This window comes from Nuphar pumila, chromosome 17 (genome assembly GCF_984573655.1).
Source record: "Nuphar pumila chromosome 17, dmNupPumi1.hap1.1, whole genome shotgun sequence".
NCBI lineage: Eukaryota > Viridiplantae > Streptophyta > Magnoliopsida > Nymphaeales > Nymphaeaceae > Nuphar > Nuphar pumila.
In genome coordinates, this window is record NC_143265.1 from 11,218,023 (window position 1) to 11,290,111 (window position 72,089).

Sequence of the window (72,089 nt, forward strand, 5' to 3'; positions counted from 1 at the left end):
CTTTTCACCTCCATCCCTGCATCCACCCCTGTTTCATGTCCTCCATGCCCGGTCTAAATGGGATGAGGCGGGGCAGGGCCCCGTTTCTCCCGGTCTATACTATCATCCCTAAAGAATGAGGTTGAACCATCGAAGGGTATTGTAATTATTTTATTTAACGGGGATAGGGGATGGAGCAAAGCGGGGCAGGAGAACGTGTAAGTCCATCCCTGCCCGCCTTCATCCCCGCATGGGTTTTGATTTTAACCTCCATTCCCATTTCATGTCCTCCATCCTCCGTCCACACGAGGTGAGGCAGGGCGCGGCCCAGTTCCCCCCCCCCCCCTCCACTGCCATCCCTAGTTGTGAAATCTTAAATCACATCTTGATTCAAATTTAATTAATAATCAAACTTAGTTTTCCTTATTGAATCCTAATAATAATCGGACTTGGTTCTTCTTATTGGTTAATCTGATTAATTGGGCTCGGCTTTCCTTAACGAATCTGGCTAATCGGAGTCAGATTAGGTTGGTTGTCGAACAGCATCTGAGCTGTTGGCATCCGTACTTGAGACTTTTTGTTCATTTTATTATGATGTCTACAACGTTAACCTGTAAGTTGTAATGTCTTGCAATTTACATGGCTCGGTGGTATTAAAGTTTTAAATATCAGATGTAGCCATTCAGTTTCAAATGCCTCTTAATTTTGCCTTATTATCTCATTTTTATTTTTCCCTTATATAATGCATTTGTTGAACATTCTTGTGAGATGCTTCCTCCATCTACAAGGCAAATGAAGGCATCTAATGGAAATGACGTGAAAAGAATTATTTTAATTCTTTCATTCAGAAAACTCACTTATACTCAATATTCCTAATATGTACAACATCAAAATAAGGAAATGGGTCCCTACAAAATAGGAAGGTTACAACAGTCATTTTTAAAATACAAATGTTAATCTGCCTCCAGCCTTGCAGGTAACATTGCTGCTGCTGCTGGATATAATGCATAGATGTTGCTGCTGGATATAATATGTAACACTACATTAAGAAAATCTCTCTATTTCAGTTTATTGTATGAATATAAAAATATAACGGGACTAGTTGTCAACACAACTTGCCCTCCCTGCATGTGTTTGTGATGGAGGCTTCCAAATCTCTCTCAGATTTATTTCAGCAAGAAAGCCTTATAGATTTTTTATGAGCATAAATGAATCTTATGCTTCTATGAGGAGTCATGATTATGGACCTCTTGTTGAATGTTAATATAGCCTACAACTTATTATTACATTATTATTACAAGAAGAAAGGCAGAGAGAGCTTCGTGCAATGCCAATTATTGAGAATAATATTGCCATTGTTGTCTATCATAGTGGACAACTGAATCGATTTCCACAAGACAATCCTCGTATCAAAGGCAAAGGACAAAGAAAGCACTCGAAATGTGACTATTGTATAAAGTTATGTCACACTAGAGATCGCTACTACTATATCCATGATTTTCCAATAAAGAATGCTAATTCTCATAATCAACATGTTATGACTCAAAGTGCTCCAAATCATCAATCTCTGAACTTTGCAGCGCAAGTCCAAACTGAGCCACCGTCTTCAACTAGTTGTCTCACTCTTCAACTCACCATAAAACAATACAACAAATTCTTATCTCTCATATTAGTAGGCAAAGAACCAATGGTGAACATAACATGTAATCATTTTGTAAATTTAATTTATTTCTTTTCTGGATCCCTGATTATGGAGTAAGCAATTATATGTCTTGCTCATTAACCATTCTATCTTCAATTCAACCATATTGTTTCAAGCAAGTTAGGCTTTCAAATTAAACACTCTCTTATGTGACTCATATTGGAAAAAATATTTTGTCTTCAGACATTGTGTTAGACCATGTTCTTTATGTGCCATCATTTAAATTCAATTTAATATATGTTAGCAAACTCACTGAATCATTGAATTGTGACATTCATTTCTTTTCTACTCATTATAAAATCTAAGACACTCAATCAAAGAGAATGATTGGCATGGGTAGGGTGCATGCAGGACTATACTATCTAAAGACAGAGCCAAACCAGATTGTTGTCATCTCCACCAATCATATATCTTCTTTCAATCTATGGCATTAGTGACTAGGTCATCAATCTTCTCAATGCCTAAGACATTTATCCCAAAATAATGAGTTGATTTTCTTTAATAATTGCCAATGTGATGTTTCTATTAGCAAAACAAACTCATTTACCTTTCTCTGAAATTAACTTATGCACTTCTTGTGTTTTTTATTTAATTCATGTTGATAATTGGAGAGGATATCATATTACAGCTATTACTGAAGTGCATTACTTTCTTACTATTGTAGATGATTTCTCATATGCCGCTTGGTTATTTTTTATGTGTTTCAGATTTTAAACTAAAGAATCACTTTAGACCTTTATCAATATGATTAAAGTGCAATTTAACTTACAAGTTGAATGTATTAAGTCTGATAATGGTTCTGGATTTTTTTCTTATGATATGCAAAATTTTCTATCTACCAGTGGTATTTTACAACAACACACATATTTTGACACCCCAACAAAATAGAGTTGTTGAATATAAGCATAAACACTTACTTAAAATTGCTAGAGCCCTAAAATTTCAAGCAAATTTACCAATCAAAATTTGGGGTGAATGTGTTCTCAATTGCAAGTTATTTGATAAATGGATTACCTACCTCAAGATTGGATAAAAAAATTATTAAAACTCTATATGAGGTGTTGCACAAAACCAAACCAAAATATCATCATTTAAGGGTTTTTGGTTACTTATGTTTCGCCCACAATATCAATTACAAACACAAATTTGATGCATGTATGTGCAAGTGTGTTTTTGTTGGATATCCTTAAGGACAAAGGAGATATAAAGTATTCAATCTTAAAGAGCAAATTATTTTTGTGAGTCATGATGTCATTTTTCATGAGAAGGTATTCTCCTTTCAGTCACATATTGAGAAACCTCTTAGTGACCACGTTTTACCCATTCCTATCTTAGATAGCAAAAATCAAGACCCAAAACCCATAATATCCATCCCAAAAAATCAAGCCCACATTGAACCAAATGAAAGTTCACCTAAAACTAAATCCATTCTACTTTCTATAGAATAACCCGACCTATGCAGAAAGTCTGCCAAGACCAAAACCAGACCTATGTACCTAAATGACTACCAATGTTCGTATGCTGCACTCTACGCACACACATCAGACTATAAGGTAAAGGGTTCCTCTTTTCCACTCTCACACTACCTATTTTTTCCAATTTTCTGAGAAACATTGGTTTATATTTCTTCTCATGATGAACTAAAGGATTACCACACCGATGTGAAAGATTAGAAATGATGTGAGGCCATGAGAGCTGAGACCAATGCACTTGAAGAAAATAATATTTGAACCATTACCAGCATATCCCTGAAAAAAAATAATTAGTAATAAATGGGTTTTTAAAATTAAATATAAATCTGATCTATCTATTGAAAGGTATAAGGCGTGCTTGGTGGTTAAGGGGTATGCACAATAGGAAGGACTAGACTATCATGATACTTTCATCCTAGTTGCCAAACTTGTCATAATGAGGTGCTTATTATTTATAGTAGTCATTTCTAATTGGCTCTTGTATCAATTAGATCTCAATAATGCATTCTTACACGAGATTTGAAGGAAAAAATATACATGCAAATGTCACCCAAATATACTAAAAAGGGGGAGAAACTTGTTTGTCTCCTAAACAAACCTCTTTATGGCCTCAAACAGGAGTCCAAGCAATAGTTCAACAAGTTTTCACAAGCTCTAAAAAAACAGGTTTTAAGCAATCTTTGGCTGATTACTCATTATTTTCATTGATAATGAGAACCAAGAGGGTATTCATTTTTGTCTATGTTGATGATGTTATTATTACCAGGAATGATAAGCTCCTCATATCTAAATTGAAGGCTTTCATTCATAAGCAGTTTCACATCAAAGACCTAGGAAAATTAAAATATTTCCTAGGAATTGAGGTAGCTCGATCCAAACAAGGGGTATTCTTGAATAAAAGAAAATACTTTGGATCTATTGAAACATATAGGATATCTTGGATCCAAACCCAATGATATCTCGATGGAGCAATACTTAAAGTTGGATCATACTGAAGAGATTCTTAAAGATCTAACTTCATGCCGAAGACTTGCGGGAACACTTATATACTTGACCATTACACCACCCAACATCATGTATTCGGTCCATATTTTAAGTCAATTCATGCATGAACCTCATCAACCTGACTGGAAATGCAGTCATGAAATTGCTTAAATATTTGAAAGGAACTCAAAACAAAGGGATTCTATTGAGTGCCACTAGTACCATACAACTTTCATGCCATGCTGATTCAAATTGGGATGGTTGCCCTATCATGAGGCAATCTATTATAAAATATTGCACATTTTTTGGATATAGCCCTTTATCTTGGAAAACCAAGAAACAAAACATTGTGTTACGATCATCTGCAGAAACTGAATACATATCTATGGCCATGGCCATCAGTGAGATCATATGGTTAAGGTATTTGCTATAAGATCTTGGTTTTTCTCATATTGCACCTACAATTTTATACTATGACAATCAATTTGCTTTACACATTGCGGCAAATCTAGTTTTTCATGAACACACAAAACACATTGAGCTCTATTATCATTTTATTCGTGAAAAACTCTAGCAACAAGTTATTTGTACAAAGTATATCCCAAGCAAACATCAGTTTACTAACATTTTCACCAAAGCACTCGGATGAAATCAACTTCAATATTTGCTTGGCAAGTTGCGTTTTATCCATCCTCAAAGTCACTCATGAAGGTCGTGCCACACATCGACTGTTGTATCTCTATATATGATGCTTTTCGTCAAGTCTTTCGATAATGAGTTCAAGACCCATGAAAGGATCATGTTATTACATCTGGTCAAAACAACAAAGTTGGGTGAGGATGCATCCAGTTTCACAACTGAACCATCAACAATGCCTATTTTATTTTTTTGTTGAAAGAGCTATTGTCATGGCATGGCTCCATGACACGTAGTTATCACCCATGAGGGGATTGGTAACCAATATTTGGCTTAGGTTATTCGAATAATACAGAAAGAATGGATTATCATTCGACTCATTGTAGCTTTGCCTGATCCCTCGCTGCCATATATGATGCTCTCCGTCGACCTACCACCTTCACTTGCCATATTGGAAAGAATGCTAGACACTAGAGATTTGCAATGTAGAAGTTTCTTACACGCTCTGATACCATGTGAAATGAATTATTTTAATTCTTTCATTCAAAAAGCTCACTTTTACTAACCATTCTGAATATGTACAATATCATCAAAAGAATGAAACGACTCCCTATAAAATAAAAAAGCTTACGATGGATCCCTACAAAATAGGAGGGTTACAACAGTCATTTGAAAATAAAATATAAAATATAAAATATAAATGTGAATCTACCTCTAGCCTTGCATGTAACATTCTTGCTGCTAGAGATAACGCATAGATGTTGTTGCATGTATCAAGATAACTTTGATAAATTTAATGTCTAATAAGAGTTCACTATAGGTGTCCACAAACACATATAATTTTATAGCAAGTAGATATACTCTCGGTTTCATCCTTAATGAGCAATAGGGGAGTATTTGTGGAGTTTTACATTATGAATATTGGACTCCAATTCATGGTTGTTAAGTTACAAGGTTTACCTATTTGTAATTTATGTGATTGAAGTGTTGTAATTTTATTCCTTCTTTTTGTATTTTATCATTATTATCTTGTTGCCTTAGAAGGCTATGCATATTGATCTTTTTGTAACGTTATCAGATCTCATCATTAGTGAGATTCAGTTGGTCATTGTATTATAAAATCATTGTTGATTCATGAGAATTATTCAAGCATCTTTTTACAATCTCTGAACTTCACATCACATCAAAGCTACTGCTATGATCTTAGCTTCTTTCCATTCTCTCTACTACATTCAAATTGTTGCTTTTGTAGTCGGTGGAGACAAATATTCTTTGGTCATGTTGTTGTTGCATCATATAGCAAGGTGTGACATCATTTTCATTTCTCTCTGATCTTCTAGTTGCTCATTCATCCTCACTAGGGATGGTAGTGGACCGAGGAAATGGGGCCTCGCCCTGCCTCACCACGTTTGGACTGGGGATGGAGGACATGAAATGGGGATGGAGGCGGTGATGGAGGTTAAAATCAAAACCCATGCGGGGAGGGACTTACGCTTTCTCCCACCCCAGCCCGTCCCCCTTTAGATCCCCGCCTCGCCCTACCCCATCCCCAATCCTTTTTTAGGGATGCAATGGACGGAGAGGAAATGGTGCCCTGCCTCGCCCTGTTTGGATGAGGGATGTAGGACATGAAATGGGGATGGAGGTTAAAATCAAAACTCGTGCGAGAATGGAGGCGAGGATGGAGGGCAGGATTTTAAGATAGGGCGGGGGTAGAGACCTTGTCCCCCGCTCCGGTCCACTGCCATCCCTAATCCTTACCAGACTATCGGATCTATTGTCTTCTATGTGTTGTTTCTCCTCAATCTGTCATCGTGAGCAACAATAGCAATAGTATGGTGAATGATCAGATTTCACCAAGATCAAGTGTTGACTCATAGATCTATCTAATCTTTTTTTTTTCTACATCATTTAGACAATCCAGGTGTGGTACTTGTGTCTCGGTCTCTCAATGCAGAGAAATATGTGACTTGGAGTCACTCTATGATAATAGCACTTAGTGCCAAGAACAAGTTAGGGTTTGTAGATGGATATATTCTCCAACCTGAGTTTATTACACCTGAGTACTCTAGGTGGATGTATTGCAACCACATGATCTTATTTTGGATCTTCATTTCCCTTTCATGTGAGCTTTTCAAGAGTGTTATCTATGCATCAACTCTTGAAGTATGGACCAATCTTAAGGATCGATTTACACATAGTTATGCTCCATAAATATTTCAGATTCATAATGCCTTCAACAAGATTTCTGCATATTTCACAAAACTCAAATGATATCGGGATGAACTTGCATTCTACATATTTGTTCCTTCGTGCATGTGTGGAGCAATAAAGTCCCTTGTGAACCAGTAGCAACAAAAATAAAAGTGACTCATGTAATGCAATTAAGGGCCAAATTCTTCTTCTAAACCATTTGCCTTAAATTGCAAAAGTATAATCATTGGTGCTTTAAATGTCCTATTGGCATGAGGCAATGGAAGATGAGATCAAAGCTCTAGAGGAAAACAAGACTTGAACCCTCATGGTTCTTCCTCAAGGTGTTAAACCAATCGGATGTAAATGGATATACATGGTCAAATATAAGTCAAACGGTCTCATTGAGAGATACAAAGCATCATTAGTTGCAAAAGGACATTCTCAGCAAGAAAGCCTCGACTATCATGAGATATTTGTGTCAGTTGCTAAGTTTGTTATGGTTTAAACTGGGAACTCTACCAAACGGATGTCCACAATGCTTTTCCTTCATGGAGATCTCCATCAAAATTTCTTTTGGGTTTGCTAAAAAAGGGAAGAATCAAGTTTGCAAACTCAACAAATAATTTTATAAACTTAAAGCAAGCCCCTCGGAATTGGTTTACAAAATCTTTTGGGCTCAATCAGTCAAAGCCCGACTAGTCCTTATACACTAAGGTGCAAGACAATGTGTGTACTGTAGTGTCGGTGTATGTCAATGACTTAATAATAGCCGGCGATGATGAAAAACCTATTTCTCAACTCAAGAGCTACTTGAATCAATATTTTTACAAGAAAGATTTGGGTCCCCTGAAATACTTCCTTGAGATCGAGGTTGCTGGTTTAAAGACTAAGATTATGTTGACGCAACAAAAATATGCTCTTAAAATTACGAATGAAGCTTAGTCTTTTAGGAGAAAACCAGTTGATTTTACTATGGAGGGATGCCTTGAGTTAATAAATTCAGACAAAGATTTGCATGAAAATCCAACAAGTTATCTTCGTCTCGTTGGTCATCTGATTTATTTAACCATCATGAGACCCGATACTTTATATGATGTTCATATTTTAAGCAGGTTTACAGAGGCACCTTGTCAACCTCATATGGATGTTGCATTAATAGTTGTTCGATACCTAAAGAAAAATCAAGGGAAAAGTATCTTACTAGTAGAAAATAGTCTTCATTTAATAATATATTGTGATTCAAATTAAGCTAGCGCCCTGAAACCAAAAGATCCATTTCTGGCTATCAAACGTTTCTGGGACATAGCTTATTTCATAGAAGTAAAAAAAAAAAAACAGAATATTGTGTCATGGTTGTCTATTGAAGGCACATTCGGTTGGATCATTCAGATTTACCTTCTCATTTGAATGAGAATGTGAATTTGATTTGTATAAGCAGCGGAACATAAAAACTTAAGCTGTAAGAAAAGTGAATTTAATCTGCCTTTGCAAATAAGTCACTTTCTAATTTGCTTGAGATTCAAAATTCACGATAGCCCATGTGATTCTGAATCTCAAGCAGATTAGAAAGTGATTCTGAATCATGTTTTTTTTAAAGGAGCAGCCGAACGCACCCTAAAATATAGAGTTACTGTCAATGCTACTTGTGAAATAATTTTGGATTAAGACACTCTTGTCTGATCTTCAAGTGGCTCAAACTTAGCCTGCTAGATTGTTCTGTGATAACCAAGCAGCACTTCGTATCGTGGTCAATCCTATTTATCATGAACGCGCTAAACACATTGACATCGATTGTCATTTAATTTTTTCACAAATTTGCTTAAGGAAATGTTGGCATTGCATATGTTCATACTAAGATTCAGATTGTGGACTTATATATTCATGAAAGCATTGGAAAAGGATCAATTTTTTAATTTGATATCCAAACTGGCGTTTGCGACCTTGACGCTTCTGTTTTGAGGGGGAGTGTTAAGTCTAGAAGGTTTACCCATTTATAATTTACATAATCGACGTGTTGTAATTTTATATTCTTTTTTTTTTTGTATTTTACCATTCATATCTGGTTGCTTGAGAATGCATGTATATCCAATCCTTAGAAGGTATGGACATCGGTCATGTTGTAGCGTTATCAAATCCCTGGGATTCAGTTGGAGCTTGGATCGGGTGCAATATGATTTCTCGATACTGGTGCAATTAATGCCAATGCAACTCACAAGATTGGAAATTTTCCATAAAATAGAACACTAAGACACTATTCTTTAATTTTTTTAAACAAAAAAAAACCTATTTTTAATACTTTTTAGTAAAAAATGGTTTTTATTAAAATTAGAAAAAACATTAAAATATTAATAAAAATATTAGAATAATGGTTTTTGGGTCAACGTTTGTGGCGTCTTCGCTCATGTCACCGGAGACGCACACCTAAAATAGCAGTGGCCCTACAACATAGTTTAAAATGTGTTGTTGTGCATGAGCACTGACCATTTGGTATTGGCCCATTCAAATTTTACTCTTTTTCTCAGTAAATGATTGAATGGTTTGCATCTCATTGCCAAATTGAAAATGAACTGACGAATAGACTGAATGTGTCCCTAAAGACTACGTAGCTCTTTGAGATTGGTTGGTGGTGGCATGTTGATAATGACTTTCGCTTTAGCAGGATCCACCTCTATTCATTTTTTGCTGACTATGAAGCTAAGCAATTTGCCTGACTCTATCCCCAAAACACATTTTTGAGGATTGAGACTTAACTTGTAGAGGATGAGTCGCTCGAAGACTTGACCAAGAGCAACAATATAGTCTTCTTCTTCTTTGGATTTGACTTGAATGTTATCAATATAATTAAGCGTTCATGATCTTATGCATCGGGTCATGAAAAATGGCCGTCATTGCCCTTTGATAGATTGTCTCGGCATTTTTAAGCCTAAATGGCATGACTGTGTAATAAAAGGTGTCCCACAACGTGGTAAAAAAAGTCTTTGTTTGATCACGAGCGACTAGCTTGATCTGTAACCAGAATATTCATTTGTAAAAGAACTGTCGATAAGCACATAAAAAATATTCAATATGATTACACATGATCCAGCCTCTCAAAAATTTAGGACCAACCCTCAGGTGCAATGTAATTGCACAAAGAAGTGTGCTGCCCCCTCTCTTTGTTTGACACATGTCTAATTTAGATAACATAAGTTACTAGGGATGGCAGTGGAACGGGGGAAAGCGGGGCCCCGCCTCGCCCCATTTGGACCGGGGATGGAGGGCATGAAACGGGGATGGAGGCGTGGATGAAGGTTAAAATTCATCCCCGTGCGAGGATGGAGGCGGGGATGGACCGGCACGTTCCCCCGCCCGACCCCGCCCCGCCCCGCCCCGCCCCGCCACATCCCTGTCCCGGCCCCGCCCCTCCCCGCCCCCAACCCTTTATATTTTCTCTTACTGTTTACTAACCCTAACTCCCTAAGTTCCTAACCCTGGAGTCGGGCCGTCGCCTCTTTCCCTTCCCCATCTGCATTATCGTTGGAGTCGGGCCGCCGCCGACCACCGTTGGCCGACACCATCTTTGTCGCTGCCTTGTGACACTGTCGTGAGCCTCCTCTGTGGTGCCATCTCCTCCCTCTTTTCTTTTTCCTTTCCCCGTCTGTGTTTTACTTCACATTATCACATATGTTTTCTATCTATGAGCGATGTAGCTTGTAATGTTGTCTTCTTCCAAAAAAAAATGAAACTCGTAACTTTTGCAATAAATAAAATATCTTTATAGTAGTACCAGAAATCATGCTCTTTAGAGCTGATCTTTTGTGAAAGATGGCCCTCATTCCATTCATCATAGTTTCATATGCAATGGAAATCTGATGACTTCATATGCATTGTGATGCTGTGCAAAAATAGATATTTTGTAATGTCACCATATGTATGCAATCTCACAGTTGATTGCACATGAAGTAAGTTTGGTTCTTTTAGTCTGTTATCCTCACATTGAGAATGCAGGAACTCTGTGCCCTCCATGATATCGAGAACTTGCTACCATAACATTTCATTATATTTCTCTCTCGATATTTCAATGGCCTTTTGCCCTTTTCTTCTTTTGCCATTGTGTAATCAAATATTACCAGTTTACCATAGAAGAGACAGTTCACTGGCACAGAGCTTTCAGCTATTGATTCTGATGAAGCCATTGCAAGGTTGTATCTTTTTCATCTAGAAATACTGGGGTGAGGGCGGGGATTAGAATGTTGAGACGGGGCGGGGGTGGAGACCTTGTCCCCCGCCCCGCCCCGGTCCACTGCCATCCCTATAAGTTACATAACGTGACAACCGGTTTAGGTCTTGTGGGGCTCACATCTGAACCACACACACATGTGCCACGAGATGAGGTGGCACAGTTTTTTGTATAATTACATCGCAGTGGATCCCTGTTGGAACAGTAGACACTACTTTCTTTTTAAAGGCAAGCTGGGGTACCAGTTATACAACTATACCTTTGGGTTTTGAACCTGCAGCGTCCCAACAAAAGGTGACATGTACTAGCGGATCCTGCCAGACACGCGGAGCACCGTTGGTGAGCAGTAGACACTACTGATCATCGTGTGTGCACATTACAAAATTTGTTATTAAAGGTTTCAGCGGGATTTTTAGCAGCCACAAAAGTTGCCGTTAAAGGTCTCGGCAGGACTTTTAGCCACGAGAAAAGTCGCTTCTAAAGATTCCAGACCTTTAGCCGTGACTTTTGTAGCCACTAAAGGTTTTTTTGCAAAAAACCTGCTTTGGCACGATGAACGGTCTGCGTCGTCTATCTTTTTGTTGTGCTTGTAATGGTTGCCCAGCTACCACCTACTCTTATCTTAATATTTTATAACTGTTAATTATATTAGAATAAAAATGAAAACTTTTATAAATCAAAAGATCCGAATATAGTGATTATCAATTAAAAAAATTAAAAAAATCTGTTTTTCAAAAGATTTTTTTAACTCTTATCCCAAACTCGTGTCATGCGCTGGCTGGATCAACTTACCGTACCTGTAGCTTTTGTGACATATGGAGTGATATCTCTTCCTTTTTGTCATCTCAATGAGTCATTCAATTGGTAGTCCTCAAATTCACTGTCATAGCTCTTGGAAAGAAGATGATTTTTCATTATTTTTATTGGAAAGCTATGGATTTGTGGGGCTCCACTCCTACCAGCATCTAAAAGCCTTCCAAAGCATAAGATTCCATTCAATCATGTTTTGAATGCAACTTCAAATGGACATAGGCTCTCGATAGGTGGCCAAGGCAAATCATGAAGCAAGTAGCCAAGCGAGGCTGTGGCTTAGCTTGGTCAAAACAAACTTGGCCCAAGATCTGGTTGACTAAACCAATATGTGCTTGCTGATCACCATGTCTGCATCATTGTGGACTCAAATCCAACTTGCAAGTTGATTCGAGCAACATACATAAAGCTATCCAAGTTCAGAAAATCTCAAATTGCTGGATTTCTTGTCCCACCTCCCTCCATGAGACTAGAACTCCATGGATAAGTTATGCTTCTCACATCTTCGGATCTAAGATCCCCCGCTTGATAGGATATTGGATGTGGCATGAGCCCAGTGGCAGAGCCACGTTTAGGTGAGGGTGGGCATGTGCTCACAGTGCCCACCCTGACCTCCCCGCACATCACAAGGGGTAGGCAGTGCCTGCTGGACCTGAGGTCTCCCCTCATTCCCCAATCCTTTCCCACCCTTCTCGGGCTCTCTCCTAATTTTGCCCTAGCTCACCCAAAATCTCTCTCTCTCTCTCTCTCTCTCTCTCTCTCTCTCTCTCTCTCTCTCCCCACTCCGGCATACCCTTTTCGGCACCATCATCCCCTCTCTCCAGTGTGCCCTCTTTGGCGTGCCCATATCCTAGCATCCCACATTGCACATCTAGGTGCTTTTTCTTAATTTATTATAGTTTAGGGTTAGAGTTTACGGTTTTTTTATTTATTGTTTAGATTTTAGGTTTTTATATTTTAATGGATTTTTGTGTGAATGCATGCATGATTTTAGGGTTAGGTTTTTTTTTAGTATGCTTAGATTTTGGGGTTTTGATTTTTTATGCCTATTTTATAATTTATTGAGTGAAAGCATGCTAAATCTAAATTTTTTTCAGGTATGCCTAGATTTTAAGAGTTTCACATTTTAATTCTTATTTTTATAATTTCTTGAGTGAATGCGTGTTAAATTCAAGATTTTAAGGGTTTTGTATTTTAATCTCTATTTTTGCAATTTATGGAGTGAATGATGCTAAATTTGATTTTTTTCGGGTATGTTTTAGATTTTAGAGATTTTGCATTATAATCTTTATTTTTGTATTTTATTGAGTGAATGATGCTAAATTTGATTTTTTCGGGTATGTTTTAGATTTTAGGGATATTGTATTTTAATCCATATTTTTGCAATTCATTGAGTGAATGATGATAAATCTGATTTTTTGGGGGTATACATTAGCTTTTAGGCGTTTTGTATTTTAATCCTATCTTTGCAATTTATTAAGTGAATGATGTTAAATCTAATTTTTTCAGATATGCTTTAGATTTTAGGAATTTTGTATTTTAACCCCTGTTTTTATAATTTATTGAGTGAATGCTGCTAAATTTGATTTTTTTTCAGGTATGCTTTAAATTTTAGGGGTTTTGTATTTTAATCCATATTTTTGCAATTTGTGAATGAATGATGCTAAATCCTATTTTTTTATGCTTTAGATTTTAGGGGTTTTATATTTTAATCATTATTTTTGTAATTTATTGAATGAATGATGCTAAATTTATTTATTTTTGGGTATGCTTTAGATTTTAGGGGTTTGTATTTTAATTCTTATTTTTGTAATTTATTAAATGAATGATGCTAAATTTATTTTTTTTGTACGCTTTAGATTTTAGGGATTTTGTATTTTAATCCTTATTTTTGCAATTTATTGAATGAATAATGCTAAATCTAATTTTTTTTGTATGCTTTAGATTTTAGAGATTTTTTATTTTAATCCCTATTTTTGCACTTTATTGAGTGAATCATGTTAAATTTGATATTTTTTGATATGCTTTAGATTTTAAGAATTTTGTATTTAAATATCTATTTTTGCAATTTATTGAGTGACTAAGGATAAATCTGATTTTTTTTTTATGCTTTAGATTTTTAAGATTTTGTATTTTAATCCTTTTTTTTGTAATTTATCGAGTGAATGAATGTTATATGATCGATATTGTATATTTGTAAAAGTTGTTCGCAAAGATGAATCAAACGCTAAACAAATGGACCGTAATGTTTTAACAAAATCCTGAGCCACTGTGAATTTATGCCCACTCTAGCTTAAATTTTTGGCTCCACTACTGCACGAGCCTCATGTTTTGATATGTGTGTCCATGGATTATTTTTTTGATGACGAGGAACCTTCACCAAGAATCGAGTCTCTTAATGGGCCCAACCCCTACGAGATAAACCTCAGGTGGCATCAGTGATAGCCAAATCCTTACGGATTATTTTGAGAAAGGGGAACATTGGGTTAAGTAATGCAAATTCTGGACATTGGATCTAGTGTAGATCGAACGGCCAAGCTTTTTAAGTACAATTCAACATGCAGTTATTAAGCACATATCACTCAACACGCACTTTATATATATATATATATATATATATATATATATATATATATATATATATATATATATATATATAGAGAGAGAGAGAGAGAGAGAGAGAGAGAGAGAGAGTGGTAGGTGTTTGATTCATACATTGCAAAAAAATGTTGAAAATACATTTTTTGGGGATTTAACGATGCTTCAATACGCCGCTAAAAGCCCTTTTTAAAAATACCGAGCACATCCTTAGGGTTTTTAGTGGTGCTTCAAAAGCGCTCCTAAAGACCCTTTTAACGTTGTTGCATGTTTTTACATTTTTTTTGTTTTTGTGCATTGATCATCCATCACGCAAGTGTGATGGACGATCAACTTGATTAAGTATGAGTTAAGCACACAATGATCAAGCATCTACTACTTTTCCTATTTATATATACATGAGCCGCCGTATCATCAAATGCCTTAGAGTGTCACACGTGCATCTTTCTTTCTTTTTTTTGAATTTTTGACCCTTAAGCGGTTTTGAACGGTTGCAAAAAACCATATTTTGCATAAAATTTTGTGCATCGTTGATCACGTGCGTGATCAATGACGCAAAACAATCCGACAAATTTTTTACTGTTTCATGATATGACCTACTACTATATATAGAGAGGGTAGAGTGTAGGTAAGTGGAACATTAAGTGCTTGCTATATGTTCTTGATAGGTTTTTCAAGTTTTTTGTTTTATTTTTAAATTATGATAGTACACATGTGATCTATGTACTTGATTTTATAGGGATCAGCTCTTGAAGTGTTTAATTTCAGCACATGGGTGGGTTTTTATAAGGTTCGAAAAATCAAAATCTTTGTAAATTTTTTATCGAAAATACATGTTTTTTTTTATTCTCCAAATGTTTTTTTCATCGAAAATACATGATCCAGGTGTGGATTCTTTGTAAATCTACTATGCCCAACACATTTTACCGGGTTAGAAAAAAAAATAATGAAAGAGCAGAAAAACCCATCAAGCACGGATCACAAACACCTAATGTTCAAGCACCTACCCTCTACTATATATATGAAGTGCAAGAATGGTCATCCCGAGGGATCCGAGAGCTCTAGTCATAGTGACAAAAGTTAAAAATGACAAAAATATAAGCAGTAAAAAACTCGTGAGAATTTGAATTTTTTAAAAAAAACTCATGTTTTTTTCTTAAATCTTGGCAATAAAAAAAAATAAATTATATAAAATAATTTGTTATAAAAAAATACAAATAAAAATATTAAAAAATAAAAATCATAGCCGTTAAAAGGTAGATATCATGATATTTATGATATTTATGTTTTGATAAAAATATCATGATATTTTGAATTTATCACGAGAAATTACCGTTTAAAACGTTCAAATAATTTCTCGCGATATTTGTCACTATGGCTCCCGTAGAGTTTTACACCAACGAGATGGGCTGTCGTAGGTACGGCTGGTTAAGCTTAGTGCAAGCAGGTCTCTGATCGATTTCTCTCTGCAATAAACAAAAAGAAAAGACAAAATTGGCAGCCTGACCAAGCTGGATATTACTCTTTTCATGTGATCTATGTAAGTCAGCATACACGGATCCAATTCATTATACATTTAATCCTTGCCATCCAATCAATGGAAATGATGGGATCCGTGCTTGATTGGATAGCTAGGATTAAATGTATGATGGATCCCATCCTATTTCAAATGATGGGATCCGTTTCCATGCATATGGGCTTTGACTTCCCGTTGTGATTCGCCGTTCCCTCTTTTACCTCAGCCAAACTCTTTAAAAAAAGGCAGAGACGTAAACCGACACCTTCATGCCTTCAGCCTCTCTCTCTCTCTCTCTCTCTGATTCAGAGATGGCTACGGTTCAGAGTGTTCTTAACCAACCAAGGATCAGGCACAGCTCAGGAATTTCTTCGGAGATCAGAGTTGGCCGGGAATTCGTAAGGGTGGTGAAGGTGGGGAGGGAGAACCAGAAGCAGTGTTTTAGCTTCAGGATCAGAAAGCCATTCAGGGCGGTGCTCAGAAAAAATGAGGAGGCAGAGGTAACGACTACGGAGTCGGATGGAGGAGCTAAGACTGCAGATGTCCGGGCGGTGGTCACGATCAGGAAGAAGATGAAGGAGGGGATTTTGGAGATGCTCGAGGATCAGTTTGAGACGTTCCGTAATGGAATTGGGAAGGGGATCATTCTTCAGCTCGTCAGCACCGAACTAGATCAAGGTGAGGCTATACCCTTTTTCTTCTTCTCTTGGAAGAAGAAGAAGATGCCTTTGTTTGGTTTATCTCTATGGTGTATAATTTGATAGTCTTGAAGTAGTTCCCATGTTGGTATCTATCTTTTTCCTCTCCTAAACATGGACCAACAAAGTTTTTTGTTATATTGTGTAATAAAAGAGAGGAATTTGGCTGTTGGTATTTTAATAGCTTTACTATTTATGTGTGTTACTTCCATAGTTCCATTTATGAGTTTGAGTTGTAAAGTGGAAACATTTTTATAACATAAAGTGCACCATCTTTTTTGGCTTGGAAAAGAAGATGGCTTTGAGGGAGAAGGATTACTGGTGTCTAGAGAGCCTTCAATACTCTTGGATCAACACCATGTGTGTTCTCAGAAATTGATTTTGGATTAGTTCATAGAGACGTTTTGATTTGTAACCTCCAATATAGCTTGTCAAGGATATCAAGCCAGTTCATGACCCAGTTAAGAAAGGAATTGTAGACTGTTTCTATTACAGTAAATGGCATCGCATTTGCCACTGAAAATCGGACTGGGCCCACCATGTAAGATTCCCACTAGGATCCTCATGCAGTCAACCTGAGCCTACCTTAACAATCAACAAAACATTTTAGTTAGTAAATGCCCATGCTAATTGCATTTTATGGGTTTGATTGACTTCTGAATGCTAAATATAAAGTTAATACTAGCAGTGAAACCGCAGGTTCTTGCAGGTGGGATCTTGAAAGCATGAAAACACTACTTTTATTATTTCTACCATATGCGGTGTGCTTAATGTCTAACACCATGAAAGCAGCAACCAGATGTTGATGAGGCATACATCATAATTATCAATGTCAATGTTTAGCATTTCTGATAGCGGAATTTTCTACAAGAACCTAAAACCACTCATTGTTCTTGATAAATATCATAAAAAGAATGGATGAAAATCTGAATAATTGGAAAACAGTCCAAATCTTTACATACTGTTTTGATATTGTATTGGAATTGATCATAGATTCATTAATTCTACACATGACAGAAAATTAATACCAGCAAGTGTGCTTGCACGTTCTTGCGGATGGGAACATGAAAACATGAAAACACTACTCTTTATCTTTCCTACCATATGCTGTGTGCTTCATGTTTAATACTGACAATGGACCAGTGCTCACATAATTTATTTTCAGAGTATCATGGAAAAGTCAGTCTCCTTAAGTCTATTTTATTTTTTGCACAGAAACAAATGTAGGAAAAAGAAGTACAGAGGCAGCTGTTAGGGGCTGGTTGCCTAAGCCTTCAAATCGTCCACATATTTTAGAGTACACTGCGGATTTCACTGTTGATTCTGATTTTGGACACTCGGGAGCAGTTATTGTCACTAATCTGCGTGACAAGGAGTTCTTCTTGGTGGAGATTGTGATTCAAGGATTTGATGAAGGTCCCATATTTTTTCCTGCAAATTCTTGGATCCACTCACAGAATGATAATCCAGAGAAAAGGGTGTTCTTTTCTAATCAGGTAAGAGTGAAAATCTCTCTCTCTCTCTCTCTCTCTCTCTCTCTCTCTCTCTCTCTCTCTTCTCCATTTTGTGCTTTTCCTTTCATTATTATGTATTCAGTTATTTACTAATTACGGTAACAACTTAGCAGTAGACATGCTTGAAGACAGGTTTAGTTGGGTCCATGATTGCCGTGTCCTACTGTTTTTGGCTCATTATGAGTTGCCTTGAATAGGGACCATCCAACCAACAATGCTGGTTGTCTGGTTCTTAACCCAGACTCTTTGGAAATATCATGGAAATTTTATCTGATAATTTGAAGTACTCATGTCATGTATATTTATGATAAATATAAAACATCTTAAGAAGGGAAATAATGATTTTCACCAAATTACCTACCTGGATCTGTTCCTATGTTGTACCTTCATTAATTTGAATTCTTCTTTCTGTCTTCTGCCAATTAGGTGTACTTGCCTTCACAAACGCCATCTGGTCTTAGGGATCTTAGAAAACATGAGTTGGTTGGCATCTGTGGTAATGGGAAGGGCGAGCGTAAGCAATTTGATAGGATATATGATTATGCTACTTACAATGACTTGGGAAACCCAGACAAGGATATTGATCTTTCTAGACCAGTTCTGGGTGGGAATGAGAGACCTTATCCAAGACGTTGCCGCACTGGTCGCCCTCCAACAAAGTCAGGTATTACCTTTTCTTTTTCCTTCTATTCGATATGCTCTGCTCTGTATTTTCAAGTTCCTGTGAAGGAAAATCTTAGATAATTGGAATCACTCATTGCATTTTTTAGTTTTGAGAATTATCATTTTGAAAAAATTTATAGTGACTGTTGAGACAGCTATGCACACAATTTATGAAACTGTCAAGTGGACTGGACAATATATACTCATCATCGTCATCAAGCCTTATCCTAACTACATGGGGTCGGCTACTGGACAATATATTCTCTTTTCTAAAAATTGTGTTTGCAATTACTTGAAATTTTATTTTAGGATGCAACCCTGTAAATAAAATATTATTTGATTATTTCCCTTCATAAATCTGAGTTTTTGCTCATCTGCTTGCATGACAGATCCTTTGACAGAGAGTAGGCTTGAGAAGCCTCATCCAGTATACATTCCTCGAGATGAAAACTTTGAGGAAATAAAACAGAATTCATTCTCCTCTGGACGGCTCAAAGCTATCCTGCACAATTTGATACCGTCTCTAGCTGCTACTCTCTCTCGCAGTGACAAACCATTTCAATGCTTCTCAGAGATTGACAGGCTGTATAATGAAGGGATCATTGTAAAGCATGATGAGAACCAAGGCATTCTTGAGAGCTTATTACTTCCTAGGATTTTAAAACAGGTTATTACTAGTGACAAGCTGCTAAGATTTGAAATTCCTGCTATAATTTCAAGTATGGGCAAGGACTCTCTTGAAAATTCACATCTTTTCTTTTTTTTTCCTTTGAAGTGCGATACAGATCATCTATATTTCAAACATTACTTTTGTGTTAAATGTTGCAGGAGACAGATTTTCATGGCTACGTGATAATGAATTTGCTCGTCAAACACTGGCTGGTGTAAATCCTGTGAATATTGAAAGGTTGAAGGTATTTAACATAGATATCTTACTCTTCTCATTTAGTGCCAGTATGTTTGCAAAGCAGAACCCTTTTGTATCATCTAGAACTTGGAGGTTCAAAATGATTTTGCAGGAGTTTCCAATTCTCAGCAAATTAGACCCAGCATTGTATGGATCATCTGAGTCAACAATAACAAAGGAGCTCATTGAGCAAGAATTGAATGGACTTAGTGTTGAAAAGGTACTGCAGTTGGTTCATTTCTGCATGATTCTCGTATTTTTTTCCAACTTTACAATGGAGTAATGTATGTCAGTGACCTTGGTGTTGTTTCTTAAGCACTTTTTCCACATACACACCAATAGTGGTCTAGACTATATCTCTGCTAGGTGGTAATTTCTTGGGATATTAAGATCTGTTTGGGTGGTAGGAATTGGAGAATTGGAAAATCCAATTCCTTAAAGTATTTGCCAGCTCTGTTTTTGGGTGCAAAAACTGGAGTTTAACACCTTAACTCAACTTCACAATTGCCTCCTGAATGCTTTTCTCCCAAACTCCCAAACAGAGCCTTGTGTCAATCCTGAAAAAATCTCAGCATTTGTAAGCGAAATAACTTAAAAAAAATACTAAATCTTGGTAATGTTCTCTTTTTGCAGTGATGTAAATAGAAGTTAAAATGGTTTTTGAATATCAAAAAAATTGAACAAAAAGATCATGTTTTGAGTAAAAAAAATTAAGGTAAATAATGTGTAAAACATCATTACATAATGCAATGACCTTAAAGTTACAATTTTTTTTAAAATAGCATGGTTTTTTTCTTTTAAATCTTTTTCTGTTGTAGTAATAGTATTGTGATACTTATATTATAGCCACTTTTATTAATTTTTCACCTCATCCTGATTGATGATTCAGGCCATTGAGTATGGGAGACTGTTTATACTTGACTACCATGATATTCTCTTGCCCTTCATAAAAAGGATGAATTTGTTGGAAGCGAGAAAAGCCTATGCATCAAGGATCATCTTTTTCTTGATCGATGGTGATACAATGAAGCCAATTGTTATTGAGCTCAGCCTCCCACCTACCCCTTCCAGGCCAAGGAACAAACACGTTTACACTGTTGGGCATGATGCAACAACCCATTGGACCTGGAAGATGGCCAAAGCTCATGTCTGTTCAAATGATTCTGGTGTCCATCAATTGGTACACCATTGGTAAGTGGATGTACCTTGAAATAATGGAACAGTGATGAAAAGTTAAATAACCCATCCTTTACACTGCGGCTACAAGAAGATTTGCTCTGGGTCCCTCAAGCAGTAAAATTTGGTTCTAATAGTCTTTTTTTGTTTGAAATCCTCATGGTAAGAGCCATTTATCTAAATGTTAACATGCACATACTTTAAATTTTCAGGTTGAGGACCCATGCATGCATGGAACCTTATATTATTGCGACTCATAGACAGCTCAGCTCAATGCATCCTATCCATAAATTGCTGCATCCACACATGCGGTATACACTTGAAATCAATGCATTGGCACGACAAAGTTTGATAAATGGAGGGGGAGTTATTGAACAATGTTTCAGTCCAGGAAAATATGCCATGGAGCTGAGCTCAGCTGCCTATGAAAGCATGTGGCGATTTGACATGGAGGCATTACCAGCAGACTTGATCAGAAGGTGAGATTTCTTCTGGAGACTTCAAAATGACAGGTTGAACTGCTGAAGACTCCATCTCTTTTCTCCTATTTGTGTATTTACATGTATAGATTAAAGCATAAACAGGATAACATGAATTTAACGTAGTTCTTCATGCAAATTCAGTTTGTGTTTGTTTAGGTTTGAACACTAGGCTGCCTATGATTTATGTTTCAGAATTAGTAAGGGGAAATTAACCTAAAGTAGATAAAAGTAAACTAGAAGGAAAAGTTATTATCTTAAATATTCTATATGAGGATCATATATGATAGCTTGAATGTAGGGCATTACTGTTTAAGTCCTAGAATCCATTTCACAGACACATGGACATGCTCCAGTTTGTCCAACCATTATATATGAAAAGCATTACAATTTGCGAATCTAAACTTGTTAAAATGTAAACTGTAATATATATATATATTATTTAATATTATTATATTTTCTTTTATTATATTTTTTTCTATTTTTCTTTATTTTCTTTTTTAGCATCTAGTTCAATAGAAACTAGATATTTGATCCAGTCAAGTTCCTGTTGGAACTTGACTGTGCAAATAGCTGTTGGACTGTAGTCCAACAGCTATAATAAATGTTGTTGGACTGTAGTCCAACAACTATAATAAGAGACGTTGGACTACAGTCCAACGTCTCTTTTGGAGAGCTCAAAATGAGCTCTCCTCTCTCTTCCACTTTTTTGTATATATAGGGGTGAACCCCTTCAATGTAAATTACTATGCTTCTTAAGCATTTTGTTCATGAATAAAGTATTATTTATTTTTCAAGTGTTCTTCCTTTTATACCCTTTCAAGGGTCATGCTTGTAGTGTCTCCAATAGACACTTGTTTGTGAGTTATTCGTGCATTTGTTGAAGACCACCATTTCATTACATGGTATCAGAGCTACGAAATCCTTAGATCTTGAAGTGCTTCCGCCTCGATTTCCGTGCCACATTTACAAAAGGTGTTTCATCACCTTGTTCTTGGCTCAAGAAGATTTTTTGTTCTTGGCTACAAAAAATTTTGGCTTTGTATCCTCTCTTATTCCCTTGTCTACTCTTTTTCTTTTCTTTTTATTTTTCTCTCTCTCTCTCTCCTTCTATTTATTCCTCTCTTACCCTTGTAAAAGATGGATGACAATGATAAGATCACCATCATTCCTATGAAGCTAAATGATACTAACTATGTAATGTGGACTTTGATTATGAAGCACCACATTTGGGGAAAAGGTTTATGGGGTATAGTGGATGGTTCCGATTTGGAACCTAAACTATCTCTTACCAAGAAAGAGGGTGATAAAGAGGTTCCTCTAACGGAAGAAGAGAAGAGTATGGCATTAGCCACTTATGAAAAGAAATGGAAATAGTGGAGGATAGGGCATGCAAAAATTATGTCATGACTCATCAATAGCATAAACATTAAAAAATGCTCTAGTCTAGCTAAGTTTGTGCATGCCGATAAGGCTTGGGAATACCTCAAAAACATGTATTCCCTTAAAGATATTGCACATGTATGCAATTTACAAGACAAAGTTTGGACAATGACTCAAAAAGATAAAACTATTCGAGAATATTATAATGAGTTGTCCGAACTTTGGGAAGAGTTGGCTCTTCTTGAGCCCAAATGGCATTGTGCCGAAGATATCGAGCTTCGCCAAAAGCAACTCGATATGGAACATTTCTATCAATTTGTGAATGGTCTAAGGCCGGAGTTTGAATCCACCAAATCGGCCCTATTACATCGTGGAAAAATTCTTTCTATTGTTGATACTATAGAAGAGCTCATTATGGAAGAAAATAGACTTAGAAAAAGTACTCCAAAAGTTGATGATGACTCAGTTTTAGCTGTATCTAGATCGAGGAATCATACTCGTACTTACAAGCCGCCTCATTTTGGAAGGCAAAACGGCGACTTTGATAAAAGAAAAGTTATTTGTCATCATTGTCATGAACCGGGGCACTATAGGCCTCAATGTCCAAAGTTAAAAAGAAGAGAAGAAAAAAGAGTTGCATCTGTTGAATCCGAGTCAAAAGATCAAGATGCACCTTTGTCTATGGCTCAACTGATGGAAATCCTTCAACCTCTTCTCAAAGGGGTATCCTCCTCAACCGAAGCCTCAACTGGAGCGGCAATTGCATTTTTCTCCGGTTCAGGTAACTTTCCTTGGCTTTTAGATTCTGGTGCCTCTTTTCACATGACCCCAAATGTTAATAGTCTATCCGAATGTCTTAAAAATAACTCAAGTGTGTCAAAGGTTTTTACAGCCGATGGCACATCTCTTGAAGTAAAAGGAATAGGATGTTTTGAAAATCTTCAAAAATCCAAAAATTTTTTATCCCAAAAGTTAGATATATCCCTAAACTTAATTTGAATCTCTTATCTGTCTCGCAAATATCTGATTATGGATGTAATATATCCTTCTCTTCTCATGCTTGTTGGGTACATGATCGCCAGTCAGGGAAGCTGATTGAGGAAGGCCATAGAGAAGGAGGACTCTATTACATGGACTTTTTGGAATTACCCAAGAATGCATTTTGTTATAATATTCAGAAATTAGAATTGGATTTATGGCACAAAAGATTTGGTCATCCTCATATGTCTAAAATTCAATATTTTCCAAGTTTGGAAAAATTTTGTAATTCTGAAATATTTTCTTGTAAAGACTGCATTCTTGGCAAAATGAAAAGGTTATAATTTCTTAGTAGAACTTTTGTTTCCTCACGACCACTTGAGTTAATACATTCGGATGTTTGGGGCCCCGCACCAGTAATTTCTTATACATATTATGTCATTTTTGTTGATGACTTCTCTAGACATACTTGGATTTATTTTCTTAAACATAAATTTGATGTCTTTGCTAACTTCCAAATATTTCATAAAATGGTTAAAATAAGTTTCAAAATGATATTTCTGTTTTTCGCACTGATTCAGGGGGAGAGTTTATGTCCAACGAATTCAAAGACTATCTCAATTTACATGGTATTACACATCAAAGATCATGTCCACACACTCCACAGCAGAATGGCCTAGCCGAACGCAAACATCGGCACATTATGGAAACTACTAAGACATTGCTAATTGCAAATCAAGTTCCAAAAAGTTTTTGGGCTGAAGCGGTCCTAACTGCCACCTACCTCATTAATAGGATGCCGTCTTCCTCATTAAAGAATACAACTCCAATAAAAAAGCTTGTTAATTTAACTCCAGATTATTCTAGATTAAGAGTCTTTGGATGCAAATGTTTTGTTTTCACCAACAAAAATGACAAACTCTCTCCTCGTGCAATCCCATGTGCCTTTTTAGGATATGCTGATAATAAAAAAGGCTACAGGTGTTTCGATTTTCAAAATGACAAATTATATGTGTCAAGAAATGTATCTTTTTTGGAAAAAGAAAGCTTCTTTGAATTTGAAAAATCCAAGGATGCCACTGAATACTCGTTTTTAATTGATCAAACTTCAAAATCCAATGAATGTGATGTTGGATGTGACCTTAACAATGATCAAAGTCCTATTGTTGTTGAAAATGATGATAATGAAGAGCAAATTCATAGGGATGTTAGTCTACAATATTCAAGACGTAGAGAGCAAAATCTTCCATGTGCATTATAAAAATACTCTGAAGTCTCACCTAGAAGAACATCTAGAATCTCTAGACCTCCAGAAAAATTTGTGTCTTATGAATCTTTTTCACCCACGTATAGGGCTGCCATTACATTAATACAATCATATGTTGAACCATCATCCTATTCTCAAGCCAAAAATCATATAGAATGGATAGAAGCCATGAAAATAGAATTGGATGCACTAGAAAAGGCCAATACTTGGACGATCCAAGATATCCCTCCAGGTAAGAAACCTATAGGTTGTAGGTGGGTATACAAAGTCAAAACCAAAAGTGATGGGACCCTGGAAAGATATAAGGCCCGTTTAGTAGCAAAAGGATATGCTCAAGAGTATGGCATCGATTATGAAGAAACATTTGCTCCTGTGGCACGTATGACCACTGTTAGAACTTTAATAGCCTTGGCCTCCATTAGAACATGGCCTATCTTTCAATTAGATGTCAAAAATGCTTTCCTGAATGAAAATCTCGTTGAAGAAGTATACATGGAAGCCCCACTTGGTATTAGTATCCCTAAGGGTAAAACTCTTCGTCTAGAAAAAACTCTTTATGGTCTTAAACAGGCTCCAAAAGCCTGGTATGACCGATTTAGTCATGTTATGCTTGATATTGGTTTTCAACCTTGTTTAACTGACACTGCTTTGTTTGTTAAGAAATCTGATGCAAGCATCATTATTCTTCTTCTCTATGTGGACGATATGATCATCACCAGAGGCGACAAACAGGGAGTTGCAAATATCAAATCTCTTCTTAAAACTCACTTTGAAATGACTGACTTAGGTTTATTAAGATATTTTTTAGGCATTGAAGTTGCTTATTCCCCTCGGGGGTATTTGATATCTCAATCTAAATTTGCTCTTGATATCGTTTTCAGGTCTGGAATTACAAATGATAAGAAAGTAGACACTCCATAAGTTGTTAATGTTAAAATGAAAATTGATGATGGAGAACTTCTTGATGATCCTACTCCTTATAGACAGCTTGTTGGAGCTCTTTCTTATCTTTTCATTACTAGGTCAGATATAACTCATGCGGTTCATACAGCCAGTCAGTTTCAGCATGCTCCCACCTCCGTGCATATGTGAGCAATTTTGCGTATTATTAGATACTTAAAATCCTCTCTTTCACGAGGACTCTTCTTATCTGCTTCATCTTCATTAAATTTAATTGCATATACTGATGCTGACTGGGGAGGTGATTCCAATAATAGACATTCAACTACTGGTTTTTGTGTGTTCCTAGGTGAAGCCTTAATTTCGTGGAGGTGCAAGAAGCAACAAAAAGTCTCTCTTTCCTCTACCGAAGCTGAATACAGAGCCATAGCAACCACCACTATGGAGGTTGTTTGGCTCAGACGATTGCTAGCGGATATGGGAGCTAAAGCAACGCAAGCTTCAAAGATGTGTTGTGACAACAAAAGTGCGATCTATATTGCAAGCAACCGGACATTCCATGAGCGCACTAAACACATTGAGATGGACTGTCACTATGTCAGAGAGGAATACTTACATGGAACCATTGATCTGTCATATGTTACATCAGAATATCAATTAGCAGACTTCTTCACCAAGCCTCTCGCTGCTCCCAGATTTCACTTTCTCTTAGACAAACTTTCGCTCATTGTACCGTAAGTTTGAGGGGAGTGTTAAAATGTAAACTGTAATATATATATATATATATATATTATTTAATATTATTATATTTTCTTTTATTATTTTCTTTTTCTATTTTTCTTTATTTTCTTTTTTAGCATCTAGTTCAATAGAAACTAGATATTTGATCCCGTCAAGTTCCTGAACTTGACTGTGCAAATAGCTGTTGGACTGTAGTCCAACTATAATAAATGTTGTTGGACTGTAGTCCAACAGCTATAATAAGAGACGTTGGACTACAGTCCAACGTCTCTTTTGGAGAGCTCAAAATGAGCTCTCCTCTCTCTTCCACTTTTTTGTATATATAGGGGTGAACCCCTTCAATGTAAATTACTATGCTTCTTAAGCATTTTGTTCATGAATAAAGTATTATTTATTTTTCAAGTGTTCTTCCTTTTATACCCTTTTAAGGGTCATGCTTGTAGTGTCTCCAATAGACACTTGTTTGTGAGTTATTCGTGCATTTGTTGAAGACCACCATTTCATTACAAAACTTTCTACTTGATATGGTCATAAGCTTTAAGGGAATGAGATATGCTTGTAGAAAGAGAAGTTTTCTCTTATACTGTGCTAGGACAAACACTTCTAGACAGAAAATATGGTAGTGCTCAATCTGCAAGATATTAGGTCAGAAAATTTTGGAAGAGTTCCTTACAGTGGAAGAGGAAATTGCTTCTTAAATGTTGCAATCTGTTATTGAACATTATATATGTTTTCTTGTGGCTGAATGATCCTTCTGTTTTCTCTTGGATTTTTTTCATAAAAAGGCTCTTTAAGTATTTAAGTTCTGTCAGATTATGCATGATTCCTCTTTGTAACCTATTAGAAATTTCAGGGGCATGGCTGTGGAGGATTCTTCAAGTGCACATGGAGTCAGGCTTGTTATCGAGGACTACCCTTATGCTTCAGATGGGCTTCTCATATGGTCAGCCATTAAAGTCTGGGTTGAAGACTATGTTTCACACTTTTATTCAGAACCAAACAGTGTCAAGTCTGATGTTGAACTTCAAAGTTGGTGGGATGAGATAAAGAACAAGGGTCATTATGATAAGAGGAATGAACCATGGTGGCCTCAACTGAACACCAAGGAGGATTTGTGTGGAATCCTTACTACGATGATCTGGGTGGCATCCGGGCAACATGCAGCTGTCAATTTTGGTCAGTACCCATATGGTGGATACATGCCAAATCATCCTACGCTTATGAGAAAACTAATTCCAAGAGAAGATCAAGCAGAGTTCCAAACCTTCCTTCTAAACCCACAAGCTACATTGCTTGCGTCACTACCAACTCAACTTCAAGTTACAAAGGTCATGGCTGTCCAGGATGCGTTATCAACACACTCCCCAGATGAAGAGTACTTAGGTCAAGTGCAGCCCTATCACACACACTGGATTAATGATCAAAAGATCCAATCAGCATTTGACAAATTTTCGGCAAGGTTAGAGGATATAGAAGAGATTATTCACAGGAGGAACAAAGATATGCAACTTAAGAACAGAAGTGGAGCTGGAGTTCCTCCTTATGAAATGCTACTTCCCACGTCAGGCCCGGGAGTGACTGGTAGGGGAGTCCCTAACAGCATTTCCATATGATGCAACTTTGCAGTCTGATGTACATCCTTTTGTAAACAGGTTGATCAGCATCTGACAGACTCAGATTTTGTAGTTTTATGTTAGCTTTGTAAGCTTAGAGCAGCTTACTGTTTGGTTGGGGATCTGAAATTGATTTAGTTGGACGATCTCTAGATAAGGCACAGTTAATGCAGAATGTATCAAAGTTCAACACTTGAACCCTCCATCATTTTAGTAATCCGATGCTCTCTGTGTGTGTGTGTGTGTGTGTGTGTGTGTGTGTGTGTGTGTGTGTGTGTGTGTCAGCCTGCTAGTGATAGTCTCATGGTAGCTTACTGTTGCAACATATGTGAGGCTATCAAATGTTTCTCTCTTCATCTTAAGTTCAAGTTGCAGAAGCATCATATTACTGTTTGGTTGGGGACCTGAAATTGATTTAGTTGGACGATCTCTAGATACGGCACAGTTAATGCAGAATATATCAAAGTTCAACACTTGAACCCTCTTTATCATTTTAGTAATCTGTGTGTGTGTGTCTCAGCCTGCTAGTGACAGTCTCATGGTAGCTTACTGCTGCAACTTATATGTGAGGCTATCAAATGTTTGTCTCTCTCTTCATCTTAAGTTCAAGTTGCAGCAGCTCATATTCTGATTTAAGAGAAATCCATCCATTTCTTGCAATGTCTGAGATGTTAGACAATACACGTTGTGATGTGGGTCTGATCATATACGGCCTTTTCAGATTTGGATATAGACCCAAGAAAGATGTAACATGAATCACTTCCAGACTGCACTAACCAATCCCTTAATAGGTCTATCATGAACGCTATGCTGAGCGAATCCAATTTTATTCTTATCAGATGTTACAGTTACCTCCTGTTTGGATGTTCTTATAAAGGGAAAATATTTGGTACTAATGAAGGTACATAACTATTTAGTTAGAAATCTTTGGTGCAAGTTATACCAACTTAATAACCACATAGATGTAGCCCCAAGGGGTTTGGTGTAGTGGGATGGGGCCTAGGCTGCTAGGCTGGTAGTCTAGGTTCAAATCCCATAAGCGTGTCACCCCCTGCGAAAGCTGAAGCGTGGTGACTTCCCGGGGGAGTTTTACGCTGCCAGGACAGCGACTGTAAGTACGGTAGGCAGAGCCAACACAACTAGGTTTATGATCTTAGGGAAGTTTCTCTGATTAAAATAAAAAAATAACCACTTAGATATATTCAACATAGAATATTTTATAAGGATTGGACCTTGGATTATTTTTATATGATCTTTTGAGCTATGAAGTTTTGGTATATGTAGGCAGTTGGTTTTGAATCTTTAGAAAAACTGCTTACATTTGAAAGGTCTAATCTAAAAAAAAAGAAAAAAGTTTGAAAGGAGTTATTTATACTCAATAGTTTCATACCTTCATTAGTACCATATATTTACCCTTTCATAAATAACTTTTTCTTGAAGACCTAAAAAATATCATCCTTTCAAGAATTTACTACCGTCAAGTTTGTTGTTAAATGTGATGTATAAATTACTATTTTACCCTTAACATCATATTTTTAAAAAATGCACCCAAAAAGAGGGAAAGAATCTTTGAAAGGTTAACTAGTAAAATTAACTTTATTAACTCAACTTGAGTTACTGATAACCTGGGTTAAATGGATGGAAGTTTGTTTTTTTATTAACGGTGAAAAAATTTAAGTGCTTTTTTAAAAAAAAATCAGGACTTAGGTGTATTTTTTGTTAATGCTCAAACTCTAGCTGCGGTTTTTTTTAAATTTCCCTTTTACTTATCTTGTCCATAGACAAATGTATGTTGAAAATTATTTTTGTAAATGCAATGATTTTTTCCAAATGTTTCCCCAAGAAGAATGAATTTTTCTAAATGTTGTCAGTATCGGTGAGTATTGGGCTGAATCGCCCGATAAGTATTGTATCTCCAAAAAAAATCGATACACAATTGGCTTGAATCGGATAATTTTCAAAAAAAGAAAAAAAAACTGAAAATGGTCAAAAATAGTTTTCAATATTTTTAATATTAATTTAATATTATCTTGACACGTGTCTTTCTGTGGTTTAAAAGTTAAGCTATCCAATACGATTCAGCACTGAGTTGGTATCGCCCATTCACTTGAATCGTTTGAAAAACGATTCGTGGACCCAACATGGAGAAAACCATCAATCTGTGGGGGCTTTCACTTGCTCCATTGGTTTTTAAAGTTTTACTTAAAGGGGTTAATATTGGCTATTAATGAAGGTATGAAACTAATGAGTTAGAAATCATAGGGGCAAGTTTTTTTTTTTAGAAGAGAAATCATAGGTGCAAGTTGTATCGACTCAATCTAACCACATAGATGTGTTCATCATGGTTTGTTTGCTAAGGATCAAGCCTTGGATCCTGTTTTTCTCTTTTCTAATGTAAAAATGTGATCTTTTGAGTTATGAAATTTTGGCACATTGTGGACTATTGATTTTTGGACCCCTTTAAGAACCTAATTACTTATCATAATCACATGATTCTTACTAAACAAACCATGTAAATCACATCAGCAACATTGGATCTAAAAAAACAAAAAAATTTGAAGAAAAAAAGTGATTTATACTCATTAGTTCTACACATTCATCAGTAGCCAATATTTACCCTTACTTAAAAGCATGTGTTTTAAACAAAGTCTTGGTATGCATGATCTAATTAGATATGTTTACCTTATTAGAGGGCTTAGGTCTGACAAGATTTACTCCAGATTTGAATATCTCTTACTTGTATCCAACAATATGGGTCGAACCCACTTTGAATCCTGGTGGGAAGCTCGTTCCATTTGCACTTCTGCCAAAAAAAAACCTACCATCTACTGTGGGCCGTCCGGGACAAATCATGATTATTGGGATCACCCCCCTAATAAAAGAAAACAGAAATGATGGTAGCAGAACTCTAACCCATTCCCAACAAGATCTGATCTGTATTCCAGGATCCACATAGTACATGGTTGTGTTCAGGTCAGTTTCTAAACAAATGTGGTTGGGACTAATTGGATCTATGTAAATCCAACATACTCAAAAATCAAAAGCATGCCCCTTTTTGCGAACTTCATATGAAATCAAAATCAGGTCAGCCTGACAAGACTAAGAAAATTATGAAAATCGCATAAAGAGGAACACAAGGTTGCAAAGGAAGCGTGCATCACATAAACAGAAAGCAAAAGTCGCAACAAGTGCAATCGAGCTTCCACTAACGCATAAAGGTAGGCTTTTTTAAGTCGGCTCAGGACTTTGCAAGCAATGAAACACCTACTAAGATGGATCATTCTAAGAGAGAACAAAGCATGAATTTATATCATATTTACAAGAGCAAAAGGCCCAACTAGCCACGCAGGGCGTGGGTAATGGTACAGGGCTGGTGGTAGGGATACACAATGAACCGAGATGGCTCGGCCTCAACTCGGTTAAGCTCAGCTTGTGTGGTAAATGAGTCGAGCTCATACTAGCTCTAAGGCTCAGACCGAGCAAACAAGTCGAGCCTGACAAGCCTACCGAGCTCGATAAGGCTTGGTTTTATGAGCATTTTGGATTCGTCTTGCCTCGACCCGGCTCTTCTTGAGATACACAATGAACCAAGATGGCTCAGGCTTGGCTCGGTTAAGCTCGACTTGTGTCGTAAATGAGTCGAGCTTGTACTAGCTTTGAGGCTCAGACTGAGCAAATGAGTCGAGCCTGACTGGCCTACCGAGCTCGATAAAGCTCAGTTTTACAAGCATTTCAGATTCACCTTGCTCCGACCTACCTACTCTCGAGTCTCGCCCCGACCCTTCTATCTCTCTCTCTCTTCCCCTTTTTGTCTCTCTCTCTTCTCCTCTCGATCCCCGCTCCCTCTCAAGCCCCGCCGCCTCCCTTTTCGAGCCCCACCCCATGACCCATCCCCTCTGTCTTCCCCTCTCTTGTTGTCTCTCCTTCCTTTTCTCATCTCTTTCTCACTCTCTCTTTCTCTTCCCCTTTCTCCTTCTTGCTCAGGGTCAGAGAGGATGAAGAAAATAAAGAACAAGGAAAAGACGGAGGGGAAGAAGAAGAAGAAAGGCGGTGGCACTGTCACATTGTTGATGGGTATGCTCTCTCTCTCTCTCTCCCTCTCTCTAAGTACTTGTTGAGCCCTAATCAAGCTACAGACCGAGCTCGATCCAGCTTGGTATGTTGTGCTCTATGTGAAACAGTGACTCGGGCTCAACATGTACAAGCTTAGGTCGGTTTGGTTCAAGCTCAGGTCGAGCCTGTACATTTTGTTTTTTGGGCAAATCAAGCTTGTACATGATAAGCTCCACCGTGTGCATCCTACTAAACACTCACTGAGATGAGCTTGAGTTGAGCATGTACACATTTTTTGAGCGAGCCAAGCTTGTACATGCCAAGCTCGGCTTGAGCTTGACTCATATGTATCCTTAGCTAGTGGTATTGCAAAAAAAGGGGGTCAGGAGAAACAATTAGAGTTTGCTATGATATTTGAACCAGGCTTGGTTTCAAAAAATTGGTTCTAATATTGGGTCAATCTTGAGCCGACCCATACGCAACACGTTTGAGTACGGGTAGAAAATTTGATCCATCAGAGTTGAGAAGGTTGTTGTTTTCGCCTCATTTTCCTCTATAATGTTGACTTGCTAATACTTTGATCGTAGGTCCAAATTGAAGAAAACACATGCTTTCTCTAATTGATCGAACAAATTGGCAATTAAGGGCAACGAGTACTTATTCTTTATAGTCAACTTGTCGAGTGTTAATTCACACATAAACGCTAAGACCAATCATGCTTGGTCTAAAACAACACTAGAGTGCCAAATGGCTTATTCTGTATGGAACCGTGGTAGGTGGTCTAGCTCCTGACATTAATTCTATCTAATGATCAACTTCCTATTGTAATGGTACTCTCCTTGGCAATTCTAGAAGCACCACCTTTTGAAACTCCTCCAACACGAAAGTGACTATCGATGAGATGTTTTTAGGTCTTGCCTCCTCTTCATCTCACATTGCCACTAAAAATGTTTGATCGACCCTCCGTTGGAGGGCTCTCTTGATTTGCCAAGCAAAAACCATGCAGATGTTCAACTGTGGTGATATTGATGCGAGGATCATGCATGAAAACTCTTCACCCATAATGCTAATGACATTCAGATATGGCATCAAATGATGCTTTGTTTGCTTGTAAAAACTTTATACATATGATCACATTGAAATCGTCCAACGAAGCAATCAAGAAGTTGGCTTTACTAATCCACTTCTCGACTATGAATGTCACATCTTGGGATACTCTCAGAATGGGTTGTGCAACGAAGTTCCTTTCTTTCATGTGACTCGTCTTCTTATTCTATCACAAGCTAAGCCTTTTTGCTTCATCATGGGCAATGAAGTTGTATGTGACCCCCATGTTAAGCATCGCTAGGATAGCCCTCTTTGATGCAAAACATTCAAATGATAAGAGCATTGAAGACAAGTTGGATGCGAATCCAACTCTCCAGGCCTGATCCAGGATACGATACTCGAGACGATCCAATCCCATTCAGGACTTGTCAGGTCCAATTGGATCTTTGGAGTAATCCATTTTCGTCAATTGTTACATTTTGCAGTATTGATTTCATTTTGGCAAATTGGAAATCACAATAAATATTTCTTTTTATTTTTATTATTATTATTTTTAGTTTTTTTTATTTTATTTTTTTAGGGTGTCGAATCCTACAGATTTGGATAGTTCTAGTGCTCTGTAGAATCTTTTTATGGCACTAGAGAGTGTACGGGGTAATTGGGTAGTTTTATTTTTATTTTTTATAATATTGATGTTGGATCCAATGTAATATGTGTGTAAAGATCCAGTTTGAGTATTGAATCTTGTAACAAGATCCAATATCACCACCTGGATCGATATTGATGCCCTAAAGTTGGAACAATATGGACTTGGGTCAATGATATTCAAGCTTCTCTTGACCAGCCACATCAACCCATCCTCATTGGGCGTGATTGAAGTGTCATCTAGCTCATCCAATTAATTTAAAAGAGTGTTTTGTCATTGAGCCAACTTTAAGTGCAATGAGAGCTAAAACTTGTTTGAATTAAGCACTCTCATTGGCCTTAAGGGAGGCTACCTCTCACGTGGCAATGAGAGAACTTGATCTCTTTATACCCCTTAAATTTCTGCAGAAAAGTTGGTAAGGGGCTTTTGTCTCTCTAAAGAAATTTTCTAGTAAAGTGTTGAGAAACAAAAACTTGGAGAAAAGATTAGGCAATTTTTTTTTGTTTGAGCTGGACTTGGAGAATCCAAAACTTGAAGGAGCTGAGTAGAGCAACCTCCATCCTTGTGACACCGTACTGGACGTGAAGGACGTCCTCCATTGTTGTTCAAAGAACCTCCTTTCTGTGCATCGTGACCCAAAGGGCCTGCATATGACTTGGTAGCAGATTTTAGACTGCATTTTGTGTCTTGTGATCGTTGGAGTTGAAGGAAGTGTTTGTGGTTTGAATCGAATGATTTTCATGTCCATCGGTTTGGCTAAAACTCATTTGCTTTATTAAGCTTGTGTTATGGTTTTGTTCTTGTTTCTAGAATCTATCATCTCAATATTGATGTTGGATTTGTGAGGTTATTTCTTGAGCACTCGTGTGATTGAATATTCTGCATATTTGAGCTAAGCTTGTCTAATCAGAGTTGAGTTCGAAGGAAGGGTTGTTAAAATTAGAGGAATCACCATTAGAAGTGTGTTTTTGTACAGGTCAAACTTTAATCACCCAAAGTAAAATCGGAACTAATAACTTATGCTTTGGTGCTTGTTGTGCATTTTTGCATTATGGACTGTCTGACCCAGTCTCGGTATTCAGAGTATATCTACCTAAATACAAATTTACTTGTTGCGAGCTTAGGCTCGTTGGAAATCTAAGACCCACCTCTATAACTTTGGTGTTTATCACTTTGCTTGAATCTGCATTGTGATATGGCTAAAATTTTTGGCAAATTCGGTTGTCTGAATGTGACATGAGCTCTGCTCTGTAATTTGTACTTCCTGACAGATTTTAGTATTTCAGTCATAACTTGCTCAATACTACTATGTTTGCCAATCTGATTGATGTTATGAAAAAATAACCTCTAGGTTAACAACTTTCATATTATAAGATTTGCTGAATCATTTGTTTACTACCTCAAAAGTTTGCTTGTTTCCTGCATGATTAAATCCTAAATCATTTTCTTGAGTAGTTTGGCTTTGAAAATATAGCAACGTATTTTGATCATAACTCTCTGTGTTTTAATCTAAAAATTTTAGATTTTAGTTCGTTGGAAAGATAACACAATACTTAACAACTTTTTTGTTTTGAGTTTTTTCAAACTCAGATATTTAAGAGTTTGAAAACCCTCCCGAAATTGATAGTTTGTCCCTTGGCTGGACGTGGCTCTAATCGGAGATCGTTTGATTCTTATTCGGACTCTATTGTTAAAACATTAAGCTTCCACACATGGTGATCCATTGGGATCTCGGATTGTTGATCGGCTTTATCGCCGACTCCTCATCACTCGTGTTGATTGTTACTTTTAGATACACTAACTCTATTGATTATGGGCACTACAAAGGTAGACCCATCTAGCACCTCCCCCATCTTGATTTCTTCTCCTGGGGGTGAAAGTGCACTAGGATCTAGGCAACGAGCACTAGAGGGGGGGTGAATAGTGCTTTTAAAAAAATTGTCTGCGGAATATTTAATGATTTTGCAAATCTCAAAGCAAATACACAAAGAACACAAAATTTTATCCTAGTTCGGTCTAACCCGACCTACATCCAATCCCCAAGCAAAACCCGCTTGAGATTTCCACTATCAACCTTGTTAACTACAAGATCACACAGACCAAAACCGGTCCCACTTTCAGTAACAACCCTACTGAAAGCAAACAACTCATTTACACCAAGGAGTCCTTTTTACAGAAAATAAGTAACAACTTACAAAACAACCTATGAGCCTTCTTTTTGAATGCAAATGAGATGCTATTGGCTTTTGAGGTTGTTGAAATACTCTTACTCACGAATTCACTATCTCTCAAAGTGATTTGAGTGAAAAACTGAAGTGAAAATATCACGTGAGTGAGAAAACAAATACTTGAATGAATAGGAGTGAAAAGCAATAAGTAAAATGATTCAAATCGATTGAATTCTTGTTGTTTTTTAGTGTACAATGCACTTATATTTATAGTTAAAGTTTTTCATACGTTGAGGGTATGAAAGGGTATCAAAACTGTCCATTTCGAACCATCAAAATGTTTGAAAAATGAAAAGATACGCCTTTTTTGAAGTTTCAGAAAAACGGCAAAATTAGTCAACTGAAACATCAGTTAGTCGACTAATAGTTAGTTATTAGTAGACTGCCAGTTATCGTCGGTCGACTAATCTGTTAATCGAGCCGTTTGAAAATCTGAACTTTTGAAACTTAGTCGACTTGAGAAAAGTTAGTCGACTGATAATATTATCAGTAGACTGAAAAACCTTTTAGTTGACTGTTGCTAAAATCTTCTGAAAAACAAACATTCTGTTCGGTCGACTGATAAAAAGCATTAGTCGATTGCTGCTAAATTTTCAGAAAACACATGTTCTGTTCAGTCGACTGATAAAACCATTAGTCGACTGCTGTTAATTTTCCAGAAAACAGACATTCTGTCCAGTCGACTGATAAAACCTTCGATCGACTAATTTGACAAAAATGACTTTTTAGAAAATATGGCGCGAAAGGATTAGTCGACTGGTAAGTCTATTGGTCGACTAATAAACATGAAAATTTAAGAAAAGAGTTTTCTAAAAAGATTTTTATGAGGGTTCTTTTTAGAAAAGTTTTTCTAAAGACTTTTAAGGTGAAATGCAACCTAAATATGCACTCTAAGTAAGGCTCTTACAAGAATCTAAGACTTTTAATGAATTAAACATTTGCACACTAGTCTTCAAAGATTCTTCACTGAATTCTTTAATTTCTTCATAGCCTTAGCTGAAATGCAGTTGATTCCACTTGCTCATCATCAAAACCTTGTACTTGAAGTATCATGTATGGCTTGATTGTCGTAACAATCTCCCCCTTTTTGATGATGACAAACTTAATCAAAGATGAAGCATTTAGATGCATAGATGAAGATTTTACTCCCCCTATCAATATGCTGTAAAACATTAAAAGTTAGCACATTTAAAGCACATATATCACATATTGATTGGTTTGCATTTCCATTCATCATTTTTTCATACATTTAGAAATACATTCATTCAAAGCTTTCTTTTTCTCTTAATTTTGCATTTCTCATGCAAGATCTCCTGCAATGTAATTGCTATCATCTTTTTCTCCCCCTTTGTCAGAATCAAAAAAGAGTAAGGGCAAAAATAGCATAAGCAAAATAGAGATACAAGTTTAAAATATTACAACCCATAAAGTATGAAAGTTTAGACAACAAAGATTAGAAAAGTGAGTTGAGCAAATCCTTGATTGAAGTAATCTTTTTCTGAATCGAAGATAGTTGTTGAGTCACATCATCACGAAAAGTATGTTGATGCAGCTCTAAAGCTTCCAGTCTCTGCATAACTTCATCATGGTCTTGACTTGTTGAAAATTTCTTTCTTTTTGCATGAGATGAAGGTGTCGCAGACGGTGAAGGTTCAGAAATTGATGGTTCATTGGGATCAGATGGTTCAGTTTGATCAACATTTAAAGGAGTCAGATATTTAATTTTCATTCTTTTAAAAATTGTTTGATCAAAGAACTCTTTTTGCTTAATGTATTTTTCATTTGTTAAAGAAACTTTGAAATGTCTAAAAATACAGGTTAAAAGACAACCATAAGGAAGAAATGATTTTTGTTTCCACAAATTTGTAAAATACATATTGGCCCAGTTGACAGAAATATTACCAAATAAAACATAAAGAGCCGTAGATAGATCTGTGGAATAATAATCAAAAGAACCAGTTTTGGGTAGAACATTGTGGGCAAGGATTCGTCCAGCAATGCGTGCACGAGTTTGAAGATTAGTATTTTTGAAAGGAGGGCAGTGAGGTACTCCTGGAAGAAGAATTTGTTCAAAAACTCTTTCATCATTCAATTCAATAGTGTTGAAAAGAGTGTCTGAGGTGGAATATCAAGAATTTCTCCAAGTAATTTCGAATCAAACTCGATTTCAACATCACGAACAAGAGAGGACAAAACTCCAGTTTCATGATCCATTTGTAATTTCGTGTAAAACAAGTGAATAAGAAACAAATAGTGAAGGGTATCTGCACAAGCATCAAAAAGATGTAAAATTCCAGGAAATAATTCTCTTATATTGTAACGAGAAAATAAATGAAATAGAACATTTCGGCCTGGTAAAATAGGTAGTGCAGAAATTGATCCAAAAGTATCATAGAGAAGAGGATTGCGAAGTAATCTTAGTGAAAAACCATGTCTTGAAGAAGGTGTAGGAGGAGGAGAACCTAAACCTTTTGCAGATGCAGACTTCGTACGAGGCATGGTTAAAAAAAATAGAGTTACCAAAAACAATAACGGCTTCCAAATGATTTCCGGCAGAAGTAGAACGCTGTCCTGCGATGTGAAACAGAACTAGAGGAGGATACAATGGCTGACGGTGAGTGAGAAGTCGACCACAAGGGGATTCCGGCAATGCACTGTCACACAAGAGGGTTTCGGCGTGTTTTAAAGATGCGCCAGTTACTGCAGGAGGGTTTCGGCGTTTCAAGATCACAACCAGAAGACTCCGGCGTCTCCTTGTCATGGCAAGAAAAATCCCAGCGAAAATGGGATCGAACAGCACTCCGAGGGTTTTTCGGAAGAGAGAGAGGAAAGAGACCAAAAGGGGTTTTCGTTTTTAAGGGTTTCGTTTTTAAGAAAAATGAAAAGATACGAAAATGAAGTAAAACAATGCTTATTTTAAAAAGAACGGGTGTTTTAAAAATCCAAGGGGTATCGGGTCCCTTCATTTAAAAATTTAAAAAATTTTAGTCGACTAAATCTTTATCGGTCGACTAGGAATGTGCTACTCATTCTAAAAATATCATCAGTCGACTAGAAATATATCGGTCGACTAATATGGTGCGATACATTCCAAAATTTAAAACACCAGTCGACTAGAATTTTATCGGTCGACTAATATAGTGCGATTTTGAGATTTTGTTCAAAAATCAACATTTTTATAAATCCAAAAACGAGCAAATACCTAGTTCGCTCCTAATTCTCATAAAATCTTCATTTTTAAGAGGTTTAGTGAAGATATCGACATGTTGTTCTTTAGTGGAAATAAAATTTAACGAAATATCTCCTTTTAACACATGATCTCTTAAAAAATGATGTCTAACTTCAATATGCTTAGTTCTTGAGTGCTGAATAGGATTTTTCGAAAGATTTATAGCACTAGTGTTATCACAATAAATAGTTGTTGTGGAGTAATTCAAACCAAAATCTTTTAAGGTCTGTTTCATCCAAAGTACTTGTGAACATGCTAAACTAGCCGCTATATATTCTGCTTCAGTTGTTGAGAGTGATACTGAATTTTGTTTTTTACTAAACCAAGAGACTAAGGAATTTCCTAAGAAATGACAAGTTCCACTAGTACTCTTGCGATCAGATTTACTTCCTGCAAAATCTGCATCACTATATGAAACTAAATCAAAGGAAGATGATTTTGGGTAAAACAAACTGAAATCTGAAGTATCTTTCAAATAACGAAGAATTTGTTTTACTGCAGTTAAATGAGATTTATTTGGATTAGCTCGAAATCTTGCACACATACAAACACTAAACATAATATCAGGTCGACTAGCAGTTAAGTATAATAGAGATCCGATCATACCTCTGTAGAGCTTAGTATCTACACTTTTACCATTTTCATCTTTATCAAGAGAAGTAGTTGTACTCATAGGATTCCTTCTTGATTTCGATGAGTCCATCCCAAATCTCTTGAGAAGTTCTTTTGTATACTTAGCCTGATTGATGAAGATTCCTTCTTCAGTTTGCTTTATTTGAAGTCCAAGGAAGTAGTTTAATTCGCCCATCAAGCTCATTTCAAACTTTTCCTGCATAGCTTTAGCAAATTCTTTACAATGAGAATCATTAGTAGAACCAAATATTATGTAATCAACATAAATTTATACAATAAGAATATTTGAATTAAGATTTTTAATAAATAAAGTGGAGTCTACCCGACCAATGGAAAAACCAGATTGTTCTAGAAAATTTCGTAGTCTTTCATACCACGCTCTTGGTGCTTGTTTGAGTCCATACAAAACTCTTTTCAATTTATAGACTTTTTCTGGATATTTCTCATTTTCAAAGCCTGAAGGTTGCTCTACATAAACTTCTTCATTGATGTGTCCATTTAAGAATGCACTCTTAACATCAATTTGATATAACTTGAAGTTCATGTAACTAGCAAAAGCAAGCATCATTCGAATTGACTCTAATCGAGCCACTGGTGCATAGGTTTCATCAAAATCTATGCCTTCTTCTTGATTATAACCTTGTGCCACTAGCCTTGCTTTGTTACGAATGACTTCACCATTTTCATCCAGCTTATTTCGGAAGACCCATCTTGTTCCAATTACTGGATGATCCTTTGGTCTATCAACTAGATCCCAAACATCATTCCTAGTAAATTGGTCAAGTTCTTCAGACATGGCCAAAAGCCAAAATTCATCAACACAAGCCTCATTGATATTCTTTGGTTCTAATTTAGATATGAAAGCAATATTTGCAATATATTTTTCTAACTGCCTTCTAGTTTGGACACCACTCTTTATTTCACCAATAACTTGTTCATGTGGATGATTAGGAACTACTTTCCAAACTGGTTGAAGAGGAATATTTTCTTGAGAAGTACTCTCTATCAAGGGTTCTTCTTGAAGTATTACTTCTTCTTCTTCGCTTAGAGGTATAACCTGCTCACAATTCTCATCAAATGCAACATGTAAAGATTCTTCAATACAAGATGTTCTTTTATTGAAAATACGATATGCTTTACTTCTAGAAGAATATCCAAGAAATATTGATTCATCTGATTTTGAATCAAACTTATCAAGATTATCTTTGGTATTTAACAAGAAACATTTACTACAAAAAATTTTGAAATATGAGATCTTTGGTATACGATCATAATACAATTCAAAACATGTTTTATGTAAAATTGGTCGAATAAGAACACGATTTAAGACATAACATGCTGTATTAATTGCTTCAGCCCAAAAGTATTTTGGTAATTTTTTATCTTGAAGCATGGTTCTAGCACATTCTTGCAAAGTTCTATTCTTTCTTTCAACAACTCCATTTTGTGGAGCCGCTCTAGGAAAAGCAAAGTTGTGAGATATACCATGTAAATCACAAAACTTTAGAAAAGATTCATTTTCAAATTCACCACCATGATCACTACGAATTTTAATAATAGATGTAGATTTTTCATTTTTAATTCTTCTACAAAGTTTAGAAAATTCTGAAAAAGCATCATTTTTGCTTTTTAGAAAAATCACCCATGTAAACCGAGAATAATCATCTACTATAACAAAAGCATACTTGCTACCATTCAAACTTTGAATTCTAGATGGTCCAAATAGATCTAAATGTAAAAGTTCAAGAGGACGTTTCGTTGAAACTATATCTTTTGCTTTAAAAGAACTCTTGATTTGTTTACCCCTTTGACAAACATCACATAAGTGATCCTTTTTATATGGTATTCTAGGTAGGCCTCTTACAAGATCATTCTTGGATAACTTTGAAATAATTTTAAAGTTAACATGTCCAAGTCTCTTGTGCCATAACCATTGAATTTCATTTGAAACAATAAGACATTTTTCATTAAAAGAGGGTAATTCATCTAGATATAGTTCATACACATTGTTTCTTCTTTTACCTTTAAAAAAGATCTTTTTAGATTGAAAATCAGAAATTAAGCATAAATCATTTTCAAAAGAAACATGAACACCTTTATCACATAATTGACTGATAGATATTAAATTATGCATTAAACCATCTACTAAAAGAACATTTTCTATCAAGGGAAATTTTGGATTACCAATATTACCAATACCTATCACTTTTCCCTTGTTATTGTCACCAAAGGTGACGGTTCCTCCATCCTTATTTTGGAGGGTGGAAAATAACTCCGGCCTTCCAGTCATATGTTTAGAACAGCCGCTGTCCAATATCCATTTGCTCCTTATGTTGTGTACCTACAACAAAATCAGAAAACAGAGCATTTGACCCCTTTCTATTTTCGGGTCCATGAGAGTTAGTCTTAGGAACCCATATCCATTTGGATTTTGGTTTCCTTTGATAATAAATATTCTTTTTATAAAAGGATTTAGAATAATCATATCTAGATGCATTTCTATTAGAACTAGACAGTTTAGTTCTATGAACAAAAGGTTGAGAATAATGTCCTTGATTTTTCACCACATAGTTTGGTCTATTTTGAGTATCAAAGAAGCTATATCCCAATCCGGTTTTATTAACCGAGCATCTTTGAGAACCAAGAAGTTTTTCTAGATTCTCTTGACCATTTGTGAATTTGGTCACTATAGAAAGAAGATCATTTGACTTTTCTTTAAGACTAGATATTTCTTTTTGTAAGAGATTAGTTCTAACTCCAATTTCTTTTATCTCAAGTGCTTGGCAAGAATTTTCCTTCTTGAGATCTTCTATTTCTTGAAGTAACACTTTATTTTGAGAATCAAGAGTTAAATTTTCAGTTTTTAACTCTTTATTTTTAGAACTAAGACTCTTAAATTTAGCATATAAATCATTAAATGCTTCAAATAACTCATCATAGTCAAATTGACTTACCGAATCTTCTTGTGCTACAAAACACATGTTGGCGACTTCTTCATTTGATTCTTCATCGGAAGAGGAGTCACTATCATCCCAACAAGCTTGAAATGCCTTTTTCTACTTGAATTGGTCCTTGGGCTTGATTTTGAGAAGAGGACAATCTTTCTTGATATGTCCTGCCTTTTTGCAGTTAAAGCACTTGACTTCATTGGGAATGGAAAATTCTGCTTTCTTTACCTTTCTTTGAAATCTTCCCTTTTTGATGAATCTTCTGAATTGCCTTGTGATGAGGGCAATATCTTCATCTTCATCTTCTTCTGAATTTTCTGAGTCAGAAGTAGCCTTAAAAGCAAGAGATTTCTTCTTAGGCTCTTCTTCTTGTCTGTCTTGAAGTTGGACCTCATATGCCATTAGGTTACCAACTAAGTCTTCAAGAGTGAGAGTATTGAGATCATTTGCTTCTTCAATAGCAGTGGTTTTTCTCTCCCATTCAGGAGTTAAACACCTCAGAATCTTTCTGACTAAATCCACTTGTGAATATTCTTTTCCAAGGGATTTCAAAGTGTTAGTTATATCGGTCATTCTAGTTACCATGTCCGATATAGATTCATTTTGCTTCATTTTGAACAATTCAAATTTATGAACTAAAGAAGCAATTTTAGATTCCTTTACCTTTGACGTACCTCTGTGAGTTACTAGAAGAGTATGCCAAATTTCATTTACTGTAGAGCATTGAGAGATGCGATTGAATTCTACCTTGTCAACGCCACAATATAATGCATTCATGTCTTTGGCATTTAGTGAAGCAGTCTTCTTTTCATCATCGGTCTATTAGCTGAAATCAGTTGATGGAGTTTGGCACTTTTCTGAAACAACTCTCCAGATATCGAGATCCATGGATTGCAAGAATATTGTCATTCTTACTTTTCAGTATCCATAGTTTGTTCCGTCGAAGAGAGGAGGACGAACATAGGAGCTTCCTTCTTTGTGCTGAGATGTTGTAGTTGCCATGCTAGATGATGGTCAAATCAAAGTAATAGCAAACCTGTGCTCTGATACCAAATGAAAGTGCACTAGGATCTAGGCAACGAGCACTAGAGGGGGGGTGAATAGTGCTTTTAAAAAAATTGTCTGCAGAATATTTAATGATTTTGCAAATCTCAAAGCAAACACACAAAGAACACAAAATTTTATCCTGGTTCGATCTAACCCGACCTACATCCAGTCCCCAAGCAAAACCCGCTTGAGATTTCCACTATCAACCTTGTTAACTACAAGATCACACAGACCAAAACCGGTCCCACTTTCAGTAACAACTCTACTGAAAGCAAACAACTCCTTTACACCAAGGAGTCCTTCTTTTTACAGAAAATAAGTAACAACTTACAAAACAACCTATGAGCCTTCCTTTTGAATGCAAATGAGATGCTATTGGCTTTTGAGGTTGTTGAAATATTCTTACTCACGAATTCACTATTTCTCAAAGTGATTTGAGTGAAAAACTGAAGTGAAAATATCACGTGAGTGAGAAAACAAATACTTGAATGAATAGGAGTGAAAAGCAATAAGTAAAATGATTCAAATCGATTGAATTCTTGTTGTTTTTTAGTGTACAATGCACTTATATTTATAGTTAAAGTTTTTCATACGTTGAGGGTATGAAAGGGTATCAAAACTGTCCATTTCGAACGATCAAAACGTTTGAAAAATGAAAAGATACGCCTTTTTTGAAGTTTCAGAAAAACGGCAAAATTAGTCGACTGAAACATCAGTTAGTCGACTAATAGTTAGTTATTAGTAGACTGCCAGTTATCGTCGGTCGACTGATCTGTTAATCGAGCCGTTTGAAAATCTGAACTTTTGAAACTTAGTCGACTTGAGAAAAGTTAGTCGACTGATAATATCATCAGTAGACTGAAAAACCTTTTAGTTGACTGCTGCTAAAATCTTCTGAAAAACAAACATTCTGTTCGGTCGACTGATAAAAAACATTAGTCGATTGCTGCTAAATTTTCAGAAAACACATGTTCTGTTCAATCGACTGATAAAACCATTAGTCGACTGCTGCTAATTTTCTAGAAAACAGACATTCTGTCCAGTCGACTGATAAAACCTTCAGTCGACTAATTTGACAAAAATGACTTTTTAGAAAATATGGCGCGAAAGGATTAGTCGACTGGTAAGTCTATTGGTCGACTAATAAACATGAAAATTTAAGAAAAGAGTTTTCTAAAAAGATTTTCATGAGGGTTCTTTTTAGAAAAGTTTTTCTAAAGACTTTTAAGGTGAAATGCAACCTAAATATGCACTCTAAGTAAGGCTCTTACAAGAATCTAAGACTTTTAATGAATTAAACATTTGCACACTAGTCTTCAAAGATTCTTCACTGAATTCTTCAATTTCTTCATAGCCTTAGTTGAAATGCAGTTGATTCCACTTGCTCATCATCAAAACATTGTACTTGAAGTATCATGTATGGCTTCATTGTCGTAACAGGGGGTTCATCCTCAACTTAAATGACATTAGCGGCCTTGTTCCCTACATTCCCCGGGTTTCGAGTGGGGCACTCCCGAGCAAAGTGTTTCCATTAAAGTACCAACATTGAATGTTTCAATTTCTTTGATGTTGATTCTAAAGTGTCGGTATGTTCTTTTGTAGTCCCTCTGGTCAGAGCATTGTTCTGATTGCCTTGATCTTGATGGGGTATTCAATGTTGGTTTACATCATATTTACAAAGCCCGAAGGCCCAATTGGCCACGCAGAGCACGGGGGTAACAGTACATGGCTGGTGGTAGTGCAAATTCGGATCCAATATCGGGTCAATCTTGAGCCGACCCATATGAGACCCGTTTGGACATAGGAATGCATTCATGCAGTTGGAGGCCTTTTGGTCAATTACAAAACCTTGTAAAACCCTAGACACCCCCAGAGGCAAACCCCCATCAAATCCCTACCGAGGGGAGAGCACGCGCACGCGAGAGAGAGTGTTGTTTGTGTGTCGGGCGGCCGAAGAGGAGGAGGTGAAGAAGAACTAAGGAAGGATGGTGTCGGGGTCAGGGGTGTGCGCGCGGGTGGTGGTGGTCGACGCTAGGCACCACATGCTGGGGCGGTTGGCGTCGATCCTGGCGAAGGAGCTGCTGAACGGGCAGCGGGTCGTGGTGGTGCGCTGCGAGGAGATCTGCCTCTCCGGCGGCCTTGTCCGCCAGAAGATGAAGTACCTCCGCTTCCTCCGCAAGCGCATGAACACCAAGCCCTCCCACGGACCCATCCACTTCCGCTCCCCCGCCAAGATCCTCTGGCGCACCATCCGTGGGTACGAGTTGTTGCCCTCCTCCCCTCCCCCTTCTACAACCTGCTCCCATTCGTTGCCGTCCTTTATTTATTCCTTTTTCGCCTTCGTTTCCAATCATTTGGACTCGAATAGGTCTCCTTCTTTCTTTCTGATTCGATTCATTTTGTTGGTTGGTGATTCTGATTCAGCATGATCCCTCACAAAACCAAGCGTGGTGCCGCCGCGCTCGCTCGGTTGAAGGCGTACGAGGGGATCCCACCGCCGTACGACAAGAAGAAGAGGATGGTTATCCCGGATGCCCTCAAGTGGGCTCTTCTTTCCATTTTCCATTTCGTTTTATCTCACTTTTGTTTATTGTTTTGAGAGTTTCATCTTATGTTTTTTTTTCTTCTCATTATTTTGTTGAATCGATCGTGATGCTGTAACCCAGATTTTTTTTTCATTTTCTTGTTTTTGTAATGGGTTTGGAAATTAGGGTTTTGAGGCTTCAGACTGGGCATAAGTATTGCTTGCTGGGTCGTCTCTCATCAGAGGTTGGGTGGAGTCAGTATGATACCATCAAGGCAAGTCCTTATTCTCTATTTTGTATTTTAGGGATCACGTTGGTTGATGCATTCAGGACTTTCTTGTCGTGTGATATACAAATAAAAACTTGCACCGACGCGCATTTCAGATTTGTTTTCTTCATGTTATGTTTGTTTTATCATGCGAATTCGTTATGTTTCTCATGGTAAATAATTTGTCTTGCTTCTCTTCCCTTTGAGAATATACTTTTAGATGTATGTCCGAGGTAAATTGATGAGAAGATGCAAGGCTATGATGATATCTGTTTATTGTGTAAATGTTAGCCTGGAAATTGTAATGTATGTGGAGTCGCAGTATCTCGGAAGCATGCTTATGAACCTTATTGGACATGCTGTGGATGAATACAACTATATGATTCTAATACTAATTTCGCTATTCTTATTTCTCTGTTTCTGTTCTTGCTGTTTCTCTTTTTTCTTTTCTTTGTGTGTGTGTGTACACACAAGGGTTGTTTCTGCAAGTCCATATAAACTTATGCTTGTTGTTAGTGGTCGATTTAGCCAATATTGGTGCTTGGGGGCACGATGGAAAACCCGAGGGATGCCTTGTGTTGTTGATAATGTCTGTAGTAGTGTTGCTCCAACTTTCCAATCCTTGTTGATTTTGATATGCCATCGTATTCATTGATTCCATTAACTTTGGTTGTGTAGTCTAGTAGAATGTACTTTGGCAATTCCATAGTCCCATTTGATCTTCTCACCATTTTCGTTCTTCTTCCTTTTAAATATTGAGTGGATATAGGATAAACAGTATTTTGACTTGTTCAAGCAGTTGGCCAAAATTTATCATGATTTGTAACTGAAATTGGCAATTTGGGTTAAATGTGCTGACTTAACTAAACAGGTTCTAACTTCTAAGTTTCCCCCAAGGTCCAGACAATCCAGGTTTAACCCCCAGTTTTCTGGGGACACAAAAAAAACCTGTTCTGTTCTTTCTGCGAATGCTTTTGAGGGCTATTTTCTGTTGTAGGTGTCCAGTGGTTATTTTGATCTTCTAATTCTGTGGATGGATCTTACAACTTACTGGTCAATAGGCGTGCTTAAACCTATCATATGTTGACTATACTATGCCAAACATATTTGTAGGTAGTTGGATCTGGCATTTGGTGTTTGGATGTGCGAACCAAATGGTGTATTGTGCTTAGGTTTAAGAACAATTTAATTTGAAGCCCATGCTTCCGATATATTGTTTAGTGGATATCTACTATTTGATAGACAACATTAGTCGTTAGTTCTAAGCTCTTTGGTATGTATGACTGTCATATATTACATAAGTGGTTCATACTTTTAAAATACATGTTATAATTACATTAGGATGCTCTGATAAGTCTGATGCTTGTGCATATATGGATGCAGTGATAAACACGCATGGCATTCAGGAAATTATCAATCCTGTAAGATTTTCTAGGAAATATATAAAAATACAAACAAAAATATTTAAATAAAAAAAACTAAAAGAAAACATGTAACATGATAATATCATGATAAAATTAAAATATTTTTACAAATGTTTATGTTATCAGACCTTTTTTATTGTTGATAAAGCCATGATATTTTCAAATTTGTGATAATATCAATATTAAAAAAGTACTAGTACAATCGATATTTTCTAAAGATCACCAATAAAAAAACTGATGAAGTCATGATATTTTCAAAGAATCACCAATGACTACCATATTAGTTGAAGTGTGTATTATAGGGTGAATGTTATTCATTATCTTTGCTCTTTAACATGTGACTTGTATTGTTGGCGATATGCTTTACATTTATGACGGTATACATAGTTATGTTTTATTTCTATAGTATGCTATATCATATGGTACTTTACTTCGTTTTGTGTTTAAATATTGCCAATATTTCAATTTTATCATGATAAAATTGTAATATGTCCAGATTTTGTCATTACTTTTTGTTTTCTAATTAATCCCATATTATAAATGTACTGAGATTATTCATTCCAGTTGAAACAATTGCTGTCTATTGTTCTATCTTGAGTAGCTTATATTTTATTTTTATTCTTTGCTGATCTTTTAATAACATCTGTTTTCCTGGCTTTTGCGGTTTGCTGGATGGTGCAATTTGACATTTGTTTCCTTCACATTCTTTAGGAATTGGAGGCCAAGAGAAAGGCCAAAGCCCAAGTGGTGTACGAGAGGCGGAAGCAGTTGACGAAACTGAGGGTGAAGGCAGAGAAAACTGCAGACCAACACCTTGGCTCCCAACTTGATGTGCTTGCGCCTATCAAATATTGATTTGCTGGAGTGTAAGCATCTCAATAGTTTTGCTGAGATCATCCAGAAAGTGGATGTTTTATTTGTTTGCGTCTTCTGGTTGCTGTAGGTTTTACATTGGATTTTGGCATGTTTTTTTTCCATTATTTTGGATTTTGAACTTTGAAGAAATACTATTAGTATTATCTTGAAGGGGGAATTGGTGAAAAGATAATTGCTCACATTTCTTTTGATTGTCCTTCAAACCAAACCCTGTGAATTGGCTTTTGATGTTTTTGATGTTCTCTGTCTCTGCCAAAAATCAATCATGTCTAATGTAGAGGAATTGTGCCAAGCGCAGATATGCAAATACTTTATAGGTCTCATGACGAGATTATGGTGGGAAATTGCCAAATCCACCAAACTTGAAATCATCACCATCCATGGTGGGTCGAATTAAGTCTATGCAATCTTAACTGAGGTGAAAATGGATGGATACAACTCAGAACGTACGAAACCTAATTCTGAATTTTCATCAACAAATCTGAATTAGATTCTACGTCTCTGCATGGTAAACTTGAAATCTCTATTCGAGTTTTGTATTGCAATACTAAGATGGTAGGATTGATGAAAAAAGGTTGGAAACAAAGTTTTGCACGTAAAAATTGGAAATGAATTGAGATTAGATTTAGCTCGGTACATATATCCAATAACAAAAATTGACCATAGAATTCCGAACCTAAGCTAAAGACACATTCAGATTTTAGTATATGATCTATATACGAGAATAGTTATTGGATTTTAATTGGAGGTTTGGCTGAATCTGACCATCCCATACTCGTAGTTTGAATAGCACTGGGGCAACTTTTAGCAATTGAGCTTAATTATGGAAAAAGAAGCAAAAAAACATCTCTACCCATCGTAGTGAAGGTCTGAAAATAGTAGGTTAGGCAAGTTAATGATGAAATATCATCAGTTTTTTTTAGAGATTTTTCATACGGGTTCTATCTGTTTTCAAGCTTCGATCCTATATGCCTAATATGCTAAATCACAACTTTCATGTCCAATAAAAGTTTTTTTCTGATTTTAGAAAGATTTTTTTTTTGAAATTTTGTTTTTAATTTTTATTTTTTTTTTGCTTATATTTAGCCGAAAAACACGAAAAAAAAAAATCATTTCCTCACGAGAAAAAGGATGGCGATATTTTGTGGTTTTAGACTTTTCTTTTTTTTTTGAGAAAGTTGGGGTTATGCAGACCCCCTACCAGTTATACAACTATACCATAGGGATTCGAACTTGCAACGTCCCAACCTTGGATTCGAACTTGCAACGTCCCAACACAAGGTGACGTGCACTAACTGCTCCTGCTGCACAAGCGGAGCCCCGGTTGGTTGTGGTTTTAGACTTTTCTCACTATGGTTGGACCTCCATCCACTTTGGGCCTGAACGCAAATGTATTTGGGTTGGATGCAGACCTTTATTGAATTTGACACAATTGGATTCAAATTCAGTTTTCGATTTTGGATAAAAGTTCTTTACCAAACTCAGATTCAATTAGCTATTTGCCAGCAGTTTTGCACGTTAATCAGATTCGGGGTTCTAATATAAAACCCTATACAAAATCCAAATCTAATTATTAATCAGATCCAACAAGACTTGAGAATATCCAACTCAAGCCACTGCTAGTACGGGTGGACATCGGGCTGCCCTGACCTTGCCCAACCCGGGGCCCATTAGGGAACGGTAGAGTCAACCCAGACTCAGGCGGTCAGGTCTGCCAAAAGCACGTCCCTAGGGTTGTCAATGGGTCGGGTTTGTACTGGGTACCGACCCGACCCGACCCAAACCCAGATTCCTGGATATGGGCATGAAAAGTGCCAACCCGAATAATATTCAGGTCAACCAAAACCAGACCTGAGAAATACTCCGGCCGGGTTTGGGTTAGATTTTCCTGGGTACCCAACCCAACCCAAGTATTTTATATGGGTTTTCAGTAAAAATAAATTTCTAAAATTATCCGGCCTGGGTTTGGGATTCCATTTTCCTGAGCTGGCAAAACCAGAACCCGGTCATTAATTATATGGGTGAGTCCGGGTCGACCCTGACCCATTGACAGCCCTACGCGTCCCTGCTCTTATCAAGCTGGGTTCCTGGTGGATTGAATTTAGCTCTTTAAACCGGACTATAGCAAACATGTTGGGCCGGGCCTGGCTTCAATGAGATACCGTAGCTTGAAAAATCCTTTTTCTTTTTTGGAAAAAGATCAGTATATGTAAAATATAAAATATATATAAACATTTAAACAAAATATATAAAAAAAAACAGTTTTTATCACGTTAATACTAGTAACGCTTTGAGGCACCTATTACAGCTACCCAGATATGGTTACCTATGTTGGTAAAAACGCGTTTGGGAAATGGTCGATATATTGAGAATATCGCCTTTTCTAAGAACCAATTTATTTCGTTCTCATGGAAAGAATGCCTTTTTCATGGAAAATGGCATGATTTTCTAGAAAGTCTTGCCAACATGGCTTTCCCATAAAAATCATTTCACGCGGTGAGGTGTGAAAAGATTTTCCAAATCAGAAAGTTGGAAACGCCAGGCATCGCTTGGGCCATGCAAGACTTTTTTTTTATTATTGGCAAGCTGGGGTTAGGCAGACCCAGACAAGTTACAACACAAATAATAATCAATCTGACTGACTATATAGATTTGGGAACCAGTCAGGAGGTTTATATTTTTTTAGGAATCAGGAGGTTTGTATTTTCAGATATAATCCTTCTGAAATATTTCCAACAGAGCAAGCAATAGTATTGCTTTGGTGTTTGTCTCACCCACGGTAGGAAGGTAGTGCCAACATGACCTGAAACAAACGAGCCTTAAGAACAAATGGTCTGCTTTTGTAGGTAAGATAAAATTTCATAAGTTTGCAAATATGTGCAAATACAAACCATCAATTCCCCATGGAAGCCTTTTTCTGCAGAAAGCAAGTCTAACCCCAAAGAAAGGGACTATGGGGTTGTTTGTTTCAGCCGAAAACAAGTGAAAGAGGCTCATTTTTGTATGAAATGGGTAATGTTTTCCATGAAAGCTGAAATGAACCTCCAGGGAAAGCAGTGGAGGACGCAAACTTTCATACGAAATGGTTGGTTTTTTATGAAAGCTCTATCGCGCCACTCTCCCTAGGAAACACTTTCCCTAAGGGGAGTGGATTTTGGAGGGGCATCCCACCTGCCTGCATGGGTGTAGCAAAGACACCCTAAGTAGGGCTGGTAAACGAACTGAGCTGCTTGAGGCTTGGCTCGGTTAGGTCCGCATAAAGCTCGTTCAAAATTTTCAAATGAGCTTGACAAGTCAAGCAATGAACATCTGGTGTATTGCTAGCGAGCTGAACACGAACAATGTGAGTTCAACTCAGCTTGGCTCGTGTAGGCTCATTTCAACGAGTTCATATAGAATGATGTATGGTTTTATACAAAATAAAATGATAGCTCAATTGGTTTGATGGGTTTGCTTGTAAATGAGACCTTATCCCTAAATATTGATTTTTAGGGTAGATTTTTGCGTCCCAAGTAGCCCTTGTGTTGGAGTCGCGTCGTAGAGCCTGAAGAAATCATGTTTTTTTCCATGTCTTAACCTGGGAAAACCCCAGCTCAAAGGTGTTTGGCATGGTGGAGGGGGCCTTGGCCACTAGAGGGGTGGTCAGGGTTTCATTCCCATGAGTGTCAAACTCATTGCATTAACAAAGGCAAGGAATATAAGCCCTTGCTCAGTCTAAGCTGGGGGGTGCGCCATGGGTTCATACCGTCGGGAAGGCGACCGTAAGTATGGCAGGCTAAGCCAGCACGACTAGATCTCTGATCCCAGGGGTGGTTTTCATGAAAAAAAAACTGAAAAGCCCAGGTCCGGGCCTAGAGGCATAGTCGCCATCTCGGGGCAGGAAAACACTATTGGCTATATACCAGCCGAGGCTTACTCCAACTATGCTAATAGGGTTATAACCGGCCTGGTCCGGTCTTGTCAGACCTGATTCTGATCGGGTCTAAAAGTAAGACCCAATCCAATCTAATTCGGGTTAGGGTGAAGCTAGAAACTGTGAACCCATATGGGTTATGAGGTATACATCGGGTTTGGTCTTTGGTAGACCCATTTTAATTCAGGTCCAGATATATAGGACTGAAAAAAGTAGACCCATATAGGTCAATGGGTTCGAGTATTAATGAGTTCGGGTTTCAGCTCGGATCTTGATATGATTGGTATTCTAGACATATTTACTCACCAATAAAAAAATTATGTAAATTAATAAAATTAAATACTTACTAAGAAGATGCTAACAAAATAAGAGCTTGATAGTATTCTAAATAATGTCAAAATTTGAATATAAAAAAAATATACACACCAACCAAAAATTATAAGTTAAAAAAAAACAATGATATATCACATTCAAAATATATCAAATTTAATGAGGTCACAAGTATTATCCTCTGATTCACTTCAATCTGTCAATTTTCACAACAAAAGGGCAATAGGAAGTGTATGAAAAAAATGAATTAAAGATTAGATTACTAAAATACAATGCATATTAATTTTAAGTTTATCAATATATTTAAATGTTCACCAATTAGAAACTTCAGATGGATTGGGTATGAAGAGGGTTTGGGTACGATTCAGTTTAGGTATATAGTCAAGTCGGTTTGGGTTTGGTTTCAGTTCCGGTACAAAGCAGACTCAGGTACATAATCAGGTCAGTTCAGTTTTAAAATATAGAGAACCATTTGGGTCTGTGTATATAATTAGGTTGGGTTCATTTGAGTTTGGGTCTTCATTTACAATATGCAAGACCCAACCCATTTTTACTATGGTTCTATACTCGGAAAATGATTGTATTGTCCTTGCAAAATGACATACTTCCTGAAATACCTTGACAAAATCTCTCGCATATCCAAAATCATCGATTCTTGATTTTTTTAACATTTTGCCCTTCGCATATGCGAACCTGTTGAGGTTCGCATGATATATGGGTACGTTGTAGGAAGTTGGCAACCCTTCATGCGAACATGTTGAAGGTCATAATCCAAAAAAGATTTTGTGAACATTAACAAATACAATATGATATTCATAAATATAACTTGCAAACCTCTCCTAAGTAAATACTCCTCAAGGAGCTCCGCAATTGTATGTGACATTCACAAATATCAGTTGCGAATGTCCCTGACTTTCACGCTCCTATGAGACCTCTACAAATCTAATATGACATTCACAAATACAGTATGACCTTTACGAATATAACCTGTGAACTTCCTTTAAGTAAATACTCCTCGAGGAGATCCCTAAATGTCTGTTGACATTCGCAAATACATGTATATGTGGATCTTGTGCCTCATTTGTAGTCTTTCCGAACATTCACACATTAGACATGAGATTCACAACTTTTTCATATGTTTATGAATGTCCGTATGAGCATTAAATGTGACATTTCATTATTTAAAAAATGTTGATTCTCATTTTAGAGTGTATTTTTTTGCATTTTAAGGTTTTATTTGTTGTCCCCAATTCCTTTTACCCCACTGTGTTTTCTCCGATAAATTTTTTCAGTGACTATTTTCTGGCAACTATTTTATCGATGACTTTTTGAGCATTTGGGATATCATCGACGGCAAGATATTTTAGTAAACACATCTTTAATGGTTGAAACAGTTCTTTTTAAAAAAAAATTGTCATGAATAAGTTATTTTAATTGAACATTGGTATAAATAAGTTATTTTGACATTCTTTTTTTCCGTTAAATGAATAGATAAATGTATAACTCTAAAAGTTACTTCATTGTTCCTATTTTATATGCCTTTTTATTTTTAGGCATGCTTGTTTATCTTATGCCTCAAATTTATCAATTTAATGATAATATATTATTCTCTTATTGCATTACATTTAAAATTAAAGCCATAAATTTTATTTTTGTTTAATTATGTCTCTATATATTTACTCAAACTCTTTTTTCTTTGTAACCTGTGAGAATGAGGAAATCATTGAATGCTATAAATGTTGACAATGTCAACTAGGATATCCAAAGGCAAGATATGTCATTTTGAATTAATGTTTTTTGTATTAATTATGGGGTTATTTCTTTTAGCTTTTTTTTTTTTTCTTTTTTAATCTTTGATTATCTATGCCAATATGCAAAATTGTTAGTTAATTCTTCACACAGCTAACATATTGATACATGTATAAGATTTCACTCAATAGTCAAGGTTACCTGCTTAGTATAAATTAGTATCCTCTTTAGATACTATGATCTTTTTTGTTTTCCATTAGGTTTTTAGTGAATTTAAAAAAAAATAGTATTTGTTGAGACAAATAAATTCAATGAAATTCATTACTTTTTAGTATTTGCTTGTTTGTTTAGTATAAATTATTTTTTATCTCTACTTATACATATTATTATCATGACTTATCTCCTGTTTAGATGAGCGCGTGATATCTAAAAAGGAAAACAGAAAAGAGATGCATAGTAGTTAACCTTGTCTTTATTTTAATGAATATCTATTATCTACTTCATCTTCTTGTAATGCATATGATTAGGCATCTGTAATATTTGATGTTATTTTTAATGTAAAGAGTTGATAAAAACCTCACTTACATCACTGCCAACAAAGTGTCTATTAAGAAATCATGCTCAGACAACTCTACAACCCAACTCTTTTCATGTGGTTGTTGTCATCAACCTATTTTCATGATTAATTGCAATTAAATATAAACATGTACATGTAGTACCGCTAATTGTATACACACATAACTTATTTCATTATACATCTTACCACAATTGAATCATGGTTTCACGTTGAGGGTTAGTTTTCTTTCTATTGTCATGTTGTAACATATCTTAAAAGGCTTAAGATACACATAGAAGACATAAGACATTAGAGTAATTCATTAAAAATCTCTCAATAAATACATAGAAGCAAACAATTCTTAACAAATACAACCAAACAAGAGGTACTCAAACATGTTTTTATGCGTGTTTCCTCTTGTTGTGGCCAACCACACCACATAACCTATACTTGTATAGTATAACATCTTTTATTGTTGTTATCCGTCTCTTCACCTTAGGTCGCACTCGTTTATACACCACTTTTAGTAGACAGATTGATATAAAAGTTAATAAAGCATTATGTAGGACATTATCCAATATTGAAAGGAATGAAAATGTATGATATACACATAGATATGATTCAACTTTAAAGTACTCATCATAATAATTTCCTAGTAGCTTGCACTCGTACAAAATGCATGTAACCTTATGTGCGCATGAAATCCCGATCACATGCCACTCTTCACAAGAACATTGCATCTTCTCAAGATCAACACTGTAATCGTAAGATTAGTTGCAGGCCTCATACAAATATCGATGACAATGTATGACAACTATACATAGTTGTTGTGTCTTTCTCTTCTGTGCCTCTACCATTTCTTTTACCTGAAACACAACAACACCTGACATTTTCTGCTCAATATTCTTTATTTTCTCAAACATTGTCATCAATATGAGATGAAGCCTCTCCAGAAGAGACACTAGGGACTTATCACATATGGGGAGAATCCAAGAATTGAATTACTTTGTTATATTAGATGTCAAACACCCATATTTTTTTTTTTTGGAAAATAAGATGTAACCCAAAACTTTGGTTTTTTGACGATGGCAGTATATCATATGTGGATGTATCTTGCTCCTGATTTTTTTTAAGAAAATAGTTTCATTGTCATTTTGTGGTTGCACGAGCTACACTCCACCAAAGTGCACTGAGTAGTGAACCAAATTTCTTAGAAATTATTTTCATCAAATGTTTAATGCAATATCTAACATAACATTTAGGAAAGGTGTGAGGAACAATATTAGCCCTAAGTGCTTAACTGAGATATTAGTCAATTATGTTCGCTCACTAAACTCATCAACCTATTTGAATTGATGCTTCAAAGACTTCAAAAACTATGTTCATAACTCTTTGATCTCCTTATCTATAATTGTAAATGCTACTAAAAATATCTCACTACAAAGATCAATACTTTGAGCCGACAACAATATACCCATATATTTTTCTTTTAAGAATGTATCATCTATCATAATAATTAGAGGCCACCTTTTTATAAAGTCATCGATGCATGAACAAAATGATAAGAATACATACTTAAATTGATCTTTCATATCAGTCTTAATGAACTCTACCGTTCTTAGGCTTCTCATCATTAAATGATCAAAATAAATAGGTAGGAAGCTTGTTGAAGGAGTCTTCATATGAACCATATAGTTCTTCTTTCATGTGTTCACGTCTACACCACACTTGCTTGTGACTAATCTTTACGTCTTTCTCATTGATGATTTTTCTTGGAGTCATCTTGGGGTTATTGTACAAGTGTTTGCGAATAATATATGTAATCCATGCGATATACACCTTTTCCACTTGAAGGTTGCCCAATGGTCCACCATATCTATGGTCTCTTCCATACTTCTTCAGTTGAAAGAATGTTGTTTTGCACACCTTTATGCAATAGATCTTTTAGGGGCAAGCAATCACCCATAGTTTGCGGGTTCTTTCTCATGCATACGATAAGTACTCTATTACTGTCAATTTTATGAATTTTGATTTATAATTATTTTTGGTCACATGATCTTTCAAAAAACTCAAGATAGTGCTTTAAATCATTAAACCTTTGTTCGACATCAATGTTTCTATCATTAGAGCTTGTTGTTAGCTATAGAAAAGAGTCACAATCATTAAGTTTTTTGTTACTTAACTGAGATACCTCTGTCTCAAAGATTTTTAATTGTTTTTCATTATATAAGAATTCATTGAACGATAACCTATACAACCGCATCTAATTAGTATAAAAATAAAAAAAATTCTAATGTCCAATAAATACTCGTATAACTTATACAACATACCAAGGATTCAACTTTTCAGTTAGCATTTATGCATGCATCCACCATTAATTATCCCATGTCATCAGTGTATTCATCCTCTCCCATCCTTTCTTAGCCATCCTTATTTGATATAGTATAATAATTATCATTCGATTATCCATTGTCAACGTGATCGTTGTTATGACTAATTGACTATTCAAATGCATAAACTAAATCAAAAGTCAGCATATTTATCACCTCATTTGCTTTCATGCATGCAACATTCCTTCATTTTCAAATTTTATGATTAACCATAAAAATAACACCTTCATCATTACGCCTACATCTCAAGCATAAATTATAAAGTCCAACAACTTGTACCTATTTATGTCATTTGCATAATCTATAATGAACCTTTAATTATGTACAACAATTGTTCATGGAGGTTTTTCATTGACTACACGTCAAACATTCATATCCCTAATTGGTTCGAGACTGCATGCCTTTCGCGTGCATGCCAAGAACATCAATATCACCCACTTTTTATGACAGTTGAATGTTCACTAAAGGATTAAGCTCAATAGATGGTGCCTAAGATATATGCACATTCACCATAGGATTCCCATCATTCCTATTAACAACTGCTTCTTGTTTAACTTTGCGAACCTCCAAGTAAACATCACGGCTAAATAACATTGATTCTATATCATTATTCAAAATATCTATTCATATTTGTTGATTCTTTTATGTTTGCAAAATAACTATACTGGAGGCTCAATAACTCTTCTGCATATTCGATTTTATGAGACATTAAAGTCATAAATTATTTATAGATATTTTTTAGACCAGTGTGGATCTCCAATTAGTGTGACAAATGCTATGGTAGTGTAATTTAACCCTTTCAAAGGTCATCGTTAACTACCTACACCAATCACACAATATATCATTCATCTAATAAAAATGACATGTGACAAAAAGGCCATTCATATATCTTTCATACATTTAATTAATAAAGCTACCTACAACAACCACTCTAAAAACTAACTACCTACAAAAACCCTAACTCTTATTGAATGCTTATGCATAGTCAACTCCAACCCCGTCACAATAATTGAATGCATGTGCACAGTCAACCTTAACTCCATTACCCCAAGTCAAAACCATCAAATACTAAACAAAAGATAAGAAAACAAACATAAATCATCTACAACACACACACACACACACACACACACACATATATATATATATATATAACCCCTGAAATTAGTGAATCCTAAACAAAATATCTAGTGACAAATATTAAATAAAATAGAGGAAGACATACATAAATCTTGCACAACAACAACCAAACACAAATAATACAAGGCCATATATATATAAATTAAGAATGCAAGAAAACTATATATATACGTATGAAACTCATTTTAAGACCTAACCAGAAGACAATGAAGTTGACCAAAAAGCTTGTCGCAATCTCGTTGAAATGTTGCAAGATGATTTCACATGAATCATTGAAAAGGGAGAGCAGAAGAGGGAAAAATAGTTAAGGCTCTAGAGAAAAAAGCCACAGTTTTAACTAGAAACAAAAAACAATTAAAAAAGTCCCACAATGACTTTATATATGAATCAACAAATATGCGAAAGTCGAGGACATTTGCAACAGATGTTTACGAATGTCACACACATTTGCGAATGTCAACACATATTCTCAAGAAGTATTTACTTAAGTGAGGTCCACAGTTTATATTCGTGATGTTCATACTTTATTTATGAAGGTTGTACTATTATTGTGGAGGTCTCATCAGATTGCAAAAGTTGGGGACATTCCCAATTGGTTTTCACGAATGTCACAAACATTTGTGGAGCTTCTTGAGGCGTATTTACTTAAGTGAGGTTCACATGTCATATTTGTGAATGTCATACTGTATTTGTGGATGCTCGCAAAATCTCATTTTTTATTGAAGGGTTGAGAACTTCCTATAAAGTACCTATATATCCCGTGAACCTCAGTATGTTTGTAGGTGCGAAGGAAAAAAATATCCTAAAAAAGTCTAGAATCAACGATTTTGGATATGCAGTAGATTTTGTCAAATTTATAGGTATTTTGGGAAGTGTACCATTTTTTGCAAGGATAATATGGTTATTTTTTATTCTATACTTTGGACCTAACCCAAATACACGGGTCCACCAATACCGAGTTCAAGATATGGGGTCGAGTTGGGTATACCTGACCAAGTTACATCCCCATATGCTAACCCCTTTGGGGTTTGAAGAAATCATGTTGATTCTGTTATTTTCGATGGGAACCTTACAATTTCCATGCCACACCCACCCACAACTATCATAGGAGTTAATAAAAGGAAAAAATAAAAAAAAAATGATCGTACTATCCCATTCCGCAAATATAACAAGACCTTCACAAATCAAGTTTGCAAATCTCCAAAAAATATGCAAATATCCTTTAAATAAAATCGCATAAGGGACACATGCAGGAGAAAATTCATAAATGTGTGAGGACATTAACATGCGAAGGTCAAAACATTCGCAAATATGAGAGTATTTAGTAAAAAGAAGTTTGCATATTTAGGGACATTTACAAACATGATTTGCAAATGTCATACTATATTTGCGGACCTCTTTTAACTAAATACTCTCACATTTGTGAATGTCCTGACTTTCACATACAAATTTCCTCACATATTTGCGAACATCCTCCTTTTTGTGCGCCTTATGCGATTTTAGTAAAAGGAGGTTTACACATTTTTAGGACATTCTCAAACATGATTTGCGAACCTCCTTTAACTAAATACTCTCACATTTATGAATGTCTTGACCTTCACATGTGAATGTCCTCATACATTTGAAAACGTCTTCTTGCCTATGCCCCTTAGGCGATTTTAATAAAAGAAGGTTTCCACATTTTAGGGATATTTATAAATATGATTTGCGAAGGCTGTACTATATTTGCAAACTTCTTTGAACTAAATACTCTTGCATTTATGAATGTCCAGACCTTCTCATGCAAATATCCTCACATATTTGCAAACATCTTTCTTCACAAACATGGCTTGTGAAGGTCATGCTATATTTGTGGACTACTTTTAACTAAATACTCTCATATTTTTGTAAACATCCTCTTAACTGTGCCCCTTATGCAATTTGAGCAAAAAGAGCTTCACACGTTGTGGGGACAATCACAAAAATAAAACTTCCTGTTATATTTGTATAAGGGCAAAAATGTTTTAAAAATAAAGAATCAAAATTTTAAACATAAAGAAGATTTAGGCAAATTGTGAGGCATTTTTGAAATGCGCTATTTTAGGAGGACAGTACTATCTTTTTCTAAAAGTAAACAATATCGAAAGAGTCGCACCCTTGAGTTGACACGAGTCTTGTTAGCTTAACTGTGAAAAGGCATTTTAAAATACCGCAATAATAACCTCTTTATTTCCAAAATCTCTGACCTCTCGGACGCCAGTTCGTCAAAACGCTTGTTTGTTTTGAAAACCCTGATCTCTCTCTCTTTCTCTCTCCATGCTGCTGCATCGAAGCGTGCCACTAGATGATCCTGCGTTTCTATACGATTAATCTGTTTCCCGCATGTTACCGTATGTTAAATCTCACCATGAATCTTTTTCTTCAATGACTTTTCCTCTCTCTCTACAAAGGTAGGTAGGAAGACGATCCCTATTTTTCAAATGGCTAATGCCCTTCACAGATTTTTGAAGAAACCGCCCCCTTTTGGACTCATCAACACCATCAAACTAACTAACCCACTCGTATCTCACAACACCCTCGGCGACAACCCAATCCCTACTGCGAGTTTCTTGGAAAACTGGAGTACCCAAATCGTTAATCCTAACCCTGATGCAACAAATTCGCTTTACACGCATATTTATCCTATTTTTCCATTTGGGGTGCAATTAAATCCCATATCTCCAAGTGGGTCGGAGGAATTTTTGGAAGACGGTGAGTCTGATGCTGGGGAGGAAAACGTTATTCGGGCGGATAGTGTCAAGAAGAAGAGGAAGAAGAAGATGAACAAGCATAAGTATAGCAAGCTGAGGAAGCGACTTCGGCGGAAGACTTAACTTGGTGCTTCTCGTGAGAGTGGAGAAAAGAGTTTTTTTGATCTCTCCATATAGATGGGCACCCTTGTTTTGTTTGTCTTTGAGCAATTCAGTCTACATTGTTGTTTCTGCTGCAAAAATTTGCTCCTTCTTCGTTGATCTGGCATGTTTCAGGAAATCAATTTTCACCAAGAAACAGTTGAGGATTTTATGGGCAAGTATTTTGTGGGATTCCTTTTAATTCCTTTTGTTATAGTTTCACAGATGATCTGCAAATTTCCCGTTAAAATAAATTTTATTACAAAATGTTGCCTATGTTTTGCTCTTACACTGTGTGCAGTATTATATTTTCTTGGTTAGTATGTAACGGACTGCTAAACCCATTCTTTGAGTCAAATGGATGATATGTCAACTTCAGAAGTATGGGGTCATAAAAAGCATTGTATAAATTTTGAAGTACATTTATATGTTCTTTTGTATACCTAAGCCTCCCAACCTATGCGATTTCTTTTTGCGAATATGGGGGTTAGGCAATTTGCAATTGAGCGCGGGACTTCTCTTTTAAGTTGTTGGGTAGCGCAACTGTGTCATCTATTTTCCTAACCACTTATAGGTAGGTGGTTTAACCATTTAAATTTATAACTAGATATTGATATGGGTTTTAATGGACAAAGGTGTTGCATATAGTTTCTGTAACAACTTTATGTTCTTGAGTTCTCACTATCACTATTTTTAGTTCCTCAAATAATTGTTGTTGTATTTGCTCAATGTTAAGTTTAGAGCAACTCGTCAGTTATGAGTCTTCCTCTACACACATAATGTGTCATGCCATTTGATCTTCTTGAGAATGTCGCAAAGTGTTATCTCGAAGCCATTTTAGTTTCTGTTAGTTACTTTGATACCCATTGGTGTATTATTCAACCATAGCTACTTTTAAGTAATGGTTCTTGTCATGTGTGTAGGTAAAGCTTTCTCTAACCTGTCCCTCTTTTATTGCTAATCATTATTTACTTGCCCTTATTCAATCATTTAATTGAACTTTTGGATGCATGTGGTTGTTGTATTTTGTTAAGTGCCAATGGATAAAATGATTTTTGCATCATCTTGCTATTGAATCCTTTTGGTCCCAAGAAAGTTTTCTCATGCATTTTCTATTTGAGGTGAATGCTTCAGGCATCCAGACTTTAAAATGTTCATAATGTATGATGATCTTCAATTGGTTCCCTCCATATTGCTGCTATAACCGGACATTTAATGCAAAAGGTGGTTGTGAAATTGTCATTTTAACGAATCCAATCATGTGTTTATTGTTTCATTTTGTGTGTAACAAATATTTTTTTAGTATGCTTCTGCCTTCATTTTAAAAGTACTTGTAACTGAGAAGCCTACTAGTGACCATGAAGTTAAGATTTTTTAGTATGCTTCTGCCTTCATTTCAAAAGCCTAATAGTAACCATGAAGTTAAGAATCTTCTAGTTTGCTTGATTGGATGGATATGCATTAACAACCAATTTCACTATTAATGATTTGTAACTTCTGAAACTGAGCATCAATTTCGTGATCAACTCCTTACTATTGATATATTCAAGTGTTGTTTATCAAAAGCACTAAGTGAAATTATTGCGTTTAAAATATTAATCTTGGAAAGACAAAAATAATGTCTTCTCTTCTCTACTGATTCTGGTCATTACTTTTCCATACTGACCCTTTTGGAGCAAGTGCCCAACAGTGTCCACATTTATTTGTTGAATTGAAAGAAGGCTGATGTCTTTAATATTTTTGGTTCTTCTTGCTTGAGAATGATCAAAGTGAATATGTTTTCATAATTTAGTACCTTCTACCTTGTATGTGGATGGGTGCTAAGAGATTTTAGTTTCTTGTTAACATAACTTAGCTAATTCATTTCCACATCGAGTATGATAATCTTATCACCATTTTATCCTTCATTCTTCCGCACTAACAATTTTATTTATCCACCATTAAAGTTTTACTTTTGATTTATTGAAAGTTTTTAAATTGTGAAGAAGAGAAAAGACTTTTCAAAGAAAGAATTTGTTGTAAGAAAATATGTTGCGCTAACCATTTCACCTGAATCTATTATTTAAGTTCTTAGTGTATTTGAGCATTTAAAAGCCTACAGTGTCTGTAGATTCCCTCCATGATTTGCCATCACATTTATGTAACAGTTGTTTACCAAATTATTTCATCTGCTTAATCTTTCCAACCTCATATCAAGAATCAAAGTTTTTAATGCTGCTGATGCATTAAAAGTGCTGACAAAGAAAAGATGATCAGGTTCTTTAATACAATTTGGTTTTGATATGCATAATTAGGATTCTTTCACTCCCTGACATGTTATTCAAATGCTACTCATACTTGGTACATTATTTTCAGTTGCAAGTTTTTTTAAAAAATTGCACTTTTTTTATGATTTTCAATTTCTAAAGTTTCTTGGAGGATGAAGCAATTCCAAGATAAAGTGCTAGTAAGATCTTTTTTGAAAATTCAAAATCATATCTAGCATTCTAGCCCTATTACTATCCTTGGTATCATTTGTGACAAATGATTTGTCCTTTTAAAATCATATCTAGCATTCTAGTCCTACACATCACTGAGAATCTGTGCCTGAAAAACAATTTTAGAAAACGGGTAAGAACCAAAGTCCTCGTACGAATTCCTATAAAAGTCCAACAGTAAAAGAAATAACATAAATTAACTCATGCATAAATTTAAGAGGAACTCACAAGCAATAACTTACCACAATTATCTTACCATTCAAGTATTCAACAAAATATCATGCAAAATCAAATATGCAGAAATACATAGAATAGTGCTGAACAATAAAATATGCATTATTTAATGCACATGGAAGAATAACTTCTTAAGTTATTTATCAGAGTTGTTTTTGCATGCATGTTCCTATTAAATACACACAAATTTAATTTTCACTTTTCTTTAAACCCGTAGATACTAAAAACACACACATTTTTCGAGGTTTAAGTTAGTTCTCAGTTATAGGCTTATAGCTTAACACACAATTTATATTTTAATTACTGGGTTCCACACTTGTTCTTTGACCGATATCAAGAATCAACATCATCAATCAGAACATTAGGAATCATCATCTAATGCTGGGACATCAAGAAAATCAACATCCATTGACGCCACTTTCTTGGTATACTAATAATTACAACTGAGTCAACACCACCGCCCCAGGCAAAGTGGGTGAAAGCTCCTTAAAATCGTGGTCGGAAAGTGAACCTCACATCGGGTTTTGGGGACACAATTGCATACGGAGTTTTAGTATCCTCACGGTCCCCCATGACCGCCATCCATGATTCCCACATTATAAAAGGGACATAAAGGAAGATCTTAATTACACTGCTTTGGTCTCTTTTACCATTTAAATCAATTTCAAGTTCTTTACACAAGAACCGTTTTTCAAATCAACATGCAATAACAATTTCGGGCCCTAACCCTCACAATTTAACAATATAATTAATTTTGAAAAATCAATGATTTTCAAAAATCATTTTGCAATGAATAAACAATTTAATAACACATGAGCAACACGTGCTTTTGGCCTACATAGGACCGTAGTGGTTCACACATAACCACTAACATATCTCAAAAAGTGATTTATGTCAATTACAAAATTTCAGTGAACATAACACACACAGTTTCACAATTTATGTTTACAATGCACATTCATAACACAAAAAGAATGCACATTTAGCCAAGCACATACACATGCATATAAAGCATATAAAAAGCTTGCAAACCATACCATTCATGATCAACTTTATGCAAATGATATAAAAAGCTTGCAAACCATACCATTCATGATCAACTTTATGCAAATGATCTACACAAGATCCGATTTATGCATATGATCACTGTCATGCAAACATTTATTTATAGTTCAGATTCATGCGTATGCTGAGAAAATTACAAAATATATATTTTTCGATCAGATTCATGTACATGACCAGCTGACTCCAAACGTGCACACGATCAACTTCATGTATATGAATCAACTAACAAAAGTATAAAAACATACTAATCAGATTCGTGTACATGATCAACTTCATGTACAAGAATCAACTAACAAAAAATCTATATGAGTGCCAATTAGATTCATGTACATGATCAACCTCATGTACATGTATCGGTTAACAGAAAAATGTATAACTACTAATCCGCTTCATGTACATGAATCAGCAACTCAGAAATACCTGTGTGCTGGTCAGCTTCATGTACATGAATTGACTGATCAAGAAAATAATAAGTGCTGATCAGATTCATGTACATGATCAGCTTCATGTACATGAATTTGCTAAGCAAAAAATATATATGTGCTGGCCAAATCATATACATGATCAACTGCATGTACTTGGGTCAACCAACAAAAATATTTAAGTGCTAGTTAGATTCATGTACATGAGTTGGCCAACAAAAAATAAACAAGTGTTGATCAAATTCATGTACATTAATCGGCTGACATAAAAATTATAATGCGCTGATCAGGTTCATGTATATGATTAACTTCATGTACATGAATCAACTGACATAAAAATTATAATATGTTGATCAGGTTCATGTACATGATCAACTTCATGTACATGAATTGGCTGATAAAAAAATATATAGCATGTTGATCGGATTCATGTACATGATCAACCTCATGTACATGAATTGACTAATAGAAAAAATGTATAAGCATCAAGTTTAAATACATGATCAAGTAATTGAAATTTAATATATGCATGATCAGATTTGAAATAGAGGAATTGGTAACGGACCTATACATGTATGATTCACAACATAAGTCAGCTGTCATATATGTCAGATTCGTAATATGAATCGGTTGACATGTATGTCAGATTCAAACATAATGAGCTGATATATATATATATATATATATATATATATATATATATATATATATATATATATATATATATATATAAGGAAATGAGGATCTTCCACGAAAGCACAAATGCTTGTAATAGGTGTCTATGAAGACACTTCAATCATAAGCCACAAAAGGGCATAAATGAGAGAACTCAAAAGAGAAAATAATAAACTTTATTTCATTCGCATGAAATGCTTAAAAAGCATTGTTACAAAGGAGAGGAGAGTCACCCCTATTTATACACAAAGAGAGAGGGGGAGAGAGGAGCTTTAGAAAGCTCATAGAGAGTCGTTGGAGCTAGTCCAATGGCTCTAATTGTAGTCATTGGACTAGCTCCAAGGGCTATAACAACTAGTCAAGATCTAGTTGGATCTTGACTAGTTTTGAGTTTAGTTCAAATTGAACTAGACAAAAAGAAAAAGAAAGAAAAAGAAAAGAAACAGAAACAGAAAAAATAAATAAATAAAAATTATTATTATATTATTATTATATTATTATATATAATTACATTTATGTGTACACTTTTTAAGACTCCCCCTCAAACTTACGATACAATGAGCGAAAGTTTGTTTAAGAGGAAATGATATCTAGGAGCAACGAGAGGTTCGATGAAGAAATCCACTAATTGGTATTCTGATGTAACATAAGGCGGATCACTTGTGAAATACCAACCATGGCAACCTTTTTTTCATCTTTATTCTTGAATTCCAGACAATATGGTTTAATATGACCCGGTTACCTACAATTATGACAAAAAATACATCTTTTCCTTCTATCTCCTGTACCCTCATACACACGATTCTTCCCATAGTTATTGTTTTTATAGAAGTGTGGGGGTTTGTATGTATGGGTTTTGGCTTCCGGTTTTGAAATGGCCAACACATTGTCCTTGGCCTCTCTTGTTTCATTTTGAAACTTTAATCTAGTCTCTTCCATGCAAACTTGAGCTAAAACCTCTTGAATAAGAGGAAGCTCATCTTGTCTAATATGAATGATATTACTTCTTATTTGTTCAAACTCGGGTCTCAATCCTTTCATTAATTGGAAAAATTGTTCGTTGTTTATTTGCTTCTAAGTTGAGCATCATTGGGAGTTTCCCAAACAGGCTCTAACTTAGCCATTTGATCCCATAACTTCTTTAAAGAGCCAAAGTATTCTCTAACACTCTTGTCACCTTGTTTACAATTGTGTAGCTTGTCTTGAAGCTTTCATCTAAATGCAATGTCGCATTAAGTATATGTTTGTTTAATAAAGAGCCATGCTTCGTTAGATCTCTCAAATTTCAAAATAGTCTCACATGTATCTTCTTTTATACTTCCCATAAATAGGGAAAGTACCTTGGCACGAGCAATTTCCCATTCTTTCAAGGCTTTTTTATAACTTATGAGGGCCTTTTTCTTTTCTTCTCCTTTGAGGACTTCCTCCTTAATGGTTCCATCATTTTCTTTAATGGATTTTGTGAGAGTGAGTTGTGGTTCAATTGCAAAACCATCAATATACTCCCACAATCCTTTATCAATAAGGATTCTTTTAATGCCGGTAGTCATAAATTGTAGTTTTTTTCATCAAATTTGATTGAGACTATCGTCACCACTTCTTTGTCGGCCATGAAATCAAAGAATATAAAGCAATAAAGAAGAGAGAGGAAGATGAATAAATACTTGAGCCAACTTTCAACTCCTTTTGAAGCACCAATGTCTCTACACATTTTATGAGATGACCAATCTTCAAGAAAGGTGGTAGGCACGCTTCTCGAGGCAAGACCCAATCTTCACATCACTTCAAATATGCTTGAGAAAAAGTTGAATATCACCAAGGAGTCGATCTTGCTCTAATACCATGTCACGAGCTGAAATATATGCTTTGGTGTACCACTTATGGGCAAGAGAATACTTTGAGAATATGACTTCTTATGGGTCAACACATGAAAACATAAGAATGAGCCACTTAAGGGGCTGAGAACACACATAAAAATACTCAATATTATTGGGGAACAATCCCTTGAAGAAAACTTACAATGTTTGGGGGTTAACCCCATATTTATACACAAATAGGAGGCTTAAAGGAGCCGTTGGGACCTACCCAATGGCTAAAAATGTAGCCGTTGGATAGAGTCCAACGACTCCTTTGGGGATATTCCCAATAAGCCCTCGAGGTTGGGAATATTTACAACAATAAAAAATAAAAAAAGAAAAACAGAAAAAGATAAAAATACATATTGATTTTATACATATAAAATGATCAAAATGTCCCTAATATATATATATATATACACATTAACAAGGAGGGAAGAAGAAGAAAAAAGGAGGAAAAAAGAAGAAAAAGCATCTGTAGAGGAAGGGAAAAAGAACAAGGAGGGAAGAAGAAGAAAAGGAGGAGGATGAGGGAAGAAAAAGAAGAACATAGGAAGAAGGTGGAGAGAAGAAGAAGAAGAAAAAAGGAGGAAGGAAGAAGAAGAAGCGGTAATAGAGGAAGGTAAGAAGAAAAGGGAAGAAGAAGAAGAAGAAGAAGAGAAGGAGCAGAAGAAGAGACAAAGAGAGAGAGAGAGATGCAGGTAGTGGCTGCTGCCGGTGGTGAAGAGGGTGTGTGGAATGGGGAGCAAAAGGGAGGAGACGAAGGGGGGTGGGGGGGGGGGGCTAACATTGGGCCTCCCTCATGCCTTTTCTTTCAACTTTTTTTTTTATTACAAATGAGGTGTGCATCTCACCCTGAGGCGCGCCTCTCCATGGGGTGTGCACCTCAAGTCGTATGAGGCGCATGCCTCACCCATGGTTGCGCCTCAAGTCCAAAAACCCTTGTTGTGATGTGAGGCACACATTTTGCTCTTTGAGGTGCACTTTATAGCAAAAGAACCCACTGATCGTTAGACAACATTGTTGGAGCCACCAACCATTGAAGTTGTTTGTGCAAAAGTTTGGTTCATATCTGATTCGATAATCTGCCACTCCAAATTATCAAACTGTTCCCTAAACATCCCCATAATCGTTTCAAAGTTCTGATCCATCATATGGAACCTTTCATTCATTGCTTCAATCTTGTGTTCTAGATTTAACACCTTCACACTTGATTCTTTCATGCATGTTTCCACATGGTTCATGCTCGCTTCCATAGCCTTGCCAGAATCACTTTCGAATCTCTCGACATTGAAATCCTCGAGCAACGAAAAGGCTTTTGTACCACTTTTGATGCAAATTGATGTCGAATTTGCGGAAATCTACCATCTATGAGCTACGATCTAAACTAGTAAAAGCAAGGATCTAAAGAAGAAGAAGGAAGAATAGGAAAGAAAAATTCAATGTAGTTCAAAATAATCAATCAACCAAAACTAATTACAAAAACCCATAATAATGTATTTATACCAAAAAAATGGAAAAACCCTAATTTTACATTCGATCATGAATAAATCCGATATCCAAAATAACATCCAAACTAAAACAGAAAATTAAACGGGTCTAAATGGATCCAAACAGCTCCTAGATATAAAATTCAATAATCGTATTCTTCATGGATCTGGCCCCACTCTTGCATCATTAGAATTTTACCTATGGTCTTTGTAGAAATTACAAATTTGCCCTCAAATAAGTAAAAGGAATATCTGACGCAATTTTTCTTTTATGATTAGAAATAAAAGGAAGTTATGTCCACATTGGGAGATTCTTGGTTTCATTTATCTTGCAGAAAGGGTTTTGCAATAAGTCTTTGCTATTCACCATGGTATGTGGTCTAGTTGCTAGTTCATTAAAGAAGGAATTTGGAAGGAATTGCAGGAGTTGTATGGATCCGACTATGAGAAAGTTTAGTCAGTTCTTGAATAAATGTAATTTAGTAGACATATGTGGAGTGTGTGTGTGATACATACACCTGGTCTAAGAATAGATTGGGTGCATATTAAAAGGAATTGGAGAGATTTCTGGTGACCACCAAATTTTAGGACTACTTGACTGTTTTCTTCTTGATGAGAATTATAATGATAGCTTGGGTTTACTATCTAAAAGAATAAGCAAGTGGATAACTAGCCAAGAGCTGAAATAGAAGTAGTGGTATGAGATTTTTTTGAATGTTGGGTGACCAAAATTCCCAACATCAATTGGCCTTCCAAAGGCGGCGAATGAATTATATTCTGCCTCTAGCAATAGAAGGCAGATTACGAGAATTGGTGCCCGAAGCTGAGGCATGATATTATCAGTGTAACATTGTTGTCTCTTGCTTGTTTGATTTCCACAAGAAGAGAGAGTTTGTGGAACCCTTTGATGGGTTGGAGGTAAGATTGGCCACTGCATCAATGGTGAACCTTGAGACATTGGGTTCCTATAGACTTCTTGGAAAAGATTATGGGAAGTGATTAAAGTTGATATGCTGAGGATGATGATAGAATTTCATATTGAGTAATGCTGGAAGAAATGGGAAGATCATCATTAATTTTGATTATTAGGGATCGAGGAGCTGATTAACATGCCTTTTTCCCTTGTGGACATAGCCAAGAGTGTATTATTATTGTGCATCAGGGTATTCATAATTGTTTTATGAATTTGTCTGAGTTTTTTTTCCCAAGGTGAATTTAGAGAAGGCCTTCCACTCAGTTGATTGGGATTCATTGTTTTAAGTTTGGAAAGTATGGGATTTGGCAGCCATTGCTGCAATTGGATAGGTACTTTATTTTCAACCTCAATTTCAATGTCACTAAATGATTAATTGGCCTCGCCTTTTCTGATGTACAGAGGTTTAAAGGAACGAGATTTGTTGTTTCCACTGTTGTTTAATGTGGATAGTGTGGGACTACATTTTCTATTTAAGAAGGCAGTTGATGGTATCCATATTCTGGTATACCTGCACTTACAATCAATTCTCCGATGAGGTGATAACATTCAGAAAAGTCTATCCAACATATACTTGGACCCTGAGGCTAAGAA

General features: G+C 36.0%; 2 protein-coding genes across 2 annotated transcripts; both read left to right on the forward strand.

Annotated features, from left to right (window-relative positions):
* The first annotated feature begins 16,387 nt into the window (after window positions 1–16,387).
* Window positions 16,388–28,623, forward strand: LOC149811628 (lipoxygenase 6, chloroplastic-like). The gene is made up of 9 exons (XM_089993468.1): window positions 16,388–16,790; window positions 18,026–18,306; window positions 18,751–18,988; window positions 19,377–19,706; window positions 19,816–19,901; window positions 20,007–20,114; window positions 20,784–21,085; window positions 21,283–21,549; window positions 27,672–28,623. The coding sequence occupies exons 1-9, from the start codon at window positions 16,424–16,426 to the stop codon at window positions 28,429–28,431; spliced, it is 2,739 nt and encodes a 912-aa protein (XP_089849594.1). The 5' UTR covers window positions 16,388–16,423; the 3' UTR covers window positions 28,432–28,623.
* A 17,525-nt stretch (window positions 28,624–46,148) lies between these two features.
* On the forward strand, window positions 46,149–49,534 carry LOC149811629 (large ribosomal subunit protein uL13w-like). Its single transcript, XM_089993672.1, has 4 exons — window positions 46,149–46,519; window positions 46,687–46,803; window positions 46,974–47,061; window positions 49,191–49,534. Exons 1-4 carry the CDS (start codon window positions 46,248–46,250, stop codon window positions 49,332–49,334), a joined length of 621 nt encoding a protein of 206 aa, XP_089849798.1. The 5' UTR covers window positions 46,149–46,247; the 3' UTR covers window positions 49,335–49,534.
* The last annotated feature ends 22,555 nt before the right edge of the window (window positions 49,535–72,089 follow it).

Excerpts from the sequence above, each read along its gene's own strand:
- LOC149811628 (XM_089993468.1), top strand. The coding sequence starts at position 16,424 with ATGGCTACGGTTCAGAGTGTTCTTAACCAACCAAGGATCAGGCACAGC. Across the intron at positions 19,707-19,815 it reads AATTCCTGCTATAATTTCAA|GAGACAGATTTTCATGGCTA; the intron begins GTATGGGCAAGG and ends TAAATGTTGCAG. Across the intron at positions 21,086-21,282 it reads CATCAATTGGTACACCATTG|GTTGAGGACCCATGCATGCA; the intron begins GTAAGTGGATGT and ends TTAAATTTTCAG.
- LOC149811629 (XM_089993672.1), top strand. The coding sequence starts at position 46,248 with ATGGTGTCGGGGTCAGGGGTGTGCGCGCGGGTGGTGGTGGTCGACGCT. Across the intron at positions 46,520-46,686 it reads CTCTGGCGCACCATCCGTGG|CATGATCCCTCACAAAACCA; the intron begins GTACGAGTTGTT and ends ATTCTGATTCAG. Across the intron at positions 46,804-46,973 it reads GTTATCCCGGATGCCCTCAA|GGTTTTGAGGCTTCAGACTG; the intron begins GTGGGCTCTTCT and ends TTTGGAAATTAG.